The sequence below is a fragment of the Hypanus sabinus genome, unplaced genomic scaffold, assembly GCF_030144855.1.
Source record: "Hypanus sabinus isolate sHypSab1 unplaced genomic scaffold, sHypSab1.hap1 scaffold_176, whole genome shotgun sequence".
In the NCBI taxonomy this organism is placed as follows: Eukaryota; Metazoa; Chordata; class Chondrichthyes; order Myliobatiformes; family Dasyatidae; genus Hypanus; species Hypanus sabinus.
The window spans coordinates 64,188-131,846 of record NW_026779845.1 but is presented as its reverse complement, the minus strand read 5'-3'; the positions used below and the strand labels follow the sequence as shown (position 1 = coordinate 131,846).

Sequence of the window (67,659 nt, the reverse complement as noted above, 5' to 3'; positions counted from 1 at the left end):
CACAGGAGAGACATGATGAAAAATTACGGTAATTGAGCCAATAATATCAGGTATCAAAAGTTGTTCAGATATATAAAGAGTAAAAGAGAGGGAAGAGTTGATATTGTACCACTGGAAGACGATGCTGGCGTGTTAGTAATAGGGCAAAGAAATCGCGGCCGAATGTAATAAGTATTTTGCGTCAATCTTCACTGTGTGAGACACTCACAGTATAAGACTATCAGACATAGGAGCAGAATTAGGCCAGTCAGCCCTATCGAGTCTGCTCCGCCGTTCTATCATGGCTGATCCCGGTTCTGACTCAACCCCATGCACCTGTCTCCTCGGCATATCCTGTAATGTCTCGACTGATCCATAAACTATTAGCTTTTGCCTGTAATGTACCCACAGACCTGGGCCCCACCGCCGTCTGTGTCACAGAATTCCACAGATTCACTGCTCTCTGACTAAATAAAATCCTCCTTAACTGCTCTAAAAGGTTGCTCCTCCGCTTTCAGGCTGTGCCCTCTGTTATGGCTACACCCACCATAGGAAAAGGCCTCTCCTCATCCACCCTATCTGGACCTTTCCACATTCGGTGGGTTTCAGTGAGATTCAAGATTCAGGATGAGGTTTATTATCACCGGCATTTGGCGTGAAATTTGTTGACAGCAGCAGCAGTTCAATGCAATGCATATTCTGACATAGATAATAATAATAAACTAATTAAAACAATAATCAACAAGTAAATCAATTATGTGTGATGAATATTTTATTAAAATGTGTAAAAACAGAAATACTGTATATTGAAGAGTGTCCAAAGCTTTCAAAATCCATTCAGGAATCAGATGGCAGAGGGGAAGAAGCTTTTCCTGAATCACTGAGTGTGCGCCTTCAGGCTTCTGTATCTCCTACCTGATGGTAACAGTGAGGAAAGGGCATGTCCTGGGTGCTGAAGGTCCTTTATAATGGACGCTGCCTTTCTGTGATACCGCTTCCTGAAGATGTCCTGGATTCTTTGTAGTCTCGTACCCAAGATGGAGGTGACGACATTTACAGCCTTCTGCAGCTTCCACCCACATTTACTAAACATAAGTCAGTGCAGGAATACAGGCCCAAAGCTGGGAAACACTTCTCGTGCTTAACCCCTTCATTCCCGAAATCGTCTTCTTGAAGATCCTCTGGACTCTCTCCAATGACAACGCACATTTTCTAAGATAGAAGTCCCGCATGCTCTAAATAACGGAACGTTAGCCTTCATTGGTAGAGGGATTGAATTCAAGAGCAGGGAGGTAATGCTGCCACTATACAGGGTACAGGTGAGGCCGCACCTGGAGTACTGTGTGCAGTTCTGGTCTCCATACTTGAGGAAGGATATACAGTACTGAGTTTGGAGGCAATGCAGAGAAGGTGAACCAGTTTGATTCCAGGGATGAGGGGGTTAACCTATGAGGAGAGATTGAGTCGCCTGGGACTTTTCTCTCTGGGGTTCAGAAGAATGAGAGGGAATCTTATAGAAATACCCAGAATTTTGAAAGGGATAGATAAGATAGAAGTAGGAAAGTTGTTTCCATTGGTAGATGAGACTAGAACTCGGGGACATTGCCTCAAGATTCAGGAGAGAAGAGTTAGGACGGAGATGAGGAGAAACTGTTTTTCCCAGAGAGTGGTGAATCTGTGGAATTCTCTGTCCAGGGATGCAGTTGAGGCTTCCTCACGAAGTATATTTAAGATACAGTTAGATAGGTTTTTGCAGCGTAAGGGAATTAAGGGCTATAGGGAAAAGGCAGGTAGATGGAGCTGAGTTCAGCCATGATTTTATTGAATGGCGGGGCATACTCAGTGGGCCAATGGCCGACTCCTGCTCCCATTTCTTATGTTCTGACGTGTGGCCTGAGTAGTGTCTTATAAAGCAACAGCGTTATCTCCTTGCTAATATATTCTACTTCACTTTAAATAAATGCCAGCATTGCAGTTGCCTTCTTTACCACAGACTCAACCCGGAAGTTAATCTTCTGGGAGTCTTGCCCAAGGTCCTGGTGTCGTAGTGACGTCAGCGCCGGACTCCGTAACGGAGGTCCCCGGGTTCGAATACAGTCGGGCCTCTCCCGAGTACGCTTTCCATCCGTGCCGGATTGAGTGTTGAGCTCGCAATTCGACCTCACAAAATAAAGAAAGATACTGTGAAATGTCTGTGTGAGCAGTAGCGCCCACACAACCTTCCGATCCGCGCCTTGTAAGGCATGAAAATGCCCGACGCTGCCCTGAGTCAGTCCTGAGTCGACGACATCATCATCATCATCAGGTTTCCGTCTGTACTTCTGTGGCTTGAACCTTCTCCCCAATCACATAACAGTTCACTCTTGTTCCTTTTGCCGAAATGCACTATCGTACTTTTCCCAATATTGTATTCCATCTGCCAGTTTCTTGCTCATTCTTCAAATTTCTCTGAGTCCTGCTGCAATCGTATTGCTTCCTCAGCACTACCATCACCTCCACCTATCTTTGTATCATCCGCAAACCTTGTCACAAAGCCATCAGTTCCATTATCCAAGTCACTGACAAACTATGTGAAAAGTAGCGGTCCGAATACTGACCCCTGAAGACCACAAGTCACTGCTGGCCAACCAGAAAAGGCCCCTTTTATTCCCACTCGCTGCCCCTTGGCTGTCAGCCATTCCTCTATCCTTTCCAGTATTACTTCTGACTTTTATCCTGTTAAGCAGTTTCATGTGTGACACCTTATCAGATGCTTTCTGAAAATCCAAGTAAGTGATATCCACTGCCTCTCGTTTGTCCATCCTGCTTATGACTTCCTCGAAGATCTGTAACAGACTTGTCAGGCAAGATTTCCCTGTATAGAACCTATGCTGGGTTTGACATTATATCATTAGTCTCCTAGTACCCCAAAACCTCATCTGTTATCATGACTCCACACTTTCTCAGCCACTGAGGTTAGGCTAATTGGACTATAATTTACTTTAATTCGCCTTACTCCCTTCTCAAAGAGTGGATTGGCATTTGTAATCTTCCTGTCCTCTGGGACCATGCCAGAATCAAGTGATTCTTGACGGGTCATGACCAATGCATCTTTTATCTCTCCAGCAACCTCTCTCAGGACTCTGGGATGTAGTCCATCTGGTCCAGGTGACTTATCCACTTAAAGAACCTGAGTTGGCCGAGCACGTTTTCCTTTGTAATAGCAATGGCACTCACTCCTGTTCCCTGACACTCATAGATCTCTGGCACACTGGTGGTGTCTTCCACAGACAAGACGGATGCAAAGTATCTATCAAGTTAGTCTACCATCTCTTCCCCATTTGTAGCCCATGAGCATCATTTTCCAGTGGTCCAATATCAACTCTCGCCTCCCTTTCGTATATTTTATAACTGGTTGATATTATTGTATAGTTTGTTGTCTTATTTCACCTTTCCCCTTATAGCTTTTATTTTAAATTTGCCTGTTGTTAGATATTAAAAGCTACCCAATATCCAACCTACTATTCACTTTTAATACCTTATATGCTTTTATACAGTCCTTAACTTCCTTTGTCAGACACGATAGCCTAGCCCCGCTGTTTGAGAACTACGTCTGTGGGACATATCTATCCTGCACATTATGAACTATTCCCAGAAACGTCAGCCATTTCTGCTCTGGCGTCATCTCCACCAGCATCCTCCAATCCACCTGGGGAATCACCTTTCTCACGCCTCTGTAATTCCCTTTCATTCCATTGCGATACTACACATGTGACCTGTGCTTCTGCCTCACAAATTGCAGTAGGACTTCAATCATATTATGATCACTGCCTTCTACTGGTTCCTTTACATTAACCTGCCTAATAAGATCTGGGTTATTACACAACACCCAATGTAAGATAGCAGTTCCCCGAGTAGGCTCAACCATCAGCTGCTCTAAAAAGCCATTTCGTTTGCATTCAATACATCCCCTCTTTTGCGATCTCACGCCAATCTGACTTTCCCGATCCTCCTGCAGAGTGAAGTCACCCACTACAGTTGTGTCATTAAATTTATTACATAAATGCCAAACATTCAGCAGTACCTGGGGCAGAAGTGAGGATACATGCTTTTACTAAGGAGAGAAGGGGTTTTTGAAGCGGAAAGGCCTGAAGGTAGATAAGACACCGCAGAGTTCAGAAAGAGGTGGCTGAAGAGATTGTGAAGGCATTGGAGTCATAAAACACTAAAACACAGGAAAATGCCATTCGGCCAGTCCAGTCCGTGCTAAAGCATTAATCTTCCGAGTTCCAACAAATTCCACCTGGACCATCGCCCTCCCTATGCTTCTCATCCATTGACCTAAGCAAACTTCTCTAAAAGATTACAATCATCCCTGCCACTTGCTCTGGCAGCTCGGGGCACACTCTCCCCGCCTCTGAATGAAGTTCCCCCGTAGTTTCCTCTTCAAGTGATGAGTAATGATCTATCAGAAATCACTAGATTTTAGAACGGTTCTGGTGGACCAGAAATTTGCAAATGTCACTCCAGTCTTTAAGAAGAGAGGGGGCACAAGAAAGAAAATTATTGGACAGTTAGTCTGACATTAGTTGTCAGGAAGATGTTAGAGTGTACTACGAGTGTGTTTTTTGGGTACTGTAATTGGGGAAACATGATGAAGTAGGCCAACGTCAGCCGGATTCTTTCGAGGAAATCTTGACTGACAAATCTCTTGGAATACTTTGCAGAAATAAAAGGCAAGGTAGATAAAGCAGAAGCAGTGTGTGTTGTTTGCTTGGATTTGCAGATGATCTTCAACAAGGTACCCCATGCAAGGCTGATTGAAAAAGTAAGGAGGCATGGGATCCAAGGGCACATTGCTTTGTGCATCCAGAGCTGCCTTGCTCACAGAAGACAAAGAGTGGTTGTAGACTGGTCATATTCTGCATGGAGGTCGGTGACCAGTGGTCTGCCTCAGGGATCGGTTCTGGGACCCCTACCCTTCGTGACTTTAATAAATGACCTGGATGAGGAAGTGGAGGTACGGGTTAGTAAATTTGCTGATGACACAAAGGTTGGGTTAGGTTGCAGGGGGATATTGATAGTCTGCAAACCTGGGCTGAGAAGCGGCAAATGGAGTTCAACCCAAAGAAGTGTGATGTGTTTCATTTGTTTCGGTCAAATATGATAGCATATAGTATTAATGGTAAGCCTCTTGGCAGTGTGGAGGAACAGAGGGATCTTGGGGACGGAGTCCACAGGATACTCAAAGCTGCTATGTAGGTTGACTCTGTGGTTAAGAAGCCATACTGTGCGTTGGCCTTAATCATCCGCAGGCTTGAGTTTAAAAGCCGAGATGTAATGTTGCAGCTATATAGGACTTTGGTCAGACACCACTTGGAGTACTGTGCTCAGTCCTGGTCGCCAAACTACAGGAAGGATGTGGAAGCCATAGAAAGGGTGCTGAGGAGGTATGGGACAGGTAGTTTAGAGCAAAGCGGGAGTCTGCAGAAGGACTTCGATAGGTCTGGAGAATGCCAGCAAAGTAGCAGTTGAAATACAGTGTATGCAAGTCATGTACATTTGGTAGAAGTAATTGGGCGTAGAAAATAAATAAATGGGAGAAGCTTGAAAAAATTAGAGGTGCATAAGTGCTTGTAAGTCCTTGAGCAAGAGGCCCTAAAGATTTGCTTGTAGATTGAGTTGATTAAGGATGACAACTGCAATGTTAGCAATATAAGAGCAAGGATGTGATACTATAGCTTTATAACGCATTGGGCAGATCACTGTTGCTGTATTGTGAGCAGATTCCGACCTGTACTTACGATTTATTATCTGAGCAAAAGATGTGTTCGTATTGGAGTGGGTCTGGAGAAGTTTCAAAGAATGATTCCAGGAAGACCAAGAGTGGATGACCTGGATGAGGAAGTACGTGGGAAGGGATTCACTCAGTCATCCAACCTACAGAAATTTATCAATATCCACTGCTGCTGATTTCCACACACAAATAATCAAAAGGGATATGCCCAATCAAATAGATAATTAATCGATCAATAGCCCCCAAACAACACGGCCTAGCCGGACACATAACAGGGAACTTTAACATCTCACAACACTGGATTCAGTAATGAAACCCGTGATTAATGTTCTTGTCCCTCTGAAATTATAAGAAACGCACATTGAGGTGCATTTTAATACGAGCGCTTCCCCACAGGTGATGTCACACAGACCCCCCTCGTGGCTGACGTCACGCATGGGCTTCACACACCGGGATCTGCCCTTACGTGCACAGTGTCTTACGTCATCCATGCGCTGCTGAGCTCGGGCTTTATCAGTTTAATAGCTGGGCTAATAGTCACGTGACCAGCCGTCCCCCACAGCTGTCAACAGAGGATTCAGGGGCTGCGCTATTCCCTCTGGTGCAAAGCGATGTCAATCACTTGTTACCACCAGTCGCAGAGGTGGACAAGTCCAGAGGGTGTTACCCCCGCTGAGTTAGCCTCCCCTCCGGCCTCAAACTCCACATCACACCGGAGTAAATGTCCGTTTTTTGATTTATTTCCATTTCCCTCCAAGAGAAGTTGGGGTGTTTGTGAAGCGTCTGCTGCGGCCGGAGTCTGATGTGTCGCCGAGAGGTAGGAGGAAACCACTCGGCCCATCGGTTTGATGCCAGTTCCCTGGGGAGGGAGAGGAGGGTGAGAGGGGGCGGGCAATATGTTTGTCCCGGTGGAAATCTCTGGAAATATCTGAGCCCACAGTGGTGGCGAACAGAGGGATTCACATTGGGGGGGGGGGGGGGAAACACCAGCAGACGGTTGACCTGCAAGTGGGGCCAATGACGGGGGTAGGATCTGAGTGTTTGGGGCAACACGGGGCTGCTGCAGATGAACATTTTTTGCACAGATGATTAACCAAGTGGTTAGAGAGTATTTGTTATAGAGTGTGCAATGAAGTTTCAACAGACTCATCCCTGAAATGGTTGGGTCATCATATGAAGAAAGATCAAATGGGATAACCCTTTCATTTAGGGAATCGAGGCCTGAGAAGTGAACACATTGAAATGCCCAACATCATTACCGGTAGAAACAGGGATCCCAGTCTCTGAAAAAGGAGGTGGATGCCGATATTTTATAATAAAACCCCTATTGTTTTACCTTTACCTCCTCTCCCAATTTTATGGTTGCCTTGGTCCTTCACACCCGCTTACCTGTTTAAGATTCAGCCCATTAGCAGCAGTCAGCAATTCATTTTTTTTTGGCTTTTCGTAATGCCTCAGGGGTTGGCGCTTCCAGAAATTTATAAATGTCCATTGCTGCTGATTTCCACACACAAATAAATCAAAAAGGATTTCCCCAATCAAACTGATAATTCATCGATCAATAGCCACCAAATTTGTTCATATCCCAGACGCAGGCCCCAAATTTGTTATGAACCATAATGCTTTAGAAACAAGCCAGCAGCAATAGACTACACCTGGAGTCTGGTTTTGATGTTAAATCTGTCTTTATTAGAATCTACTTGTAATATTGCAACTTTAACAAGATAAACAGGAGTTAACAGTGTTAAGTTTATAAATGTGTGTAAATAAAACTCCCAAACTATTGAGCTCGGAGGAAACAAGGCTCGGAGTCTTGAGATGGTAAAGTATGAAAGTTCAGTTCAACTACAGAATCGGCGATAAGAGAGAGAGATTTGTAATCCAGGGTAAATGGCAAGAGAAGGCAAAAATTTCGATATTATGTAGATATATGTAGATATGTAAATATGTACATTCCTCAGGTTCCATGGTGGTAAAACGAAAGAACAGTCATTGTAGAATTTATCCGTCATCATTCCAAATCCACATACTGATTATCACCGAAAGTGACTTGTCACAAGGGGTATGTTTTCAAGTGAACTACCACACCACAGCCATTCAAGTGTTAACACATAAGTGGTCTCCACAGGATATCCCAAATCAGATCCACTCCTATGGATCAAACAATGTGACTTCCACACATTCGATGTACATGAATCGATAATTAACCCACCCTTGTGGGCATAGGAAACTTTTAAACAGTGACCCTTGGTCACTAGTTCCCTGGTTTCAATCCTTCCATTTTTCCTCCTTCGTCTCCATTTGACTCTGAGTGTCTGTGTCCTCGGTTAAAACTAAACAAGCGCGAGCGATGTAAACAGGCTGCAAGTCAGACTGATTCATCTTCTTAATCTCTCTCTCTTAAAATGAGAGTCCACAGCAAAGGAAACCCAGGGATTCATAACAACGGCCAGTCCCCACTGTAAACTGACTGGTGTGCCAGTAGTTGTGATGACTGAGTGAATCCTATCCCACAGTCTAAGCAGGTGAATAGCTTTTCCCCAGCGTGAACTCGCTGATGATTCTGTAGGTGGGAGGACTGAGTGAATCGCTTCCCGCATTCTGAGCAGATGAACGGCTTCTCCCCAGTGTGAACTGACAGGTGTGCCAGTAGTTAGGATGACCGAGTGAAACTCTACCCACAGTCTGAGCAGGTGAACAGCTTCTTCCCAGTGTGAACTCGCTGATTCTGTATGTGGGATGACTGAGTGAATCCCCTCCCACAGACTGAGCAGAAGAACGGCTTCTCCCCAGTGTGAACTCGCTGGTGTCTCTGTAGGTAGGATGACCGAGTGAATCTCTTCCCACAGACTGAGCAGGTGAACGGCTTCTCTCCAGTGTGAACTCGCTGATGTCTCTGTAGGTGGGATGACCGAGTGAATCTCTTCCCACAGACTGAGCAGGTGAACGGCTTCTCTCCAGTGTGAACTCGCTGATGACTCTGTAGGCTGGATGAATGAGTGAATCCCTTCCCACAGTCTGAGCAGGTGAACGGCTTCTCCCCTGTGTGCACTCGCTGATGTACCAGTAAGGTCGATGACAGAGTGAATCCCTTCCCACAGACTGAGCAGGTGTATGGCTTCACGCCAGTATGAACTGACTGGTGTGCCAGTAGTTGGGATGACCGAGTGAAACTCTTCCCACAGTCTGAGCAGGTGAATGGCTTCTCTCCAGTGTGAACTCGCTGATGACTCTGTAGGTGGGATGAATCAGTGAATCTCTTCCCACAGATTGAACAGGTGAACGGCTTCTCCCCAGTGTGAACTCTCTGATGTCTCTGTAGTGTGGATGACTCAGTGAATCCCTTCCCACAGACTGAGCAGGTAAATGGCTTCTCCCCAGTGTGAAATCGTTGATGTCTCTGTAGGTAGGATGACAGTGTGAATCCCTTCCCACATTCTGAGCAGGTGAACAGCTTCTCCCCAGTGTGAACTTTCTGATGTCTCTGCAGGTCAGATGACTGAGTGAATCCCTTCCCACATTCTGAGCAGGTGAACGGCTTCTCCCTTGTGTGAACTCGCTGATGATTCTGTACATGGGATGAATGAGTGAATCCCTTCCCACAGACTGAACAGATGAATGGCCTCTCCCCAGTGTGAACTCGCTGATGACTCTGTAGGGCGGATGAATCAGTGAATCCCTTCCTACAGACTGAACAGGTGAACGGCCTCTCCCTGTTGTGAACTCGCTGATGTCTCAGTAGGTGGGATGACTGAGTGAATCCCTTCCCACAGACTGAGCAGGTGAATGGCTTCTCCCCAGTATGAACTGACTGGTGTGCCAGTAGTCGGGATGACCGAGTGAAACTCTTCCCACAGTCTGAGCAGGTGAACGGCTTCTCCCCAGTGTGAACTTGCTGATGACTCTGTAGGTTGGATGACTGAGTGAATCTCTTCCCACAGACTGAGCAGGTGAATGGCTTCTCCCCAGTGTGAACTCGCTGATGTCTCTGTAGGTTGGATGATGCAGTGAAACCCTTCCCGCAGACTGTGCAGGTGAATGGCCGCCCCCTGGTGTGAACACGCTGGTGTGCCATTAGGTCAGATGACCGAGAGAATCACTTCCCTGAAATTCAGCAGATGACCGGACTCTGCTCAGTGTGATCTGACTGGTGTGTCCACAGGTGGGTTGCCCGACAGAATCCTTTCTCACACACAGAACAGGTGAATGGCCTTGCCCATTGTGAACTTGCTGATATGCCTTCAATTGTGATAACCGAGTGAATCCATTCCCACTGTCTGAGCAGGTGAAAGGCCTTTCTCCTCTGTAAAATGACGGGCTTGCTAGATGTTCAAATGACCAAGTGAATCCCTCTCCACAGTCTGAGCTGGAAGGACGGTTGATTGAATACCTTGCTCCACTTCTTAAATATCTGGACAGAGACAGCAAAACTGGCGTGTTGTCTTTGAGATTCCTGAAGACAAATTTCTTCTCATTTTTTATCCTGTAAAAGATTGACAACATCCATCAATGGGTGTAGGACAACATTTCCGATGAGATTACTTGAGTTGCCATGGTTTGATTTAGTATCACACTGTTACAGTGAGGTTAAACTCAAGTTGGAAGATAAATCATCTCCTGACTGGGAAGAGTGCTGGTATCTGGAATGACCATCTATTCCCATATGCATTTCAAGTTCCAACTCCTTACAGTGCAGGGTTACAAACTGCAGCTGGATGCATATCTTGGAAGTGAGGGCATCAGGGACACTACAGGTCTTCCCATCTACCCTACAATACACCCACTAACTTGTAATAACCAGTGTGTACATAAATCTTGCACTGTGTATTTTTTTTTACCCAGTGATAAGATGTGCACAGTGAATTTTTATAGAGAGGTATTCATTTTAAGAGCTGGCAAATCACTGTCAATAGGAACATTGATCTCCTCTGGGTTCGATCAAGTTCATCTGCACTCTCACACAACCGATGCAGCTGGCCTGTAATGGGTAATGAAGGATTTTCTCACCAAAATTTTTTGCATATTGTCCATATGTGGTTTGCTTGCTAAGTTACACTTTAAAAAGTCAGATTTCCAAATATCACTCCACTTCTACCCATTTGCAAATTCTCCAGCAAGTACTGCAACACCAGAATACACACAAGTATCCCCTGAAGCCTCCCCCAACGACTGACAGTGGTGAACTCAGTGATGGCAATGCCAATGAATACGAAGGGAAGGACAGGAGTCTGTCTCATTGGAGTCTGGCACATTTGCGATGTGAAAGATACTTGCTGCCCATGACAAAGGTGTTTGATATCATTACATACCCAGAGAGAATGGGACAAAACATGTTCTCATGGGTAGAAAAGTCCAGAACAAGAGGAGGTAGAACAAGCAATAGACACAAAATGCTGGAGGAACTCAGCAGGCCAAGCAGCATCTATAGAAAAGAGTACTAATGCTGAATTCCTCTAGCATTTTGTGAGTGTTGCTTGGATTTCCAGCATCTGCAGATTTTCTCTTGTTAGTGATTGGAGATAGAACAAAGGTGATTTTCTCAACTGGTGATGTAAAAGATTTTGTTCCCTTTCTCTGAGTTGCTAATCCTTGCCTTTATTATAGCTGGAGCTCAGCTCTATCTGAGAGATCCATCGGTTCCCATTCCCTCAGCAGCCGGAAGCTCCCCGGGGCCCATGTACGGATCGTGGTGCTGAGAGACAGGGACGAGAGCAGGACTATCCCGGGATTGTTGGCCACGGTGTCCGGATTTCACAGGAATTGTCCTGAAGTCAGTGTTTAAGATAAAAACACAGAGAATTGCTCTTATCTGTACCCGACATTTTCAAGGCCTTCTGTGTACTGCGCGCATACGTGATACTCAGGGATGGCCTCAGCCTGACGCCTGCGTATTTCATTGGCACTTTAGCGCCGGCAAAATTCTTAACGCATGGCCCTCTGAGACATCACGGTGCCATTAACCATTTCTGCAAGCATCGGTTCAATGTCCATACCTCATTTTTTTTATAGTGTGTGTAGAAAAAATCTGCAGCTGTTTTAACACAGAAAGTGGCTCCCATAAACAATATACTCAATATCAACATGTATCTAATGCCAAAGTACAATGCTGTTATAAAACACAGGAGATTCTGCAGTTGCTGGAAATACAGAGACACACACATGCACAAAAAGCTGGAGGAACTCTGCAATTCAGAGAGCAACTAAGCAGCGAAGTACACAGGCTAGGCATGCTGAAGGGGCTCGGCCTAAACATTGTCTTTTTATTCCTCTCCACATTTGCTGCCCAAAATTAACCACCATTTCTTTCGGTCAACCAGTTTCCAAATGTGTCTGACCTTTCTTTTGTAGTCACATCCTCCCGGTTCCTCCTGATTCCTCCTCCTCCTCCTCGTAAACACTGGACCCCATCTCTCTCTGGAGCAACTTTTGGTTTTTGACTCTGCACCATCGAAGATTCACTCGCTACTCTGCTGTCAGACTTTAGAGGTGCATTGTGTTTAGAGACCCCAGGTTCACTTACAGTGAGTGTCGCTTTAAGTGATTGACTGAGGTGGGGCTGTGACGTCAGTCACAAGGAGAGAGAGAGAGAGAGAACGTCAAAACCACAGTGAGCTTATCGTCTTTTTCACCCTGGACAAAATCATGCAGGTGTATGAGATGATGAGAGGCATTGGTAGTGTGGATAGCCAGAGGCTTTTTCCTCAGGGCTGAAATAGCTAACACGAGGGGGAATAGGTTTAAGCTGCTTGGAAGTAGGTACAGGGGAGGCGTCAGAGCCAAGTTTTTTAAGCAAAGAGAGGTGTGTGTGTGGAATGCACCGCCAGCGATGATGGCAGTGGTGGATACAATAGGGTCTTTTAATATACTCTCAGATAGGTACATGGAGCTTAGGAAAATAGGTAGCTATGCGGCAGGGTAATACTAAGCAGCTTCTAGAGTAAGATACATGGTCGGCACAGCAATGTGGGACAAAGCATCTGTAATGAGTTGTGCATTTATATGTTTCCATGCAGTTCACGGGAAATCTCCTATCCCACGGAGTGGTGACTAGTTGCAACCTGTCATCTCAGGGAGAGTGAGAGGGGAACGGCAGGGAGAGATTTTGATATACGGATATGGAACAGAAACATGGGCAGGAACCAGATGGGCTGAGTGGCCTTTTTAGTGTACATTGTGAGTGTGGTAGAGACAGTAAGTACCTGAGACATGGGATTTGATACAGAACTGATTTATCTTTCACAGATCCACAATATTAAACACCAATCTAGATTAAGACTAACATCAGCAGAACGGAGTCCTCCAATGCTCAGTGACCAGGGTTCAGTCCTGGGTGTGACGATCAGCCACAAGAACTTCAGAATCAGAACCGCCCCTCATGAACCTGCAGCTGCCTTCAGTCACCGTGATGGCTAAACTTTTAACACAGAGATGACTTGAACATCCTCCCTGATGTAGGAGCGCTCAGACCGAAGATGTACGGGAGAAGGAAAAAAAAGAGATAATAAAGTTGTTTGCACCTTTAAGGATAAACAGAGAGGAAGAGGTGAAATGTTTCTTGAATGCATCTATTTTAATGCTAGGAGCATTATAAGAAAGGTGGATGAGCTTAGAGCATGGATTGATAACTGGAAATATGATGTTGTATCTATTAGTGAAACATGTTTGCAGGAGGGGTGTGATTGGCAACTAAATATCAGAAGGGCAAGGGGGGAGGTATTGCAATGCTTCTCTGAGAAAATATTACAGCGGTGCTTTGACAAGATAGATTACAGGGCTCATTTAGGGAGCCTATTTGGGTGGAATTGAGGAATGGGAAAGGTATAGTAACACTTAAAGGGGCGTATTGTAAACCACCAAATTGGAGGAGCAAATTTGTAAGGAGATAGCAGATATTTGTAGTAAGCACAAGGTTGTGATTGTGGGAGATTTTAATTTTCCACACATAGAAACATAGAAAATAGGTGCAGGAGTAGGCCATTTGGCCCTTCGATCCTGCACTGTCATTCAGAATGATCATGCCTGATCATCCAACTCAGAACCCTGTACCTGCTTTCTCTCCATACCCCTGATCCCTTTAGCCACAAGGGCCATTTCTAACTCACTCTTAAATATAGCCAATGAACTGGCATCCACTGTTTCCTGTGGCAGAGAATTCCACAGATTCACCACTCTGTGTGTGAAGAAGTTTTTCCTCATCTTGGTCCTAAAAGGCTTCCCCTTTATCCTTAAACTGTGACCCCTCGTTCTGGACTCCCCCAACATCGGAAACAATCTTCCTGCATCTAGCCTGTCCAATCCCTTTAGAATTTTATACGTTTCAATAAGATTCCCCTCAATCTTCTAAATTCCAGCGAGTATAAGCCTAGTTGATCCAGTCTTTCTTCATATGAAAGTCCTGCCATCCCAGGAATCAATCTGGTGAACCTTCTTTATACTCCCTCTATAGCAAGAATTTCTTTCCTCAGATTAGGGAACCAAAACTGCACACAGTACGCCGGCTGTGGCCTCACCTGGGCCTTGTACAACTGCAGTAGAACCTCCCTGCTCCTGTACTCAAATCCTCTTGCTACGAATGCCAACAAACCATTTGCCTTTTTCATTGCCTGATGTACCTGCATGGCCACTTTCAATGACTGGTGTACAATGACACCCAGGTCTCATTGCACCTCCCCTTTTCCTAATCAGCCATTCAGATAATAATCTGTTTTCCTGTTCTTGCAATCAAAGTGAATAACCTTACATTTATCCACATTAAATTGCATCTGCCATGAATTTGCCTACTCACCTAACCTAGCCAAGTCACCCTGCATCCTCTTAGCATCCTCCTCACAGCTAACACTGCCACCCAGCTTTGGAGACGCTGCATTTAATTCCATCGTATAAATCATTATTGTAAACAACTGGGGTCCCAGCACTGAGCCTTGCAGTACCCCACTGCTGACTGCCTGCCAATCTGAAAAGGTCCCATTTACTCCCACTCTTTGCTTCCTGTTTGCCAACCAATTCTCTATCCACTTCAATACCATACCCCCAGTACCGTGCGCTTTAAGATTGCACACTAATCTCCTGTGTGGGACCTGGTCAAAAGCCTTTTGACAATCCAAATATACCACATCCACTTGTTCTCTCCTGTCCATTCTACCAGTTACATCATCAAAAAATTCTTTAAGATTCGCCAGACATGATTTTCCTTTCACAAATCCATGTTGTCCTATTATTTCACTTCTTTCCAAATGTGCTGTTATTACATCTTTCAAAACAAACTCTAACATTTTACCCACCTCCAATGTCAGGCTAACCAGTCTATAATTCCCCGGTTTCTCTCTCTCTCATTTTTTAAAAAAGTGAGGTCACATTAGCCACCCTCCAATCCTCAGGAACTAATCCAGAATCTAAGGAGTTTTGAAAAATTATCACTAATGCATCCATTATTTCTTGGGCTACTTTCTGAAGCACTCTGAGATGCAGACCATCTTGTCCTGGGCATTTATCTGCCTTTAATCCCTTCAATTTATCTAACACTACTTCCCTACTAACATGTATTTCCCTCAGTTCCTCCATCTCACTAGACCCTTGGTCCTCTACTATTTCTGGAAGATTATTTATGTCCTCCTTAGCGAAGACAGAACTAAAGTAGTTATTCAATTGGTCTGCCATGTCCTTGTTCCCTATGATCAATTCACCTGTTTCGAACTGAAAGGGACTTACATTTGTCTTAAACAATCTTTTTTCTATTCACTTATCTATAAATCATTTACAGTCAGTTTTCCACTCTCAATCAGGAAATAGTATCGGAAAAGGGATTCCAGATATCAGACACCACAATCACTCTGTCTGGGTTCGAAGGCACGGAACGTACGTATTCACGTACCCTGCCACTGCAGGTGGAATTCCAGGGGAGCCAGTGTGAGGTTTCATTTACAGTCACCACCAGACGGGGGGTGTAATCTCGCAGGGAGAGACTTGCTCTGTCCGTTGGAAGTCGAGATTCTTTGCACAGACAATGCTGTCACCCTTGTCAGGTGAACAACCGACAGCTTCCCCAGTTTCTGACCCCCAGGAGGAGGGCAATTAAATTGGACTCCACTCCTTCTGCCAGCAGCCAACCCTCATGTGACTCTGTGCTTTGACCCTACGGGGTGCGCCACTGAGGAAAGCCAATATTATGCATCCCCCGAGGGACAGAAGTTCCCAGTCACGGTGATTAGAGAGGTTAAAGGAAGAGACGGTATTGCATTACTGGCCGAATTTCCGGATTTCCTTTGGCGACAGGCAGAACTGGTAGTTCCCCATACCACCATTAGGATTTGCACTGGGTTCAAGCCAAAGAGCCCAGGGTTCCTGCCCTACACCCTAACAAAACAAGCCTTCAGCACCGAGGGAGACTGTGGGTCGAGTCCAGGGGTGGGCAAACTTTTTGACTTGTGGGCCACAAAGGGTTCTAAAATTTGACAGGGGGGCCGGACCAGGAGCAGATGGACGGAGTGTTTTGGTAATACACCTCATAAGAGAAAATAAAATATCATGGGATATGTAGACAACATGTGCTTTAATTTCAATTGAAAATGAACAAATGCATTACAACAAAATATCTGTCTTTGAAGTCCCATGGTATTTAGCTATTTATTGAAATGACTTTTAAAACACTGAAAATTAAATGAATAAAATACAGCTTTTTTAAATAGTAACAGTTACTATTTTAAAGCACTGAAAATTCTGTTATCCTTCAAGATATTATCATCATCACTCTCCTCCTGCCTGTCTTTATTTCAAAACGGTAGGAGATGCAGGTCTACTTGTCCTGCTCCTTCTTATTCAATAGTCCCCTGTGCCAAAACTCAACAATGACCAGCACAAGGACAGAACAATGACAGCGCGCCAGGATGCAGAACGCGTTATTTGATCTGGAGTGCATTTTTTATCTTGAGAACGTACGTGCACTTGCGCACTACTCATGTCCATCACTTAACAGCAATGACTTAACATGTAATGCTTATTGAAAAAAATATTTTCAAATGCATTTTTTACATAACACAATGAAGAAACTTATTTTTAATTTCAGTGGGAACAATGTTGTTGGTCTCCCTTTTTAGCCAGCGCATCAAAGTCTGGATTTAGTATTGTTGTGGCGATTCCCAGGATGGATCTGAGGGGTTGGTCAGTTAACTTGGATCTGTGGCTGGCTTTGTTGATGTTCATGACGCTGAACGCCTGTTCACACAAATAGGTCGAGCCGAACAAAGAGTAAAGTGCAAATGTGGAGTAATACGCTGCACCTCAACAAAGGTCAATGTGTAGTGGTGTGCTACATGCAGCGCTAAAATTACGACACAGAGTCGGTAACTGCAGTCGAAGAAAAAAAACTTTATTCGAAATCCCCAGCTTCACTTTTAAGCCTCCCTCAACCTGCCCCCCGTGGCGCAGAGGCTCCAAAGCTCTGTGCTCACAAATCCCCGCAGGCTATCTCCCTTAGCCGGAACGCTGGCTAATTGTGAGCCGGTTCGGATGTGCCAGGAAATGGGTCGCCACAACTGTATATAGAGTGCGTCATCTATTGGGAAAACACCAGAATTGCGGGGAAAAAACGTTAACAAGGCTTATTAATATAATTTCATCAAGTTCTGCGGGCCGGATTAAAAAGCTTAACGGGCCGCATATGGCCCCCGGGCCGTAGTTTGCCCATGCCTGGTCTAGTCCAATATAGGAAGGAGTCTATGGTGAAGACGGGATATCTGGTAAGAAAACCTTTTAATGGTGAACAATCCCATGCTGTACCCCATCTCTGTGCAATTTCAGGCCAAGAAGTCTGTCGCACCAACTGCCCCCCTGTCTGGATCACCATGAAAGAAGGACAGACTCTCCCATCCATTCAGCAATATCCCCTCAATCCCGAGGCAAATTTTTATGAGAATAGAAGCTCTTTTGTGGATCCAGCAGGATAACAATATTCTGACTATGCAATAGTGATGGGCAGTGAAGTAATTGAGCAGGCCTCTTTTGAAGCAGCTGTCTCCGCCCAGAAGCTGTTTGCTCTGACTCGTGCCTGTATCCCAGCAACAGACGAAAGTGGGAACGTTTACACAAACTCCCATTATGCATTTGGAATTGTACATGACTACTGGGCTCTCTGGGAATGTGGGGATCCCTGACTTTCTCTGCCCACCCCATTAGTAATGCCACCTTTGTAAACAACTTACTCACCGCTCTACAGCTACCTCGAGTTTTGTTTTGTTTTTTCTCTGAGGAGAAGCGAAAACTGTGGTCCCAGATGGGGTGCCAGAAAGATCCCGACCTAGGTTTTTGGATCACCCAGTGGGACAGGTTTGTGTTCCTACACAGTTTTTACCAATATTGGTCGATTATATATGTAATTATACACACCTGGGAAAGGAGGGAATGGTTGGTAACCTGTACCCTGCACACTGGGTACGAGTCCCTTGCCAGGTGGACCTTTTCGTGTCTACAAGTTGATTTTATTGAATTGCCTAGAGTACATTGCTATAGATACTGCTTAGTTATTATAGATGTGTTTAGTAGATGGGTTGAAGCTATTCCAACTACCAACAATACTGTTATGACTGTTGTGAAGGTATTATTACAGGATATAATTCCCAGGTACGGCCTGCCAGAGATGCTGAGCTCTGACAATGACCCACACTTCGTGATGAAAGTAAACAAAGGCGTATATAATGAACTAGCTATCCAGCAACAATTCAACTTTGTACACCACCCATGGGCCGCTGGCACAGAGGAGAGAGCCAATGGCACTCTGAAGAGTAAATTGGCCAAACTAACAGTGGAGAATGGACTCAGTTGAAAGTCCTACCAGTTCCATATGAGGGTTACTCCACAGGGGAAAACAGATTTGTCACCAGCTGAAATTATTTATGGATGGCCCATGAGGACACCCTGGGGACTAAGACCTTCTGTACCATTGCTCCCAGAAAGTCTACCAACAAAATTGGATATTCATACCCAAGGGGAAGACATGGGGAAATATATATGCCAACTATCCAAAATTTTCCAAGCATACATTCACAGGTACGACAGACTTACAAGGAAGAGAACTACTCTGCAGAGAGGACTGACTATCCCACCATGGAACCTGGGATACTTTTTTCCTGACAAACAACTGGGATTGAGGGAACCTTGGACCTCGGTGGAGAGGACCATATTAGGTGTTGCTGACCACTTACATGGGTGTGAAACTGAAGGGGCAATCTCGGTGGATACAGCAATTAGGTGCCAAACATGTTACTGAAGGAACTGTGTAGAAGGTCTCTCTTAGACTAATGGAAAACGTATTGGTTGTTAGTGGTGTTCATGGTTATGTCTTTGAGAGGGCTCACCCCAGCATCCGGGGGCACCCATGTCAACATTTCCATCTTTCTGTCATACCTATGCCAAACAGGTAGAACTAGGTGCCTGCTGGGTTTGTGCTGAAATTCCACAGCATGGTAAAACTGTGGTTCCAATGTCAGTAATCCTGCTCAACCAGAGTGAGGAACTCTCAGCCCGGGCTTTCTCAAATAACTTCCAGGGAAGTGAGATGAGGACCTGTGGTCCAGTCAGAGATGACTGCGGCTGTCAGTGTTTTGAGGGATGGTGTCTCTGGCCCCCATCAAATGGAACTTCCAATACTGGGAAACATGCATCCTGGCCATACTTGCAGGCGCCCAGCAGCCGAGAGGAACAACTGAGTCTGCTTGATTTTGAATGATTACTTTTCTCTCCTATGGAGTAGCCAGGAATTCATTAGAGATAATCAATTTGGATACAGCACTTGAGGAGCTGGCCACAACACTGCAGGGGCCCTGACAGTAACAGAAGCCCAAGTAATGGAAATATCCACTGAAATGATTGCAATCTGGCAAACAGTCGTACAGAATCGTACGGGTTTAGAGTTTATCCCAGCTGAGAAAGAGGGAACCTGTGCTGTCATTGACACAGAATGCTGCACGTATATCCCCTAATGAATCTACTAACATTACACCCCTCTCCGAGCACACTGAACAGGAGATTGACAGCATCAAGAAAGTAGGGCAGGATTTACACAGGTTCACCGATTACACGGGTGATCTTTGAAGGCCTATTTGGTAATATGTGGGGAATAAGACTGCATTATGGCCTAATATTTGTATATATCTTATTGTAATTACTGTTGTACACTGCCTTTACCCACTGATAAGTCAATGCTGTCGTCAGATGCTTTCTCTGTAAAAAGTTACTGCATTGTTGATAATGTAATGATCAAAAGGAGGGAAGGATAAAGTGTGTAAAATGGTTAACACTTTGTTAAACAATAGCAGCCTGTTTTTCTGAAAGAAACTGCTGATGATCAATAGATGTACTAAGCCATGCTGAGCCATATTTCTTCTTGAGGGTAGCTAGCTAGGGTTTCCGGATACTTATCTCCTTGCGCATTCACATGTAGAGATTGGACAGCTTCAGTCTGTTCTGTGTGGGTAAACCATTATGACTATTTTGTAGTTTGTCTTTAGGGGCTCCAACCTGTCATGTAGTACATAGCCTGTCTTGTGTGGGGGTATCTGGATGGATATATCTGTGGTGTAAGGGGAATTGTTAGTCAGTTAGTGGATTGGGTGGGAACAGTCTCAGACTGTTCCTGTTTGAGCAACTAACTAAGTAAGCCCCGAGTGCTTGGAATAAAGAGTTTGTACCGTACGGTCTCTGAGTGACTTTATCCGGATTCGACTTCCACAGAATGGGAATGGTTTTAAAGGGCTGCACTGCTGGAAGCTCATTACCAGACCTGGAGTGATTGCAACTGGGTCTGACAGAGGCATAACTGGTACTTCTGGGCACATTCAGTCTCCCTCCAACTATCTCCTACCTTCCTTTGTACAGGTATGTAATGTCTAAAGGACCAGTGTTTGAGTAAATGAGACTCACCAAACTTTCTTCTGACTGAATCACTGGAAACCCTGAGTCAGATGGGTCCTCTCCAGTCGGTGCTCTCAGTTCTCGGGCTGGTTCACTTGTTGCTGTTCCCTTGTCTTAGCCGTGGTTTGCTTCTAGTTGGGGTTTTTCTTCCAAGAAACCTCTCACCGCAGGTCTAACTTTAACCAGAGAGGCAATGAAGCACAATAACAATAAAAAGGAGAACCAAACATTTCTGGTTAATGTTACTGAGAACAAAACGTAGAAAGCTGATATAATGATCTCAGTAAACATTTTTTTATTGTCACTCACACATAACAAAACAATACGGGATAAGGAGGAGCCATCATTCAGTCAGGAACAGAATTATGTGATTTGGTCCAACTGGTTTTCCCCACCATTTAACCATGGCTGATTTTCATTCCAACACCACATTCCTGCCTTCCTCCTGTAACCCTGAGCTGCTCAGCAATCATCAATATGTTAATCTCTGTCATATGTATACCCAAATGGCAGCTTCAACCAACTCTGTGGCAACAAATTCCACAGATCAGACATCTTCTGGCTGAATTTTTTCCTCCTCTCAGTTTTAAAGGAAAGCTTCTTTATTCTGAGACTGTGCCATCAGATCACAGTCTAATGGAAACATCCTCTCCATGTCCACTGTATCCAGGATTTTCAGTATTTGGTAGGTTTATTTAACCAAACATCCCTCCACCATCCCCACCGTCCCTCTGAACTCCATTGAGCACAGGTCCAGAACCATCAAATGCTCCTCATACATAATGCCGAACATTCCTGAGATTATTCTTGTAAACCTTGTTCACAACAACTGTACTGAACACATTTCTAGGAATAACAAACTAATTGGCACCAGGGTAATTTGCAGGGAAAAGTTGTGGTTACTTTATTGTTCAACTATCAAAGAGTGAGCCATTTCCACTTCCACATTAAAACTGATACATTTTAGGAAACATAAACCAATCCAGAGTGAATGTAATAAAAAGAAATTGGAATGACCAAACTGCTCAGCAGGTAAGGAACAGCTGTGGGGAGGGGGACAATCTTTACAATTCAGGTTAATAACATTTTGTCAGGATGACTTCAAACATTTTCAGTTTTTAGTGCAGATCTCCAGCAACTTAAGATTGTGCCCGATTTCCACCACTTCATCCAGATTTGACTTCCACAATATGTGAGTGATTTAAAAGGGTTGGGCTGCTGGAAGCACATTACCGGACCTGGTGTGATTGCAACTGTGTCTGACAGAGGCATAAATGTTTCTTCTGGGCACATTCAGTCTCAACAACTTTTTCCCATCTTCTATTGTACAGGTATGTAATGTATAAAGAACCAGTGTTTGAGTAAATGAGACTCACCAAACTTCCTCCTCACTGACTCACTGGGAACTCCAAGTCAGCTGATTCAGTGTTGTTCTCTCCAGTTGATGCTCTCAGTCCTCGGGCCAGTTCACTTGTTGCTATTCCCACATCTTTAGCCATGGTTTGCTTCCAGTTGGGGTTTTTCTTCCAATAAACCTCTCACCGCAGGTCTAACAGTAACCAGAGAGATAATGAAGCACAGTAACAATGAAAAAGAGAACCAACCATTTCTGCTTAATATTACTGAAATTTAAACGTTGAAGCCAAATATAATAATCTCAGTGAACAATATTATATTGTCGCTCACACATCAAAAAACAATATAGGATAAGAAGGAGCCATCATTCTGTCATGGTAGTACAGGAACAGGATCAGGTGATTTAATCCATCTGGGCTATAAACATGTAGGAGCAATGTGTGGTTCAGTGCCATGCTCAAGGATACAACACACTGCCTGGCCTGAGGCTCAAACTCATGACCTTCAGATTGCTTAACCACTTGGCCACATGCACATCACAGAAACCACTCTCCCCCCTAGACTTCCCAGTCCCTCGGTAAAGCAGGCAGTGAAATCAAAGATCCCCAAAACCTGAGACGTTCTCCTTTCTCAGCCACCCCAGTCCAGGAGAAGACACAACAGTCAGAAAGCTCAAGGACAAATTTGAGCAGCCTCAGGAAACGAGGCGAGTTGGGGGAAGTTAACGGGACTCAGTGACCAACATCAGATTCCCCAACACAACATAGAGGAAGTACCTGACCCATCTGGGGACTCTGAGCACACACCACGTCATCTTGCATTACAAAGTGAAGGGTAGGGCAGATCGACAGTAAACAGACTCACGTGACCTGTCAGTGGGTCTCCCTTTTCAACTCTGTGGAAATAGACAGCCTGGGCTCCAGGTTTGGATCGTTCAATGCAGATTAAGTGAAGTCTACACATTTTTGCCCAGCCCAGATAATCGGAAAATAAATGAGTAATTGGTCCTCAGTTCGGGGCTCACGGCCAACATCGGATCTCCCGGCTCGGGATCGGTCTCAATACTTCCCGATGGGAACGCAGTATCTTCAGCCCACAGACAGTGATTCCAACCCCTGGCTCCCCCACCCAGGAGGTGAGGAGCCTTCCCTCGATCCCACAGGTGATGCACTTCAGCACTGAGCGGAAAAGAAAACACCACCCAGGCGGAGACATTGAACATGCGCGAAGTGAGTGTCACATCATCCGGAGGGCGGGTCCTCGGAAACAGATGCACAGGTGCTGCCCATCTGCTGTTAAATGGGAGGGGCAAACGGGATCACGTGAACAGTCAGGTCTCCCACCCCAGGCAGAGTTCTCCAGCTACCCACCACTCTGTGTAAAGAAACAAACTTGCTGCTTACATCTCCTCTCACCATAAATATATCAGACATTTCAACCCCCAGGAAAAATAGATTGTCTGTCCACTCAGAATCCGAATCAGGTTTATTATCACCGGTGTGTGTCATGAAATTTGAAAACCGTGCAGCAGCAATTCAATGCAATACATATTATAGAAGGAAAAAAAAACAATATAAAATAATAAAAATAAACAACTAAATCATTTACAGTTCATCTGGGACCCTTACTCTTTGTGATTTTGATAAATGACCTGGATGAGGAAGTGGAGGGATGGGTTAGCAAGTTTGCTGATGACACAAAGGTTGGAGGAGTTGTGGATAATGTGGAGGGCTGTCCGAGGATTCAGTGGGACATTGATAGGATGAACAAATGGGCAAAAAAGTGGCAGATGGAGTTCAACCAGGATAAGTGTGAAGTGATTCATTTTGTTAGGTCAAACATAATGGTAGAATATAACATTAATGGTAAGACTCTTGGCAGTGTGGAGGATCAGAGGGATCCTGGGGTCCCAGTCCATAGGACACTCAAAGCTGCTACGCAGGTTGACTTTGTGGTTAAGAAGGCATATCAATCTTCAATCAATCTTCATCAATCGTGGGATTGAATTTAGGAGCCGAGAGGTAATGTTGCAGCTATATGTGATGCTGGTCACACCCCAATGTGCTCAATTCTGGTTGCCTCACTACAAGAAGCATGTGGAAACCATAGAAAGGGTGCAGAGGAGATTTACGCAGATGTTGCCTGGATTGGGGAGCATGCCTTATTAGAAAAGTTTGAGTGAACTCGGCCTTTTCTACTTGGAGCAACAGAAGATGAGAGGTGGCCTGATAGACGTGTATAAGATAATGACAGGCATTGATCATGTGGATAGTCAGAGACTTTTTCCCTGGTCTGAAATGGTTATGGCAAGACAGCACAATAGGTACCTGGAGACACTGGAGAAAAATAAAGAAATACTAGCTTAGAACAATAGAGGGCTACGGGTAACCATAGTAATTCCTAAGTTAGGGTCATGTTGGCACAACTTTGTGAGCTGAAGGGCTTGTATTGTGCTGTAGGTTTTTTATGTTTCTGTGAATAAATTAAAAATCGTGCAACAAACAGAAATACTATATATTTTAAATGTGAGGTAGTGTTCAAGGGTTCAAAATCCATTTATCAATCGGATGGCAGAGGGGTGAAACTGTTCCTGAATCACTGAGTGTGAGCCTTCAGACTTCTGTACCTCCTACCTCATGGTAACAGTGAGAAAACGACATGCCCTGGGTGCTGGAGGTCCTTGATAATGGACGCTGCCTTTCTGAGACATGGCTTCTAATCGTCTGGTAATCTTCTAAACGTCTATCCAGTCTCACCCCAGCCGGCAAGGCTCCGGAGAAAACGACACAATTTTGTCCAACCTCCCGTTACAGCTCAGGCCCTCTAATCCAGGCAATATCCTGGTAAACCTTTTCTGCGCCCACTCCAAAGCCCCGATATCCTTCCGAGAATAGGAGAGACCAGAACTGTATGAAACACTCCAGATGTGGTCTAACTAGTTTTATAAAGCTGCAACGCAACTTCCCGACTTTTCAACTCAATGCTTCAACTAATAAAGACAACCATGCCATTTGTCTTCATAACCACCCGATCAATCTGTGCAGTCTCTCTCAGGGAGCGATGAACTTGGAGTCTAAGATCCCTCTGATCATCGACACTGTTCAGGGTTTTGCATTTAACAGTGTACTGTCGCATACATTCGACCTACCGAGCTGCCAAGATGATCATCACTAATCAAATCTCACTGAGATTTCTCAGGTCCTGTTGAATTTATTACCAAGTGCACAAGTACGGGAAGGTACAGGTACAGAGAAACACTGACTTGTGGCAGCATCACTGGCAAGTACATTCAGATAACACACAGAACAGCAATTATACAATTCTCTGTCAGTAACAAGATAGAAACATGTTTTACGTCATCCTGCTAATAGGACCAGAACAACGGGCTGAGCGGCGGCTCATCTCAGACGGTTCGGACAACGCGGACCGACCCGGCAGATTCTGTGAAGGAAGCGAGGCGAGGCCGCCAGTTCTGGAAAGTTCATCCCCTCCCCCTTCAGGTTGCACCGATCACCCTGCGTGTCTCTCTCCCTTCCCCTCCCCCACCTTTTATTCTCCAGTCCTGCCGAAGGACAGTAATGTCGGTAATGTCGACTGTATTCTTCCCCTAGATGCTGCCCGGCCTGCTGAGTTCTTCCGGCATTTTGTGCGCGTTGTTCGCATTTCCAGCATCTGCAGATTTTCTCTTGTTTAAGTTCGGGAAAGTTAACTCACTACCCAACGTCAGACCTCCCCGCTCGGGACCGGCTTCAATACTCACTGAATGGAAATTGTTGGTGTTGCCCCGCAGAGAATAATCCGTCTCCGGCTCCCCGTCCAAGGGGGCGAGGACCCCCTCCTGATCCCGATCCCGATCCCGAACCCGAACCCGGACCCGCCACTGACCCACTTCCACAAAGAAAAAAAAATCACTGCCTGGCTCGGCACTGTGAGCATGCGCAGTATGCTTCTTTTTTGCGTTACAGGCGATGGGCGGAGCCACGGAAACAAACCTGCAAATGCTGCCGATCTGCGGTAAAACACGATCACGTTTCGCTGGAGGGTCTCCCATGTGACCGGTGACTGTTCCTCGCCCTTCACATACTGCCCTACCCACCGGCGCATTTCCCACATTATTTCATTATTTCCCTATATCATTTCCATACGTATTTAGATTTCCCCACCATATCTTCCCCGATCCCTTTCCCTCCAGCCCCAGGTCACAGAGTTCTCAGAGTTATAGTTTCGATTCACTTCCCATCCCGACACACAATTCAGACCCACACAGAAAATGAGCCGGTTTCTTTTAAATCAGTCAACACACACAAAATGCTGGTGGAACGCAGCAGGTCAGGCAGCATCTACAGGGAGAAGCACTGTCGACGCTTCGGGCCGAGGCCCTTCGTCAGTCCTGAAACATGGACAGCGCTTCTCCCTGTAGATGCTGCCTGACCTGCTGCGTTCCACCAGCATTTTGTGTGTGTTGCTTGAATTTCCAGCATCTGCAGATTTCCTCGTGTTTGTCATTTAAATCAGTCTATGTTTATAAACACTGATTCCTATTCACATTCCTCTGGCCTCACTGGACAGGAACACTGAAACATTAAGTGAGAAACAACAGGAGGAGGCCATTCGGCCCCTTTAACCATCAGCAAGATGGAGGCTACTCTCCCATCTCAGCCACATGCTTCTACCGATCTTGATTTTCTCGATCCCTTGGCTCTCCACAAATCTGCCAGCCTCTGTTTTATGTGAGGACGATCACCGAGTCTTCAACACCCTCTGTGGTGTGGATTTACAGACATTCACCACCCTCGGAGTGGAGACATTTCCCCTCATCTCAGTCCCGACATTTTAACTGCCATCATATTTGACCTACTAAAATGAACCACTTCACACTTACCAGGGCTGAACTCCATCTGCCACTTCTCAGCCCTGTTCTGCATCCTATCAATGTCCCGCTGTAAAGTCTGACAGCCATCCACACTATCCACAAAACATTCAACCTTTGTGTCATCAGCAAACTTACCAACCCATCCCTCCACTTCCTCATCCAGGTCATTTATAAAAAACACAAAGAGTAAGGGTCCCACAACAGATCCCTGAGGCACTCCACTGGTCACCGACCTCCATGCAGAATATGACCCATCTGCAACCACTCTTTGACTTCAGTGGGCAAGCCAGTGCTGGATCCACAAAACAATGTCCCCTTGGATCCCATGCCTCCTTACTTTCTCAATAAGCCTTCCATGGGTTACCTTATCAAATGCCTTGCTGAAATCCATATACACTGCATCTACTGCTCTTTCTTCATCGATGTGTTTAGTCACATCATCAAAAAATTCAATCGGGCTCGTAAGGCACGACCTGTCCTTCACAAAGTCATGCTGACTATTACTAATCATATTATTCCTCTCCAAATGCCCATATCCATAGCGACTTATCCAACTTGATGCTTTCCAAAAGCTGCAGCACATTCTCTTTCTTAATATCTACATGCTCAAGCTTTTCAGTCTGCTGCAAGTCATCAGTACTATCACTAAGATCCTTTTCCATAGTGAATACTAAAGTAAAGTATTCATTAAGTACCTCTGCTATTTCCTCCGGTTCAATACACACTTTCCCACTGTCACACGATATTTCAGGGTGAAAGGTGAAATATTTTGGGGGAATCTGAAGGGGGATTCTTCACTCAGAGGTTGGTGAGAGTGTGGAATGAGCTGCCAGTGGAAGTGGTGGATGTGGGTTCTAGTTAGACACTAAAGAGAAATTTGGGTAAGGACATGGATGGGAAGTGTATGCAGGTTGTTATTTCCACAGTCATGTGCTTTGCTGCTAATTACCGAACCCAGTAATTTACAGAATGGGTGTAGAGGCTGCCCAGTGACTGTTCCTGTGATCAAAGTCACTGAGACGTCTCATCACTGAGCAGATAATGTCTTCTCCATTCCCTTTCACTCAGTCCATCACTCAACACCTTCCATGTTTACAGGAAATCACAGAACTCACAGAGAAGGAAACCGTGACAGAGGATTCCCTGCTTTTCCTCAGACCTGGTGATGGGGAAAGGCTCCCAGTTCCAGAGAGTGATGTGGGAATCAGGAATGATTTGGCAAAGTTGGACAAAATGCTGAAAAGATTTTTGCAGCTCGGTATGGTAAAACAATGCACCGAACTAACATTGAAATATTGCTGACGTAACAAAGAACGTCAACAAACTAACCCTGCAATATGGTGTAAAATCCCGCTCCCCATACTAATACGGGTTATACACACCAAAGAACAAACTGCCGGAGGAACTCAATGGGTCGGACAGCATCTGTGGAGGGAAATGGACCGTCAACATTTCGGGTCGAGACCCTCCCTCTGGACTGAGAGTGGACGGGAAATAGTCAGAGAAAAGAGGTGAGGGCTGGGGATGGGGCAAGAGCTGGGGAGTGAGAGGTGGATCCAGGTGGTGGGGAGGTGGAAGTTGGAAATAGTGACGAGGGTGGGACGTCAGTAGTTGGGGCAACACGGGGCTGCAGAAAGTTTAACTTAATTCCATAGAGGATGAACAAAAAGGTTAGAGAGTATTTGTTATAGAGAGTGCAATGAAGATACACCTAACTGATCCCTGGAGTGGTGGGGTCATAACTTGAAGAAAGATCAAATGTGATAACTCTAAGTGTCATTTAGAGAATCGAGGACTGAGATCTGAACACATTGAAATGCAGAACATCATTACCGGTTGAATCAGGGATCCCAGTCTCTGAAAAAGGGGATGGGAATCGAGCCCGTGAGTCTGTGACCTGGAGGTGGAGGGAAAGGGATCGGGGTAGATATGGTGTGGAAAAGTAGACAGGTATCTGGTGTAAATATGGAATAATGTGGGTAATGCAGCGTATGGGTCGGGCAGCGTGTGAGCGGCGAGGAGCAGAGTCACCGGTTCAGGAGGGAGTCCCTCCACCGTTTCCTGTTCACGTTTTTCTGCAGATCTGCAGCATCTGCGGGTCACTGCTCTACGTGTACGTGCAGCTTCATCTTTCACCCGTTCAGTCAAGTCAGTGAGATCCGGATCTGTCACGTCCTCTCGTTGTGGGTGGACAGTGTTTTTTTCCCCTGCAATATTTTCTGCATGTTTCATACACAGTTTCGACGTGCTGAAGTGCTGCCGACGTTTCTGGGTGTATGACCCATTGATGTGAGAATTTAGCCATTTGTATTTCTCTGAGTTTCTCAGAAATGTGTAAAGTTTAATTCAGCTTCACTTCAGAATTTCCAAAGCAACAACCCAGTCAGTCAAATAGTTCCACAGAATTAAAAGTTTATTAGATTTTTATTTTTTCTATTTTTGAACTATATATATATTCTTATTTTAAATCACAATTGTTAAAATCTTTTGTTAAGAATTAGGTTCTACTGCTACCACAGAGACAATAAATTTCATGGCACATTTCCCCTTTCATGAGTTATATTTCATGGGTTGAAATTCCCCTTGGGGATGAATAAAGTATCTATCTATCTATCTATATGCCGGTGCTATTAAACCTGATTCTGATATTGATATGGGAGACCCACCACCGGTCACCTGATCCCAGTTACTGCAGATCGTAATGTGAGATTGAAGCATTTTCCATATATTTGCTTTCCACAGAAATGACAACAGTTCAGTTTCCTTCTGAGGTTCCAGAGCAGAAGCTCAGTCTGTCTAATATTTCCACAGAATTAAAATGGGGAAATTTGTTTATCATCATCACGTACTGAGCTACAGTGAAAATCTTGCCTGATGTACCATCCACACAGATCGATACATTACGACGGTACATTGAGCTGATATACAACAAAAAAATAACTGTAACGAAGCATTATGGCTGCAGAGAAAGTGCAGTGCAGATAGACATATGGTGCAGGGTCACGCTGAGTTATATTGTGAAGTCGGGTCCATTTTATCATTCATTTGGCATAACTACAGACAGGAAGCCATCCTTCAGCTTGGTGTTACGCACTTTAAGGCTTTTGTATCTCTCCGCCAATGTGGGAGCGGGTTTACAGCAAGAATGTCCAGGTTGTGAGGGTCTTTGAGTACATGGCCTGCTTTTCCGAGGCAGGGGATGTGTAGGAAGAGTCCATGGAGGGGAGGCTTGTTTCTCTGATCTTCTCTGCTCTCCAAAGTTCTCTGCAGTTCCTTGCAGTCATGGGCAGAGCAGTAGCCATACGAAGGCGTGAAGTATCGACAAGGAGCTCAGAGACCTCGGCCTTCACCCTGCCTTGTGTCGCTGGATCCTGGACTTGCTGTTAGGTCGCCGCAGGTGGTAAGAGTGGGCTCCATCTCCTCTGCCTCTCTGACCCTCAGCACACATAACCCAGAGGGTTGTCTCTTTGGCCCCCTCCTTTACTCTCTGTGCACCCATGACTTGTGTTGCCACCCACAGCTCCAATCTGCTGATTAAATTTGCTGACAGCACTACATTGATTGGCCTAATCTCAAAAAATAACTTTCAATCGATCAAATACCTCCTGACAAGGCTCGGTCCAAACAAACTTTTCAACCTTCTTCAGGAGATTAGTCAGAGGAAGAGCGATAGCAGCCAAGTTCTTCCAGAACTTAAAATAATATCCATCCATTCCCAGAAACCTTCTGAGAGCCTTCTTAGCAGTCAGAATAGGAAGTGACGAAATTGCCTGGACTTTTGCCCGAACAGGAGCAAACTTGCATCGACCTACAACATAGCCAAGACAGGTCACAGTGTCATGGCCAAATTCACTCTTAGCTAAGTTAACTGTAAGGCTGGCCTTGGAAAGCCTGTCAAACAGCTTTTCTACTGCAGAGATATGCTCTTCCCAAGTGTCACTCCCTGTGACTAAGTCATCAATATAGGCATCTGTGTGTTCTAATCTCGAATTACAGAATCAATCATTCTCTGGAATGTTTCTGGAGCATTTTTCTTTCCAAAAGGTAAAACATTGTATTCATACAACCCAGATGGTGCCACAAATGCAGAAATATCTCTACCTCTGTCCATCAATGGAACACACCAGTACCCTTTCAACAGATCAATCTTTGTAAGATATTAGCTATTCCAACCTTATCGATGCAATCATCTATCCTAGGGATAGGATAGGCATCTGTTTTTGTTACTGCATTTGCCTTCCTATAATCAGTGCAAAATCTAGCACTGCCATCAGGTTTGGACACAATAAAGCAGGGTGAGCTCCAATCTGATGCTGAAGGACTAATAATACCATTTTTCAGCATATATTCAATTCCTTGCTCAGCCTATTTACACTTTTCATGTTCATGCAATATGGGTGTTGTTTAATCGGTTTAGCTTGACCATTATCTATGCCATGTACTGCGACTGTGGTTGTTTGGGAACATCGGGAAAAAAATCTTTCAACTTCAGAATTAATTCCGTCAGCTGTTGTTGTTGCTTTGGCTGCAGATCAGTCAACTTGTTATCAATGTTTTCTGGAACAACCAAGTTCATTAGTCTAACTGGGACCATGTTTGGCTTGTGAAAAGTCTCAGACGAGTCAATTGTTTCATTCTCAGGGTTACCAGATTCATATGTTTTGACAAATACACTCACAGATGATGCCTGCTTGTCAAAATAAGGTTTTATTATATTTATATGTACCACCTGTGTTAGTTTACGTTGATCAGGTGTTTTAATAACATAATTCACATCAATAAGTTGAGAGACTATTTGAAATGGTTCATTGAATTTCACCTGTAGTGGATTCATCAACATTGGAGATAAGGTAAGCACATTATCCCCCACCTGGTATTTTCTTTCGCAAGCCCGCTTATCAAACCAACACTTCATTTTGTTTTGAGAAATCCTTCAGTTTTGTCTTTCTAGAATACAGGCTTCGTGCAGTGTATTTTTGAACTTTAAAACATAGTCTAACAGGTTAACATGTACATCCCCATCAATCCACCGTTCCTTTAACAAGGTCAAAGGTCCCCTCACACTGCGACCAAATACAAATTCAAATGGACTAAAGCCCAGTTAATCCTGTACCAACTCTTACCGCGAACAAAACCAAATACATTCCTTCATCCCAGTCTTTTCCATTTTCATCATGGTATGTCTTAATCAGTGTTTTGAGGGCAGAATGAAATCTTTCCAAAGCCCCTTGTGATTCCAGATGGAATGCAGTTGATGTAATTTGTTTAGTTCCCAGTTCATAAACTACCTGCTGGAATAATCCAGATGTAAAATTACTTCCTTGATCAGACTGGATTTCTTTAGGCAAACCAGATAAAGTAAAAAACTTGGTAACAGCCTTTGCCACAGTTTTAGCTTTAATATTTCTGAGAGCTATTGCCTCTGGGAATCTGGATGTATACCCTACTGGCACTTTCTTAATCTCATCATCTGAGAGAGCTGTTTCTTTTAAAGCTTCAAACTCAGGGTCTCGGTTCTGTTCTGCTATAATCTCCTTCCTAGACAGGGATGAATCTTTCTCATCAGACTTACGACCTGAATCCTGATGAAACAATGAAGGCAGAAAAGTCCCTGACGAGTCATCATAACCTGAATCCCGATTTTGGCTATCATGGGTATCAGAATCATGCTGCACAGAACTCTCTGCATTGGCAGACTTTTTAGCCATACCTTGAGTTCCTGCGTAGGAAGGATAAATGTTAAAATCCATCTGTGGGTCATCAGTGGTTGGCTTAGTAGTGAACTGCACTGCAGGAACAACTTTACCATCTGCCAGGTCATTCCCTAACAGCAAAGTAACATCTTCCACCGGTAAACTAGAGCACAATCCTATCTCAACAGGTCCTGAAACCAATCCTGATTATAAAGTTACCTTGTGCAACGGCACAGAAACCACACCGCCCCCAAGGCCTTGAATAAGATTTACCTCACCAGTGTTAGACTCATCACCAAACTTTAGAACACTGTCTAATGCAAGTGACTGAGAAGCCCCAGTATCTCGAAGAATTTTCACTGGTACTGGGGTTGATTCTTCATTTACTAATACAAACCCATCTGACATAAAATGATCGAACACCTTCTTAACTCGGTCAGACCTCTCAGTCCTTAACTGAGCCTCAGCAGAATATTCAGAACCCTGTGGGTTTATAGGTGCTTCAACATACTGACCACGGGCATTTGGGACTGCCTCCTTTTCCTTTTTCTTCTTCAGGATAGAACAATTAGCCATCACATGACCAGCTTTCTTACAATAGTAACAAGCAAGACCAGAATATTTCACCTTCAACTGTTTCCCTTCATCCTTACTCCTGTCACTAGTCCCAGCTTTAATTTCTGGTTTACCCTGGTGATCCCTGCTACTCTTTTGGAAGCTCTTATTCGGGGTAGACTTAACCTTATGAGTTAAAGCAAACATCTGCTAATCTAGCAGACTCCTGCAAAGTGGCAGCATCATTTTCATCTAAATATCTCTTTATGTCATCATAGACGCACCTTTTGAATTCTTTAATTAAAACCAACTCTTTCTATCTGTAAAAATCATCATTTATATTTTTATATGTGCACCAGCGGTCAAAACACACAAACTTCTCAGAAGCAAATTCCATGTAAGTCTGTTTCATAGATTTCCTCCAATTTCCAAGCCTTTGTAAGCTTCTGGAACCAACACATAAGCTTTGAGCACAGCCTGTTTCACAATGACATAATCAGCTGCATTTTCAATTGATAGGGCAGAAAAATTATACTTTGTAACTAAAGAGTCCAGCTTCCTTTCGGCCTCTTTTGACTTCCAGCCACTTTCTCAAAAGGCTGGAAGTATTTACCTACGTCAGTTTCATCAAATGGAGGGACCAATTTAACTTCCTGGCTGGCAATAAATGGTACAACCAACTCCTTTGAGACAGCAACTTCTTTCTTGAGCCTTAACTTATCTGTCAGAACATGCCTCTGTCTTTTTCCTTCTTCCCTCTGTTTGTCTGCTTCCTCAGCTTCAAAACACCTTTTTATCTGCTTCTTCCCTCTGTTTGTCTACCTCTCTAGCATCAAACCCCCTCTGTCTCTTTTTCTTCAGCCTCTAATCTAAGTACATCAGTCCACAATTGTTCTAGTTGTAACTGGATCTCCTCTTTACTCACAGGAAACCTCTTTAACACTTCCTTATCAAATACCTTCATAGATATATAGTGCTCAACTATTTTCCTCTGAATTTCTGGCTTTCTCATAGTCCCCTGTGGCGTCTGCAATTCGCAGCCGCACCATCAGCCGGGCCTATTAAAGTGTCCTGTAGCCGACCGTCCCCCTGATAACCTGGGAAACGACTCAGGGGCTGCATGACACCAGCCTATGTAGATGGGGCTGGATAATTGGATTCTGCTACAGCCAGAGGGGTGTTCTCTGGAGCTACGTCATTTATGGCATATCTTTTAAAGGAGAGGAATGTTTTCTGTCCCATGCAATTTACTATTGAATGGCCAGCATCCAATATAAGCCCACAGCCAGGAGCTGAGTGGTGTCTCTAGGTCTGAGGAGTATTTCGCTGCATTGTTGTAACCCAGTTTTGTTCTGTTTAGATGATTCAAGTTTAGACTCTAGAACAGTTCTGTTGAGTTTATAAACATTTTTTGTAATAAAACCCCTATTTTTTTCAACTTTACCTGCTCTCCCAGTTTTATGCTTACCCTGCTCCTTCACACCCCCTTACCTCATTGAGGTTCAATAGTCAGCTATTCATTTGTTTTAGCTTTTCCTAATGCCTCAGGGGTTGGCGCTTCCAGACATATATAAATATCCATTGCTGCTGATTTCCACACACAAATAAATCAAAAGGGATCACCCCATTCAACTCGATAATTAATCGATCAATATTTCCCCAAGTTTGTTCATATCCCGGACGCAGGATGCAATTTTGTTATGAACCGTAATGCTTTAGAAACAAACCAGCAGCAATAGACTACACCTGGAGTCTGGTTTTGATGTTAAAACCACTATCTTTATTAATAACTACTTATAATATTGTAACTTAAACAAGATAAACAGAAGTTAACAGTGTTATGTGAATAAATGTGTGTAAATATAACTCCCAAACTACTGAGCACGGGGGAAACAAGGCTTGGAGTCTTGAGATAGTAAAGTATGAAAGCTCAGTTCATCCACGGAATAGGTGATGAGGGAGATATTTGTAATCCGGGGTAAATGTCAAGAGAAGGCAATTATGTCGAATTCCACAGGTTCCATGGTGGTAAAACGAGAGAATAATCGCTGTAGATTTTATCCATCGTCATTCCAAATCCAAATACGAATTATCACAAAAAGCAAATTGTCACAAGGGGTATCGTCACCACACCCAGGCAAGGGTTAACACATCAGTGGTCTTCACATGATACCCCAAATCAGATCCACTCCTATGGATCAAACGAGGTGACCACCACACGTTCGATGTACGATGAATCGATAACTAACCCACCCTTGTGGGCATAGGAAAGTTCCAAAGATTGACCCTTGGCCTCTAGTTCCCTGGTTTCGATCCTTCCATTTTTCCTCCTTCGTCTCCGTCTGACTCTGAGTGTCTGTGTCCTCAGTTAAAACTAAACAAGTTGTGAGCAATGTAAACAAGCTGCAAGTCAGACTGATTCACCTTCTTAATCTGTCTCTCTCTTAAAATGACAGTCCACAGCAAACAAAACCCAGGGATTCATAACAACAGCCACTCTCCATTGTGAACTGACTGGTGTGCCAGTAATTGGGATGACTGAATGAATCCTTTCCCACAGACTGAGCACGTGAACGGCTTCTACCCAGTGTGAACTCGCTGATGATTCTGTAGTTTGGATGACTGGGTGAATCCTTTCCCACAGACTGAGCACGCGAACGGCTTCTCCACAGTGTGAACTCTCTGATGTACCTTCAGTTTTGTTGAGCAAGTGAATCTCTTCCCACAGACTGAGCAGGTGAATGGCCTCTCCCCAGTGTGAACTCGCTGATGTACCAGTAGGTTGGATGATTGAGTGAATCCCTTCCCACAGTCTAAGCAGGTGTACGGCTTCTCCCCAGTGTGAACTCTCTGATGTACCTTCAGTTTAGATGAGCAAGTGAATCTCATCCCGCAGTCTGAGCAGGTGAACGGCCTCTCCCCAGTGTGAACTCGCTGATGAATCTGCAGTATGGATGAATGAGTGAATCCTTTCCCACATTCTGAGCAGGTAAATGGCTTCTCCACAGTGTGAACTCGCTGGTGTCTCTGTAGGTGGGATAACAGTGTAAATCCCTTCCCACATTCTGAGCAGGTGAATGGCTTCTCTCCAGTGTGACTTCGCAGATGTCTCTGTAGGTGGGATGACAGTGTGAATCCTTTCCCACAGACTGAGCAGGTGAACGGCTTCTCCCCAGTGTGAACTCGCTGATGTACCAGTAGGTTGGATGACTGAGTGAATCCCTTCCCACAGACTGAGCAGGTGAATGGCCTCTCCCCAGTGTGAACTCGCTGATGTACCAGTAGGTCAGATGACTCACTGAATCTCTTCCCACAGACCGAGCAAGTGAACGGCTTCTCCCCAGTGTGAACTCGATGGTGTCTCTGAAGGTGGGACGACAGCGTGAATCCCTTCCCACAGTCTGAGCAGGTGAATGGCTTCTCCCCTGTGTGAACTCGCCGGTGACTCTGTAGGTTGGATGATTGACTGAATCCCTTCCCACATTCTGAGCAAGTGAACGGCTTCTCCCCAGTGTGAACTCGATGGTGTCTCTGTAGGTGGGACGACAGTGTGAATCCCTTCCCACAGTCTGAGCAGGTGAATGGCCGCTTCCCGGTATGAACTTGCTGGTGTGCCATTTGGTCAGATGACCGAGAGAATCCCTTCCCTGAAATTCAGCAGATGACCAGCCTCGGCCCAGTGTGATCGGACTGGTCTGTCCGCAGGTGGGATGCCCGACAGAATCCTTTCTCACACACAGAACAGATGAATAGCCCTGCCCAGTGGGAACTTGCTGATGTACCTTCAACTGAGATAACCGAGTGAAACCATTCCCACAGTCTGAGCAGGAAGGATGGTCGATTGAATCCCTTGCTCCACTTCTTAAATATCCAGACAGAGACAGCAAAATTGCCGTGCCGTATCTGAGATTCGTGGAGACAAATTCCTTCTCGTTTTTAACCTGTAAAAAGATTTACATAATCCATTAATTGGTTTAGGTCAACATCTGAGATGAAATTACTTGAGTTGCCGAGGTTTGATCTCGTATCACACTGTTACAGTGATGTTAAACCCAAGTTGGACAGAGAAATCATCTCCTGACTGTGCACAGTGCTGGTATCTGGAATGACCATCAATTCTCTGATGCTCTTCCTGTCTCTATAAGAATGGGGCATTTCTGCCATCTCGAATTTGTGCCTTGGCTCAGTTTGACTCTCTCCAATGCTCGTATTCCCTATTCCTGCTGAGCAGCACGGGTGCCTGGCCCCACAGTATCTGAAACGCAAATAGTCTTTCTTGACGTGCTGCTGGGAATTCTTTTATGTATTATTAACTTAAAGTGCCACCGTTTTAACGCCATATAAAAAATTCCTGCTGAGATGAATGGTTGGTCCACACAGCTGTTACAAGTTCATAGAGTACATATTAGGATTATTTCAGGATCCTGTCACAGTCATAGAAAAATACAAAACAGAAACAGGCCCTATGGGCCATCGAGTTTGTGTTGAACCATTTAAACTGCCCACTCCCATACCCCTGCCATCCAGGTACCTATTACAAACCTCTTAAATGTTGAAATCGAGCTCACATACACCTAAAAAAGGCTCTAAGCATAAACAAGGAAATTATGCAAACAACATTTCCAGAAAAGTTGGGATATTTTCCAAAATGCAATAAAAACAGAAATCGCTGATATGTTAATTCACATTTACCCTTATTTTACTGACAAAAGTACAAAGAAAAGATTTGCAATAGTTTTACTGAACAACTTAATTGTAGTTTGTAAATACACAAATGTAGAATTTGATGGCTGCAACACAAACACACTCAACAAAAGTTGGGACAGAGGCATGATTACCATTGTGTTACATTACCCTTTCCTTTTAATAACATTTTTGAATCGTTTTGGAACTGAGGATACTAATTGCAGTAGATTTGCAATTGGAAATTTTGTCCATTCTTGCTTGATGTAAGACTTCAGCTGCTCAACAGTCCGTGGTCTCCGTTGTCTGATTCTCCTCTTCAAGATGCGCCATATGTTTTCAATAGGATATAGATCTGGACTGGCAGCAGGCCAGTCAAGCACACGCACTCTGTGTCTGCAAAGCCACGCTGTTGTAGCCCGTGCGGAATGTGGTCTGGCATCGTCCTGCTGAAATAAGCATGGACGTCCCGGGAAGTGACGTCGCCCTGATGGCAACATATGTCTCTCTAAAATCCTAATATATGCCTCAGTCAGTGTTACCTTCACATACATGAAACTCACCCATGCCGTGGGCACTGATGCACCCCCATACCATCACAGATGCTGGCTTTTGTACCTTTCTCTGATAACAATCAGAATGGTCGTTTTCACCTTTGGCATGGAGAACTCAATGCCCGTTTTTTTTCTTAAAACTAGCTGAAATATGGTCTCATCTGACCACAGTTCCACAGTCTTTCAGTCCATCTGAGATGAGCTCAGGCCCAGAGAACTTGCTGGCGTTTCTGCATAGAGTTGATGTATGGCTTCCTCCTTGAGTAATACAGTTTCAAGTTGAATTTCCGGATGGAGCGACGGACTGCATTAAGTGACAATGGTTTTCCGAAGTACTCCCAAGGCCAGATGGCTACAATTGTCACAATAGCATGACTGTTTCTTAGGCAGTGCCGCCTGAGGGCTTGAAGATCACGTGCATTCAACAGTGGTTTCCGACCTTGCCCTTCACGCACTGAGATGTCTCTGAATTCTCTGAATCTTTTCACAATATTATGTACTGTAGATATTGAAAGACCTAAATTCTCTCATGAATTTTGGCACAAAGGGGTGAGCCACGACCCATCCTTGCTTGCAAAGACTGAGCCTTTGATGGACGCTACTTTTATACACAGTCATGATAACTCACCTGCTACCAATTAGCCTGCTTCATGTGGAGTCTTCCAAACCGGTGTTACTTGAATATTCTGTGCACTTTTCAATCTTATTTTAACTCTGTCCCAACTTTTGTTGAGTCTGTTGCAGCCATCAAATTCTAAATTTGTGTATATTTACAAAATACAATTAAGTTGGTCAGTAAAACTATAGAAAATCTTTTCTTTGTTCTTTTGTCAGTTAAATAAAGGTTCACGTGAATTAACATATCACAGATTTTTGTTTTTATTGCATTTTAGAAAATATCTCAACTTTTTTGGAAATGGAGTTTGTACACTGCTTTGAGGATTTGTTGGAAGTATACAGAATTATAAGGGTATAGATAGAGGTATTTGCAAGCAGCATTTTCCACTGATGTTGGGTGGGCTGACAAGCAGAGGTCATGGGTAAGTGACTTCACCATTTATACAATACAATACAGGCCCTTCGGCCTACAATGCTGTGCCACATATTACTTACTTTTGAAATTACCTAGAGTTTCCCATAGTCCTCTATTTTTCTGCGCACCATGTACCAGAAGCCTCTTAAAAGACACGATTGCATCCGCCTTCATCACAGTCGCCGGCAGCCCATTCCAGACACTCATCACTCTGCGTAAAGAAACTCAGCCCTCGTGGTGATATCACGTGCCAGGACGTGACTGGACAGAGTTCTGAGAATGCGCAGAAATGAAGAATGATCGAGAAGCATGGCAGTGTAAAACGTGGTTTTGTTGCTGTTAAATAAAAGGTCAATTCTTCCCTAATATAGTTTGTTATGAGTAACCCACGGTCCGTATAAAGAACACAACACCCCTGACATCTCCTTCGTACCTGCTTCCAAGCACCTTAAAACTGTGCCCTCTCCACGGGTTTTCTCTTGTTTGTGATTGGAGGTAGAACAAAGAAGATTTTCTCAACTGGTGATGTAAAAGATTTTGTTCTCTTTCGCCGAGTTCCTAATCCTTGCATTTAAATAGCTGGATCTCAGCTCTGTTTGAGAGATCCATCGGTTCCCATTCCCTCAGCAGCCGGAAGCTTCCCAGGGCCTGTGTACGGATCGTGGGGCTGAGAGAAGGGGAAGACAGCAGGACTGTCCCGGGATTGCGGGTCACGGTGTCCGGCATCAGAGCAATTGTTCCACACTCGGTGTTTAAGATAGCCGCCCGTAGATTCATTCTTACCTTGAACGCTCCTGCTGAGTCCTTTTGTGTACAGCGCGCATGCGATCTGAATACGTCAACAACCTTGACGCCTGCGCATTTGATTGGTGGTTCAGAGGCAGAGAAATTTTAAACGCACTGTTTTATGGGTAATCACGGTGCCATAAAAAGTTCCTGCAAGCACCGGTTTTATGTCCACACCTCAGGGTTTTTTCTGTGTAGAAAACTCAGCAGCTCTTTTAACGTAGAAAGCGGCTCCCAAAAACAATATCAACAGGCATTCTGTTTATCTAATACCGAAGTACAACCCTCTTACAAATGAAGATATAAAACACAAACGATTCTGCAGTTGCTAGAAATACAGACACACACACACAAACCCACAATGCTGGAGGAACTGTGCAGTTCAGGCAGCAACTAAGCAGAGGAGTCCACAGTCTAGGCATGCTGAAGGGCTCGGCCTAAACGTTGTCTATTTATTCCTCTCCACATTTTCTGCCTGATATGTTGATTTCCTCCAGTATTTTGCAGAAATTGACCACTTTTTTTTCAATCAAGCAGTTTCCAAATGTGTCTGATCTTTCATTTGTAGCCACATCCTGCAGGTTTGGTTTGTCTTCTTCCTCCTCCTTGTAAACTCCAGGCCCCATCTCTTTCTGGAGCCCCAAATCCCTGACTGGCAAATTGGTTTCAGACTCTGCTCCATTCACTCGCTAGTCTGCTGTCAGACTTCAGAGGTGCATTGTAACAACCCAGCAGTTCGAAGCGAAGACCTTTGAAATTAGTGAGAATGACCTAAAACATTGAAAAGAGTGGGGAAGAAGGAGTTTAACCATCTTCGTCCGGAGCCCTGAACAACGTCACAACCACAGTGAGCTCATCGTCTTGTTCAGCCCGGAGAAAATCATGCAGGAAATTCATGCAGGTGTATAAGATGATGAGAGGCATTGGTCGTGTAGATAGTCAGAGGCTTTTTCCCCAGGGCATAAACGGCTAACACGAGGGGGAATAGGTTTAAGCTGCTTGGAGGTAGGTACAGGGGAGGCGTCAGAGCCAAGTTTTTTTTTAAACAGAGAGTGATGTCTGTGTGGAATGTACCGCCAGCGTCGGTAGAGGCGGATAAAATAGGATCTTTTAAGAGACGCTTAGATAGGTACATGGAGCTTAGGAAATAGGTGGCTATGCGGTAGGGTAATTCTAGACAGTTAAGAGACTAAGTTACATGGTCGGTACGATATTGTGGGCCAAAGCATCAGTAATATGTTGTAGATTTCTATGTTTCTGTGAAATTCAAGGGAAATCTCCTATCCCACGGAGTAGTGACTAGTTGCAATCTGTCATCTCAGGGAGGGTGAGAGGGGAACGGCAGGGATAGATTTTCATATACTGATATGGAACAGAAAAATGGACAGGGACCAGCTGGGCCGAGTGGTCTCTCAAGTGAGACACGGGATTTGATACAAACTGATTTATCTTTCACAGCTCCACAATATTAAACACCAGTCTAGTTTAAGGCTAACATCAGCAGAACAGACTCCTCCAATGCTCAGTGACCAGGGTTCAGTCCTGGGTGCGATGAGCAGCCGCAAGAACTGCAGAATCTGACAGTAACAGTCCCTCATGAACCCGCAGCTGCCTTCAGTCACCGTGATGGTTAAACATTTAACACGAAGCTGATTTGAACTTCCTCCCTGATGTGAAGTTGCTGGTGTTGCAGCAGCTGGGATGATTGAGTAAAACTCTTTGCTCACTCCGGACAGAAATGTGGCCTCTATTTATTGCGAACTCACCGGAGCATCACAAGGTGGATTAACTGAATGAGTCTCTTCACACACACGGAGCAGGTGAACGGCCGCTTCCCAGTGCGAAGCTGTTAGTGTATCTGCGATGGCCGACTGAATCCCTTCCAAAATGAGAGCCAGTGAATGAGGTCACAGTGCTATAACGTCATGGCGATGTATCCAATCAGTTCACGGACATGGACACGTGATCGGGCTCTCCTTGTCGCGAGTGGGGCGCTGTCTTCTCCACCATCTCCGCCTCCACATTCAAGAATCGGCGGCTTTCAAGCGCTGGTGAACTGACAGATACAGCGGAACTAACGTGTTGTTGTGTTTGTGATTCCCATAGACAAATCCTTTGCCTTTTCTACACTGTTAAAAGCTTACAAAGCTCGTTGGAGGGTGAAGGACAACACTTCAACTCAGTTAATTTTACTCTCCATGGTGGCTTCTGAAAAAAACTGTCACAACTCAGAACAAGTTGGAGGAACAAGACTTCATCTTCTAACAGGCTACAGTTCCGGCATCAGGCACAGTATCAAATTCTCCGCTTCCCTCTCTGTATCAAAATGGATCATTCCTCCCCTTCATCAGTCTGTGACTTGGCTCAGTCTGTCTGTCTCCTTCGCATTCTGAGCATGCGCCACACACCTACTGAGATCACATTTTATTTACACGGCTGTGACTAGAGACTTTCTGATTATTATGTCCCTCCCGGCATTTGACGGTTGTAAACTCAGAGTCAGCAATGGTATTGACCCTCAGGAGTAGGTGATTAGGCTTTTTCGTTGGAGATCGATAAACTGCCGGTAGTGTGTGGCTGGATGAGTGGGTCATTTTCAGACTGGAAGGAGGTAGCGTTTGGAGTACCCCAGAGATCAGTCCCTGACCACAGTTGTTCACAGTTTAATGTCCTGGCGGAGGCAGCGAGATGTGAGATGTCCCAGTCTGCTGGTGACGCAGAAAGAGTGGAGTTGGGGGAGGGGAGGCTATTCACATGCAATTTCGTAGCTTTGCAATCAGTACATAGTGCAACGTGGGGCTGCAGTGGCGGGTTCCAATCTGCTAATTAGATTTGCTGACCACAGTACATTGATCCGCCGGATCCCAAATAATAACGAGGCAGCCGACAGAGAAGAAGTCATCACCCCGACATAGTCATGTCAAGAAAACAACCTCTCCCTCATTGTAACGAAAACAAAGGAGCTGGTTGTGGATTACAGGAGGAATGGAGACAGGGAACAAATTCAACATTTCCAAGTCTGTTATTGACACAAATGCACATTTTAGTATTGATCATGACACAATGTATTTTAAATATCGTTAATGACATAAAACATATTTACAGATTGTTACTGACAGAGAATCGTATAATTTGTGTTCCGCGTATTATCTGAATGTACTTGCCTGTGATGCTGCCACAAGTCAGTGTTTCTCTGTCCCTGTACCTTCCCGTACTTGAGCACTTGGCAATAAATTCAACAGGACCTGAGAAATCTCAGTGAGATTTGATTAGTGATGATCATCTTGGCAACTCGGTAGGTCGAATGTATGCGACAGTACACTGTTAAATGCAAAACCCTGAGCATTGTCGATGATCAGAGGGATCTTAGACTCCAAGTTCATCGCTCCCTGAAAGAGACTGCACAGATTGATCCGGTGGTTAAGAGGGCAAATGACATGGTTGTCTTTATTAGTTGAAGCAGTGAGTTCAAAAGTCGGGAAGTTGTGTTGCGGCTGTTACGAGCCTGCGGTCGTACTGTGACTGTTTCTTTAAGAGCGCCGGCGTGAGGAGGCGGGACTATGACGTCAGTCACAGGCTGACAGCGCTGACTGTGGACTGAACCATCAGAGAGAGAGAGCGATCTGCAGACAGGCAGTCGGCCAGTCTAAAGAGAGAGAGAGGGGAAGAGGGGGAGAGGGGGAGAGAGAGAGAGACTGGAAAAGCTGATCGCTTCAGTTAGTCGCAGCCGAGGCTTGGAACTCTCCTATGCCCACAAGAGTGGGTTGATCATCGGTACAACGAATGTGTGTGGCTGTCACTTCGTATAATCCATAGGAGTGGATTTTGGAATATCTTGTGTTAACCCTTGCCTGGGTATGTTGTGTGGTAACCCCTGGAAGACGGTATTCCTGTGACAGGTCACTTCGCTGATAACTCGTCTGTGGACGGATTCAGCGGATAAGAACTTCGACGGCGGTTGGTTGAAGTAACGGCCGTTTCTCTACGTTTCACCCTGGATTACAAATATCTCTCTCCTATCATTTATTCCGTGGATTACTGAACTTTCCTAATTTACCATCTCAAGACTCTGAGCTTTGTTCCCTCAGTCTCGATAGTCTGGGAGATATATTTACACACATATATACATAACACTGTTAACTTCCCTTCATTTCGTTAAGTTACTATATTATAAGTCGATACTACTAAAGATAATGGTGTTAACATCAAAACCAGACTCCAGTGTGAACCCTATTGCTGCTGGTTCGTTTCTAAAACGCCACAGTTTGGAACACATTTTTATAAAACTAGTTAGACCACATCTGGAGTGTTTCATACAGTTCTGGTCGCCCCCATTCTCGGAAGGATGTCGGGGCTTTGGACAGGGTGCAGAAGAGGTTTACCGGGACACTGCCTGGATTAGAGGGCAGGAGCTATAACGAGAGGCTGGACAAACTTGTGTTGTTTTCTCCAGAGCGGCGCAGGCTGGGGTGAGACTGGATGGACGTTTATAAGATTACGAGAGGAATAGATAGAGTGGACAGACGATATATTTTCCCTGGGGGTTGAAATGTCTAATCCAGTTAAGGTGAGTGGAGATGTGAGCGGCGTTTGCGTCTTTCCACAGAGTAGTGGGTAAACGGACATCTGTCTGGGGGTGAGAGACCAAAGGGGCCATGTGATCCCGTTTCCTGTTCACGTTTCTCTGCAGATCTGCAGCATCTGCGGGTCACTGATCTACGTGGACGTGTAGCTTCATCTTTCCCCGTTCAGACAAGGCAGTGAGATCCGGATCTGTCACGTCCTCTCGTTGTGGTGGACAATATGGTTTTTTTTCGGCAATATTTTCAGCATGTTTCATTCCACTGTTTTTACCTGCTGAAGTGCTGCCGATGTTTCTGGGTGTCTGACCCACTTATGTGAGAATTTAGCTTTTTATAATTATCTGAGCTTCTCATAAATGTGTACAGTTCAGTCAAGCTTCACTCCACTACTTCCAAAGCAACAACCCAGTCAGTCAAAAAGTTCCACACAATTAAAATAGTTTATTACATCTTTTTTTCATTTTGTACTATTTATATAATTTAACAATGTGATAGTTATATTCTTATATTAAATCACAATTGTTAAAATCTATGGTCAAAAATTAGGTTCTACTTCTGAACGAATTTCATGACATATGCCGGTGCTATTAAACTTGATTCTGATATTGATATGGGAGACCCACCACCAGTCACCTGATCCCAGTTACCGCAGATCGTAATGAGAGATTAAAGCCTTTTCTATTTATTTGCGTTCCTCAAAAAGACAACAGTTCAGTTTCCTTCTGTGGTTCCAGAGCAAAAGCTCAGTCTGTCTAATATTTGCACACAATTAAAATGGGGAATTTGTTTATTATCATCATGTACTGAACGACAGTGAAAATCTTCCCTGACATACCATCCACACAGATCGATACATTACAACGGTACATCGAGCTGATATACGATAAAACAATAACTGTAACAAACATTATGGCTGCAGAGAAAGTGCAGTGCAGATAGACATATGGTGCAGGGTCACGTCGAGTTACATTGTGAGGTCGAGTCCATTTTATCATTCATTTGGCTTATAACTGCAGACAGGAAGCCGTCCTTGAGCCGGGTGGTTCGCTTTAAGGCTTCTGTATCTCTTCCCCGATGGGGGAGCGGGTTTGCAGGAAGAATGTCCAGGTTATGAGGTTCTTTGTGTACATGCCCTGCTTTTCCGAGGGAGGGGAAGTGTACGGAGAGTCCATGGAGTGGAGGCTTGTTTCTCTGATGTTCTCTGCTCTCCAAAGTTCTCTGCAGTTCCTTGCAGTCATGGGCAGAGCAGTAGCCATACAAAGGCGTGAAGTATCGACAAGAAGCTCAGAGACATCGGCCTTCACCCTGCCTTGTGTAGCTGGATCCTGGACTTCCTGTCAGGTCACCGGCAGGTGGTAAGAGTGGGCTCCATCTCCTGTCTCTCTGACCCTCAGCACACATACCCCACAGTGTTGTCTCTTTGGCCCTCTCCTTTACTCTCTGTGCACCCATAACACTGTGTTGCCACCCACAGCTCCAACCTGCTAATGAAATTGGCTGACAACACTACATTGATTGGCCTAATCTCAAATAATAACTTTCAATCGATCAAATGCCTCCCGACAAGGTTCGGTCCAAACATACTTTTCACGCTTCTTCAGGAGATTGGTCAGAGAAAGAGCGATAGCAGCAAAGTTCTTACAGAACTTACGATAATATCCATCCATTCCCAGAAACCTTCTAAGAGCCTTCTTATCAGTCAGAATAGGAACTTGAGAAATTGCCTGGACTTTTGACCGAACAGGAGCCAACTTGCTTTGACCAACAACATAACCAAGACAGGTCACAGTGGCATGGCCAAATTCACTCTTAGCTAACTGTAAGGTCGTCCTGAGAAAGCCTGTTAAACGGCTTCTCGACTGCAGAGATATGCTTTTCCCAAGTGTCACTCCCTGTGGCTAAGTCATCAATATAGGCATCTGTGTGTTCTAACCCTGGAATTACAGAATCAATCATTCTCTGGAATGATCCTGGACCATTTTTCCTTCCAAAAGAGAAAACATTGTGTTCATACAACCCAGAAGGTGTCACAAATGCAGAAATTTCTCTACCTCTGTCCGTCAATGGATCACACCAATACCCTTTCAACAGATCAATCTTTGTAAGAAATTTAGCTTTTCCAGACTTATTGATGCAATCATCCTCCCTAGGGATAGGAGAGGATTCTGTTTTTGTTACTGCATTTACCTTCCCATAATCAGTGCAAAATCTAACACCACCATCAGGTTAAGGCACAATAACGCAGGGTGAGCTCCAATCTGATGCCAAAGGACTAATAATACCATTTTCATCATATATTCAATTCCTTGCTCAGCCAATTTACACTTTTCGACGTTCATGCAATATGGGTGTTGTTTAATCGGTTTGGCTTGACCAATATCTACATCATGTACTGCGACTGTGGTTTGCTTGGGAACATCGTGAAATAAATCTTTAAACATCAGGATTACTTCCTTCAGCTGTTGTTGTTGCTTTGGCTGCAGATGAGCCAACTCGTTAGCAATGTTTTCTGGAACAACCGAGTTTATTAGCCTAACTGGGACCATGTTTGGCTTGTGAAAATTCTCAGACGAGTCGATTGTTTCATTCTCAATATGTTTTGACAACAACACTCACAGACGGTGCCTGCTTGTCAAAATACGGCTTCATTATATTTATGTGTACCACCTGTGTTAGTTTACGTTGGTCGGGTGTTTTAATAGCATTATTCAGATCATTAATTTGAGAGACTATTTCAAGCACCTTATCTCCCACCTGATATTTTCTTTCTCAAGCCCACTTATCAAACCAACACTTCATTTTGTTTTGAGAGATCTTTAAGTTTTGTCTCACTAGACTACAGACTTGGTGTAGTTTATTCTTGAACTTCTAAACAGAGTCTAACAAGTTAACATGTACATCCCCATCAATCCACTGTTCCTTTAACAAGGACAAGGTTCCCCTCACTATAAATTTTAAAAAGGGTTCACCGAATGCAGTTATAGGGCAGAGTGGGGCCACTGGGGTGACCTGATTCGGTTTACCCACAACTTGACAAGTGCGACAGCTTCTGCAAAAGGTCACAACATCTTTCCTCAAATTAGGCCAGTAGAATTATTACATAACTGTTTACAGTTTTATTCACTCCAAAATGTCGACCTAATGGCATACTGTGGGCCAAAGTTAAAATTTCAGCCATATAACTTTAGGAACTACAACTTGGTGAACCATTTCCTATTCCTCACTCGCTGGTATAGCAGGTGGCCTCCACTTCCTCATTGACACTTCATCATGAGATAATACCCTACTGGCACATTCTTAATCTCATCATCTGAGAGGGCTGTTTCTTTTAAAGCTTCAATCTCAGGGTCTCGGTTCTGTTCTGCTATAAACTCCTTCCTAGACAGGGATAAATCTTTCTCATCAGACTTACGACTGAATCCTGTTGAAACAATGAAGGCAGAAATTCCCTGACAAGTCATCATAACCTGAATCCCGATTTTGGCTATCATGGGTATCAGAATCATGCTGCACAGATTCGTCTGCGTCGGCATACTTTTAGCCATACTTTGAGTTCCTGCGCAGGAAGGATAAATGTTAAAATCCATCTGTGGGTCGTCAGCGGTTGTCTTAGTTGTCAACAGCGCTGCAGGAACAATTTTAGGTCATTCCCTAACAGCAAACTAACATCTTCCAATGGTAAAATGGAGTATAATCCAATTTTAACAGGTCCCAAAAGCAACCCTGACAGTAAATTTACCTTGTACAATGGCACAGAAACCATGCTACCCCCAAAGCCTTTAATAAGATTTACTTCATCAGTGTTCGTCTCATCACCAAACTTTAGAACGCTGTCTAATATAAGTGACTGAGAATCCCCAGTAACTCGAAGAATTTTTGGTAGTTGGGTTGACCCTTCCTTTACTAATACAAACCCATTTGACATAAAATGATCAAAAGCCTTCTTAATTCAGTCAGAGTTCTCAGTCCATAACTGAGCCTCAACAGAATGTTCAGAACCCTGTGGGTTTATAGGTGCGTCAACAAACTGAACACCGGCATTTGGGACTGGCTTCTTTTCATTTTTCTTATTCAGGATAGAACAATTAGCCATCACATGACCAGCTTTCTTACAATAGTAACGAGCAAGACCAGAATATTTCTCTTTCAACTGCTTCCCTTCATCCTTACTCTTGTCACTAGTCCCAGCTGTAATCTCTGGTTTACCCTGGTGATCTCTGGCACTCTTTTGGAAGCTCTTATTTGGGATAATCTTAACCTTATGAGTAAAAGCAAACTCATCTGCTATTCTATCAGACTCCTGCAAATTGGCAGTATCCTTTTCATCTAAAGAGGTCTTTATGTCGTCAGGAGCACACCTTTTGAATTCTTCAATTAAAACTAACTCTTTCAAGCTATTAAAATCATCATATACTTATCATCATCATCATATATGTGCACCAGCGATCAAAACACACAGACTTCTCATAAGCAAATTACATATGTCCGGTTCACAGATTTCCACAAATTTCAAAACTTTTGCCTGTATGATTCTGGGACCAACTCGTAAGCTTTGAGCACAGCCTGTTTCACTATGTCACAATCAGCTGCTTCATCAACTGTCAAAGCAGAATAGGCTTGCTAAGCCTCCCCCTTTGTAAGAGAACCAACCCTCTTTTGGCCACTTTAAATTCTAAGCAACCTTCTCAAAATGCTGTAAGTATTTATCAACCTCTTTCTCATCAAATGGAGGTACCAATTTAATTTCCTGACTAGCCTCAAACTTATCACCAGAGTCTAACGCTAGACCCCTTTGCTGAAACCACTGTATCTTTTCCAGCTCGAATAGCCTCTGTCTTTCTGCTTCCTCCCTGTTTTTCTGCCTCCTCTCTGTTTTTCTGCCTCTATAGCCTCAAACTGCCTCTGCCTTTCTGCAGCCTCCATCTTTAATTTTTCTGACTCGTACTGGAGCTCAAGTTCACGAGGTTTACTTTCAGGAAACACCTCCAAGTCCTCCACTTTAAACACACCCTCAGATACATAATGTTCAGCTGTCACCCTCTGCATCTGTGCCCTCCTCATTGTCAATTTCAACATAGCAAGTTTTAACCTTCTAGCAAGACTCAACAACTCAATCCGTCTGGCATCCTCTAATGCCTCAGAGGTTCCCGCTTCCAAACAATAATCAGCATCCGCTGCTGATTTTCCACACACAAATAAATCAGAAGGGACTTCCCCAATGAAATCGATAATTAATGACTACGCCCTCATAGCTGTTCATATCCCAGATGCAGGCCCCAATTTTGTTATGAATCGTAAAGCTTTAGAAACGAATCAGCACCAATAGACTACACCTGGAACAACACACATAAAATACTGGTGGAACACAGCAGGCCAGGCAGCATCTATAAGGAGAAGCACAGTCGACGTTTCAGGCCGAGACCATTCATCAGGACTGCCTGAGACTGCCTGACGAAGGTTCGCGGCCTGAAACGTTGACAGTGCTTCTCCTTATAGATGCTGCCTGGCCTGCTGTGTTCCACCAGCATTTTGTATGTGTTTGAATTTCCAGCATCTGCAGATTTCCTCGTGGAGACTACACCAGGAGTCTGTTTTTGATCTTAAAACTATCTTTATTAGAATCTACTTATAATATAGTAACTTAAGCAAGATAAACAAAAGTTAACAGTGTTATGTGTATATATGTGTGTAAATATAAATCCAAAACTATTGAGCTAGGGGGAAACAAGGCTTGGAGTCTTCAGATGGTAAATTATGAAAGTTCAGTTCAACCACGGAATAACTGATGAGAGAGATATTTGTAATCCAGGGTAAATGTCGATAGAAGGCAATTATGTCGAATTCCGCAGGTTCCATGGTGGTAAAACAAGAGAACAGTCACTGTAGATTTTATCTGTCATCCTTCCAAATCCACATACTAATTATCACCCAAAGTGACTTGTCACAAGGCATATTGTCTTCAAGTGAATTACCACACCACACCCAGGCAAGGGGTAACACATCAGTGGTCTTCACAGGATACCCCAAATCAGATCCACTCCTATGGATCAAACGAGGTGACAACCACACATTCGATGTATGATGAATCGATAATTAACCCACACTTGTGGGCATAGGAAAATTCCAAACAGTGACCCTTGGCACCTATTTCCCTTGTATCGATCTTTCCATTTTTCCTCCTTCATCTCCGTCTGACTCTGAGTGTCTGTGTCCTCAGTTAAAACTAAACAAGCTGTGAGTGATGTAAACAAGCTGCAAGTCAAACTGATTCACCTTCCTAATCTCTCTCTCTTAAAATGACAGTCCACAGCAAACAAAACCTAGGGATTCATAACAACTGACTGGTGTGCCAGTAGTTGGGATGACTGAGTGAATCCTTTCCCACATTCTCAGCAGGTAAATGGCTCCTCTCCAGTGTGAACTCGCTGATGTCTCTGTAGTGTGGAAGAGCGAGTGAATCTCTTCCCACATTTTGAGCAGGTGAATGGCCTCTCTCCAGTGTGAGCTCGCTGATGTTCCAGCAATCTGGATGACTCAGTGAATCTCTTCCCACAGACTAAGCAGATGAACGGCTTCTCCCCAGTGTGAACTCGCTGATGTACCAGTAGGGTGGATGAGTGACTGAATCTCTTCCCACATTCTGAGCAGGGGAATGGCTTCTCTCCAGTGTGAACTCGCTGATGATTCTGCAGGTCGGATGAGCGAGTGAATCTCTTCCCACATTTTGAGCAGAGGAACGGCTTCTCCCCAGTGTGAACTCGCTGGTGTTTCAGAAGGTTGGATGACAGAGTGAACCGTTTCCCACATTCTGTGCAATTGAACGGCTTTTCACCGGTGTGAGCTCTCTCATGTCTCAGTAGGTAGGATGACTGAGTGAATCCCTTCCCACATTCTGAGCAGGTGAATGGCTTCTCCCCAGTGTGAGCTCGCTGGTGTCTCTGTAGTTGGGATGATTGAGTGAATCCCTTCCCGCATTCTGAGCAGATGAACGGCTTCTCCCCAGTGTGAGCTCGCTGGTGACTCTGTAGGGTGGATAACTCAGTGAATCTCTTCCCACATTCTGAGCAGGTGAATGGCCTCTCTCCAGTGTGAACTCGCTGATGACTCCGTAGGTTGGATGACTGAGTGAATCCCTTCCCACATTCTGAACAGGTGAACGGCTTCACCCCAGTGTGAATTCGCTGATGTCTCTGTAGGGTGGATAACTCACTGAATCCTTTCCCACATTCTGAGCATGTGAATGGCTTCTCCCCAGTGTGAACTCGCTGATGTCTCAGTTGGCTGGATAAAGCACTGAATCCTTTCCCACATTCTGAGCAGGTGAATGGCTTCTCCCCAGTGTGAACTCGCTGATGTACCAGTAGGTTGGATGACCGAGTGAATCTCTTCCCACAGACTGAGCAGGTGAAGTGCCTCTCTCCAGTGTGAACTCGCTGGGGACTCCGTAGGTTGGATGACTGAGTGAATCTCTTCTCACATTCTGAACAGGTGAACGGCCTCTCCCCAGTGTGAACTCGCTGGGGACTCCGTAGGTTGGATGACTGAGTGAATCCCTTCCCACAGACTGAACAGGTGAATGGCTTCTCCCCAGTGTGAACTCGCTGGTGAGCCATAAGGTCAAATGACTGAGTGAATCCTTTCCCAGAAATTCAGCAGATCACCAGCCTCTACCAGGTGTGGTGTGAACTGACTGGTGTGTCCACAGGTCCAACTGAATCCTTTCTCACACACAGAACAGATGAATGGCCTTGCCCAGTGTGAACTTGCTGATGTACCTTCAATTGTGATAACTGAGTGAATCTATTCCCACTGTCTGAGCGGGTGAACAGCCTTTCTCCTGTGTAAGATGACTGGCTTGCTATTTGGTCAAATGATCAATTGAATCCCTCTCCACAGTCTGAGCAGGAAGGATAGTCGATTGAATCCCTCGCTCCACTTCTTAAATATCCAGACAGAGACAGCAAAACTGGCGTTTTCTGTTTGAGATCCCCGGCGACAAATTCCTTCTCGTTTTTAACCTATGAAAAGATTTACAAAATCCATCAATGGGTTTAGGACAACATTTCAGATGAGATTACTTGAGATGCCATGGTTTGACTTGGTATCACACGGTTACAGTGAGGTTCAACCCAAGTTGGACAGAGAAATCATCTTCTGACTGGGCAGAGTGCTGGTATCTGGAATGACCATCAATTCCCTGAAGCTCTTCCTGTCTCTATAAGAATGGGACATTTCTGCCGTCTCCAATCTGTGACCTGGCTCAGTTTGACTCTCTCCATTGGTATTATTCCCTGTTCCTGCTGAGCTGCATGGGTGCCTGGCCCCACAGTAACTGAAACAGTCTCACGTAAATTGTCTTTGTGGATGTGCATCTGGGAATTCTTTTATGTATTATTAACTTAAAGTGCTACAGCTTTAACACCATATAAAAAAATTCCTGCTGAGATGACTGGTTGGTCCGCACAGCTGGTAAAAGGGGTTAGAGTGAATTTTTGTAATATTTCAAGTTCTTGTAGAAAAGTACAACACAGAAACAGGTCCTTTGGGCCATCTAGTCTTGTGCTGAACTATTTAAATTGCCCCTCCCACACTCCTACAATCCAGGTACCTACACGAACTTCCTAAATGTTGAAATCGAGCTCGCGTGCACCACTTGTGCTGGCTGCTCATTCCAAACCTAGATGACCATCTGTCTGCAGAAGTTTCCCCTCATGTTCCCCTTAACATTTCACCTTTCACCCTTAACCCCTGGCCACTGGTTGAAGTCCTACCCAATCTCAGTGGAGAAAGCCAGCTTGCATTTACACTATCTATGCCCCTCTACCACAATCAAATTTCACCTCAATCTTCTACATTCCAAAGAATAAAGTCCTGACCTGTTCAATCTTTCCTTATAACCCAAGTCCTCCAAACTTGACAACAGCCTTGTGAATTTTCTCTGAAATCTTTGAATCTCTTTTAAATCTTTCCTGTCAGTAGGTGACCAAAACATCACACAATACTCCAAATTAGGCCTCTTTTACAAGTCAACATAATATCCATCTATTGTCAGGATTTGGTTCACGAAAGCCAATGGGCTAAAATCTTTCTTTCCGTCACTATCTAACTGTGATACCACTTTCAGTGAATTAAGGACTTGTATTCCCAGGTCCCTTTCTTCTACAACACTCCTCCGTGCCCGACCAGTCACTGTGAAAGACCTCCCTTGGTAGGTCAAACCAAAGTGCAACAGCTCACACTGGTCTGAATTAAATTCCATTTTCCATTTCTCAAACCATTTTCCCAGGGGGTCCAGATTGCACTGCAAGCCATGATAGTCTTCCTCGCTGTCCACTACACCACCAGTCTTGGTGGTCATAAATCTGCTAATCCAGTTAACCACACTATCATCCAGATTACTGATATAGATGACAAACCACAACAGATCTAGCACTGATCCCTGTGGCAACCACTAGTCACAGGCCTCCAGTCAGAGAGGCAACCATCTGCTATCACACTCTGGCTTCTGCCAAAGACAGTGTCTCATCCAATTTACTGTCTCATCTAGAATGCTGAGTGACTGAACCTTCTTGACCAACCTCCCATATGAGACTGTGTCAAGTGCCTTGCTAACGTCCATGTAGACAACATCCACTGCCTTGTTTTCAACCACTTTCCTGATAACTTCCTCAAGAGACTCTGTAAGACTGGTTAGACATGACCTACCATGCACAAAGCCATGCTGTCTATCCTTAATCAGTCCACATCTATCCAAATACTTATATTTCCGGTTCTTGCACATACGTTCCAGTAACTTTCCCACTATTCACTACTAGTCACCACACCGTGGGTTTGGAGATTTCCCTTGAATTTCATAGAATCATAGAAATCTATAGCACATTACAGACCCTTTGGCCCACAGTGCTGTGCCGACTATGTAACTTACTCTAGAAGCTGCCGGGAGTTTCCCTAGCACATAGTACTCTATTTTTCTGAGCTCCATGTAACTATCTAAGAGAGTGTTAAAAGTCCCTGTTGTATCCGCCTCGACAACCACTGCTGGCAGTGCATTTGACACATCCAACACTCTCTGTGTAAAAAACCTACCCCTGACATCCCCTCCGCATATATTTCCAAGCACCTTAAAACTATGCCCCCTCCTGTTAGCCATCTTAATGCTGGGGAAAAATCCTCTGGCTATCCACACACTCAATGCCCCTCATCATCTTATACACCTAAAAAAGGCTCTAGACATTAGCAAGGAAATTATACATTGCTCTGAGGATTTGTTAGAAGTAAGCAAAATTATGAGGGTATAGATAGGGTAAATGCAAGCAGCTTTTTCCACTGAGGTTGGGTGGGACGACAACCAGAGGTCATGGGTAAGTGGGGAAGGTGAAAATTTAATGGGAACATTTGGAAAAGTTCTTTGCTGAAATGGTCGTGAGAGTGCAGAATGAGATGTCAGCACTAGTGGTGAATATGAGCTCGATTTCACCATTAAGAGAAGTTTGACAGGTACCTGGATGGTAGGGGTATGGAGGGTGATGATCCCAGTGCAGGTAGTTGCAGGTAGCTTAAATGTTTTTGTGGCATTGACTAAATGGGCCAAATAGCCTGTTTCTCCACTGAACTTCTCCATGTTTCTGCGACAGAGAAGCTGGCCAAACTTGTTTGGAAGAGAAAAGGTTGGAGTGACAATGGAGCAGCAATGGCTGGAGTTTCTGGGAGCAATTCGAGAGCTGAGTAATCGATACATCCCAAAGACGTGGAAGCATTGGAATGGCAGCAGGGCACAACGTGGGTTAAATGAGAATCCAAAACCAACATAAAAGCAGAGGAGAGAGCAAACAAAAGAGCAAAAGACCATTAGGAAGCTTTTAGAATCCAACAGAAGACAACTAAAGGAAAGTCAGATGAGTTCAGGAGTGGAATTATGAAATGGTTGTCATTAATGAGTTTTGGTTGCACCCAACAGTCCGCGGCATTTAGAGGAATGAGATATCCAGGGCCTCAATATCTCTTGAAAACCAAGATTCCCTGCACTAGTTACCATTCAACTTTTATTTTGTCAGACACATACAAACTCTACACCCTTAAAATTTCACTTCTGAAGAACTCCCACTTACCAAGTTCTCCTTTGCTAAAAAAACATCCTGTCCCAATCCACACTTGTTAAATCCTTGCAAATATCATAAAAATTGGCCTTTCTCCAATTTAGAATCTCAAGAGAGGTCCAGGCCTCTGCTTTTCTGTATTTACTTGGAATCTCATAATCAGTAGATACAAAGTGTTCCCATACACTAATTTCTGTCACTCGCCCTAGATCACTTCCCAATAGCTTATTGCACACTTCTACATCGGGAATTTTACATACTGATTAAGGTAGATTTGATAAGCTCGACCCGATCTAGTCTTTTTACAGCCTAGGATTCCAGTCAATAAATGGAAAGTTAAAATCACTCACTTTATCAACCTTTGTTTCTTGGCATAGTCCGCAATCTCTCTACAGATTTGTTCCTTGAAATCCCTCAGACTGTTGGGCGCAAGCAAGTCCAAGTAATGGCTACAATATCATAATTTCATGTCCTGAGGTCTGAATGACATCTGTTTGGTGTCAAAAAAAGAACCTGGCCCTCAATGTCACTGAAACAAAGGAGCTGGCTGTAGACTACAGGAGAAATGGAGACAGGCTGACCCAGGATCTGGGGTTGAGAGGGTGAACAGCTTTAAGTTCCCTGGCACACACAACACCGAGGATCTCACCTGGTCTGTACATACTGGCTGTGTGGTGAAAAAGGCACAACAGCACCACTTTCACCGCAGGCGGTTCAGGAAGTGTGGGACGGGGCCCCAAATACTAACAACTTTCCACAGGGACACAATTGAGAGCATCCTGACTGGCTGCATCACTGCCTGGTATGGGTGCTGTACTTCACTCAGTTGCAGGACTCTGCAGAGAGTGGTGCGGACAGCCCAGCGCATATGTAGATGTGAACTTCTCACTATTTAGGACATTGACAAAAACAGGTGTGTAAAAAGGGCCACTGTGTAAAAAGGATCATTGGGGACCAGAGTCACCCCAACCACAAACTGTTCCAGCTGCTACCATCTGGGCAACGGTACCACAGCCAGAAAGCCCGGACCAACAGGCCTAGGGACAGCTTCTTCCACCAGGCCCTCTGATTGATTAATTCATGCTGATACATTTGTACTTTTATTTATCCTGACTGTCCTGTTGTACATACTATTTATTATAAACTATTAAAAAATTTAACATTGCACATTTAGACAGAGACATAACATAAAGATTTCTACAACTCATGTATGAAGAATGTAAGTAATAAAGTCAATTCGATTCAATTCAACCTCTCCACTATCTGTTCTGTCATTCTGACTCCAATCCTCCCTGCAACTTTAGTTTAACCACCCACCCCACAGGGGAGCACCAGCAAGCCTTGCCACTAGGATACTCATCCCTTTCTAGTTCTGTTCCACTAACTAACAAATCCCCTATCACCCCTTTGACTTTCCTCTGCCAGGTAATTCCCCCCAACAGTTTCTAAAGTGTCCACCTGTTGTTGTGTGGGATAGCAACAAGAGTTCTCGGCGATGGCTATTTAACCTCATTCCCCTTCCTGACTCTCACCCAGTTTCCTGTGTCCTGCACCCTGGGTACAACTCACCTCTCTGCACGTCATACCTATCACACCCTCTGACGCTTGGATGATGCGGAATTCATCCAGTTCCAGCTCTAACTCCTTAAAGTGCAGCTGGATATACGTGAGGGCGTCAGGGACACTGGAGGTCTCCCCGCCTTCCCACCAATATCCCCTCTAATTTGTAATGACCAGTGTGTGCAAAACCTTGTACTGTACAATTTTTACCCAGTGACAACAACATGTGCAAACTGAATTTTATATAGAGAGGTATTCATTTCAACAGCGAGCAAGTCACTGTCAGTAAGAACTTTAATCTCCTCTGGTTGAGTCTTGATTGAGTTCATCTGCACTCTCACACAACCTAAGTAACAGGTTAATGAAGGATTTACTCGCCGCTGCTTTTGCAAACCACCTATTTGTGATTTTCTTGCTAAATGATGCTTTCAGTTTCAGATTTCCAAATATCACTCCACTTCTTCCCACTTGAAAATTCTCCAGCAACTCTTGCATCACCACAATACACACAGTATTGTACATAAATATTTCCCCTGAAGTCTCACCCAGGTGATTGACAGAGGTGAACTCAGTGATGGTAATGCAAAGGAAGGCAGTAGTCTGTCTCCCTGGAGTCTGGCACATTTGTGATGTGAAAGCTACTCGTTGGCCAGGGCAAAGGTGTTTGATATCATTATGTAGCCAGACAGAATTGGTGGAAGCATGTTCTCACTGGTAGAAAATTGCAGACCGAGAGGAGGTAGAACAAGCAACACACACAAAATGCTGGAGGAACTCAGCAGGCCAGGCAGTATCTATGGAAAAGAGTACTAATGCTGAATTCCTCCAGCAATTTGTGTGTGTAGCTTGGATTTGCAGCATCTGCAGATTTCCTCTTTGTGATTGGAGGTAGAACAAAGATGATTTTCTCAACTGGTGAAGTAAAAGATTTTAGAGCCATAGAATAGAACACTACAGCACAGTACAAGCCCTTCAGCCCTCCATGTTGTGCCAACCCATATAAACCTTAAAAAAAAGAACTAAACCCACACTACCCCGTAACCCTCCATTTTTCTTTCATCCATGTGCCTGTCCAAGAGGATGTTAAATACCCCTAATGTTTTAGCCTCCACCACCATCCCTGGCAAGTCATTCCAGTCACTCACAACCCTCTGTGAAAAAAAAACTTACCCCTGATGTCTCCCCTAAACTTCCCTCCCTTAATTTTATACATATGCCCTCTGGTGTTTGCTGTTGGTGCCCTGGGAAACGGGTACTGACTATCCACCCTGTCTATGCCTCTCGTAATCTTTTAGCCCTCTATCAAGTTCTAGACCAGGCATGGGCAAACTACGGCCCGCGGGCCATATGCGGCCCGTTAAGCTTTTTAATCCGGCCCGCAGAACTTGACGAAATTATATTAATAAACCTTGTTAATGTCTTTTCCCCGCAATTCTGGTGTTTTCCCAATAGATGACGCACTCTATATACATTGACCTTTGTTGAGGTGCAGCGTATTACTCCACATTTGCGCTTTACTCTTTGTTCGGCTCGACCTATTTGTGTGAACAGGCGTTCAGCGTCATGAACATCAACAAAGCCAGCCACAGATCCAAGTTAACTGACCAACACCTCAGATCCATCCTGAGAATCGCCACAACAAAACTAAATCCAGACTTTGATGCGCTAACTAAAAAGGGAGACCAACAACACTGTTCCCACTGAAATTAAAAATAAGTTTCTTCGTTGTGTTATGTAAAAAATGCATTTGAAAATATTTTTTTCAATAAGCCTTACATGTTACATGTCATTCCTGTTAAGTGATGGACACGAGTAGTACGCAGGTGCACGTACGTTCTCAAAATAAAAAATGCACTCCAGATCAATAACGCGCTCCGCATACTGGCACGCTGGCATTGTTCTGTCTTTGTGCTGGTCGTTGTTGAGTTTTGGCACAGTGGACAATTGAATAAGAAGGAGTAGGACAAGTAGACCTGCATCTCCTACCGGTTTTGAAATAAAGACAGTCAGGAGGAGAGTGATGATGATAATACCTTGAAGGATACAGAATTTTCAGAGCTTTAAAATAATAACTGTTACTATTTAAAAAAGCTGTATTTTATTCATTTAATTTTCAGTGTTTTAAAAGTCATTTCAATAAATAACCAAATACCATGGGACTTCAAAGACAGATATTTTGTTGTAATGCATTTGTTCATTTTCAATTGAAATTAAAGCACATGTTTTCTACATATCCCATGATATTTTATTTTCTCTTATGAGGTGTATTACCAAAACACTCCGTCCATCTGCTCCTGGTCTGGCCCCCCTGTCAAATTTTAGAACCCTTTGTGGCCCACAAGTCAAAAAGTTTGCCCACCTTTGTTCTAGACCTTTCATATTATTTCACATTTCATAAAGATTGAAACAGAATAGGCTGAAACACACTGTTCAAAAGTGCTGGCGATCAATCCACTTGGTGCATTGACTCATTACATTTTTTGGGTTTATGTCTGTCAGAAACACATCCAACAGATTTCCCATCAGAAGTGCAGGAAAATTCTGGACCTGATTTCAAATGAACCACTGAGCACTCTGAAAAAAAGGTGCGGCAGAGGCCGATTTCTCCCTTGTGCTTTTATTTTTAGTGTGAACTATGTAACATTGGTGGTGATTAATGATCATTACTTTCAGGCGACAGCCCTCCAAACATGTGACGAACCACAGTAAAACTTAGTGAACCTGCCATGGTTGGGTCTTGGGTGTCGGACCAGCAGATTTTCTGTATTATTAGATGTTCTCATATTAAACATCATACCTCACTTCCAAATCACTGTTTTTAGACATCACATTATAGAATGATATGTTCCACATAACCTGCAAGTTTAAAAGAAGCTCAGAAAATAAGGTCAAAGTAAGTTTCAAAGGCATCTCGGAAACAGAAACGTGCAAGTTTAAAGGGAGCAGAGATACCTGACTGACCTGCTTGAGGTGTTGAGCCACCTAAAATGCATTCTTGAACGTATAGTGTAGATTTAAAGCAATAATTGGATTTAAATTATTTTATTAAATTAACATTATCTTGGATCTCTTAATCGTAATTCACATTTAATGTAGGATTAACCTTTCTGCATTTGGATAACTACAATTTTTGTTCTTTTCTTTCGAAAAATGCAGTCACATCATAACACTATTCAAACTTCAGACCAAAAGTCTTCTTTTTCCCCCTTCTATTTTTTCCCAGGAAAAAAATACTATAAACTTTTTGCTATTTAAAATTGGTAACATTTATCAATTCATGCTGTTGTTTAAAATTAAATTGCTTAACTCCATGAAGCAAACTTGTAAGTTCACTAGCTAATAAAGAATTGAACAAAGAGGATTGTATATTTTACGCACAAAGCAGCATAATATCAATGCTCCTACATCATAAATTGGGAGACAAATGTACACATCCCAACCTTATTAGGTATTTGTACTCAATTTTTCCCACAGATGGTGAACTGCTAATCTTGGCTGGTTCATGAGGCACAGCATGGAGTAGATCTGAAGGGAGCTGGAGTGGTTTGTGTATTTGCAGCAGTGCTGGGAGGAAAAATCAGCATGAATGATGAATGTCTTTAATGTCCCTTCCTATAAAATGCTCGACAGATGGTTCACACTTATTTGACCTTGAGCTTTTTTTTAAAACCATATTACACTTTAGTCAGGATTACTTAGAATTTCAACATCTCTCTTCCAGTGAAAATAATAAGTGGGAAGGGGTATAATTTAAAGATCCTATATATTCAGTTTAATCCACCCCGTTCTAATGAAATGTTTATTCAGTTATTTATGCTATTGACAAGGCTCTGAATAAAGCAAATGAGGACCAATAGGTGTGGTCCATTCTTACAACCAGTTCAATGGCATAATTTTAAACTCACTTCCCCAAGTTTTCACATTTAGGAGCAGAATCACAAGAAGAGCTGGCAAATGACCAGGGAAAGCTTCACACAGAATCACAGAATAATTATTATAAAATTATTGTTGGCATGAAAGGAGATCATCAACCAGAACTATCCTTTCAACAACAATCCTTTTCTCTTGCCCTGCATCACTGCAAAAATTCACTCTCATTTCCTTTCCAATTCTATTTGAAAGTACTGTCTTAGTCTTCGACAGTACTGTCCTGTGGATATCCAGTAACTGTGCTCTGGAAGTCCAATCCAAAGTAGAATCTTTGCTAATCTACAATGCTAGCAATGTACCTCACCATACTTTATCCCTATTTTCTAATCACAGGAAAGACTAAGTACTAATTTAAAACAAAGGCTAAGATTTAAACTTTCATCTTATGGTGATGATCATCTAATGTTATACTGCTATATATAAATAAAAGGGGTGATAGATAAGTTTGTGGCCTAAGGTAGAAGGAGACAATTTTAGAAAACCCAGCACATCTATTTTTCAACATAGTCCACTCCTACATTTACACACTTAGTCCAGCGGTCGTGTAACATACGGATCTTGGACCTCCAGAAAGTGTCCACAGATGGGTGATGTAAAAGATTTTGTTCCCTTTCTCCGAGTTCCTAATCCTTGCATTTAGATAGCTGGAGCTCAGCTCTGTCTGAGAGATCCATCGGTTCCCATTCCCTCATCAGCCGGGAGCTCCCCGGGGCCCGTGTACGGATCGTGGGGCTGAGAGAGAGGGAAGAGAGCAGGACTGTGCCGGGATTGCTGGCCACGGTGTCCGAAATTCAAAGGAATTATCCCGAAGTCTGTGTTTAAGATAAAAACACGGAGAATCACTCTTACCTGCATCCGACATTTTCAAAGCCTTCTGTGTACTGCGTGCATGCCTGAAACTCAGGGACTTCCTCAGCCTGACGCCTGCGCATTTCATCGGCGCTTCAGCGCCGGCGAAATTCTTAATGAATGGCCCTATGGGTAATCACGGTGCCATTAAACATTTGTGCAAGCACCGGTTCAATGTCCATACCTCATTCTTTTCGTGTGTATAGAAAAATGTACACATCCCAATCTTATTAGGTATTTGTACTCAATTTTTCCCACAGATGGTGAACTGCTAATCTTGGCTGTTTCATGAGGCACAGCATGGAGTAGATCTGAAGGGAAGTGGGGTGGTTTGTGTATTTGCGGCAGTGCTGGGAGGAAAAATCAGCATGAATGATGAATGTCTTTAATGTCCCTTCCTATAAAATGCTCGACAGATGTTTCACGCTTATTTGACCTTGAGCTTTTTTTCTAAAACCATATTACACTTTAGTCATGATTACTTAGAATTTCAACATCTCTTTTCCAGTGAAAATAATAAGTGGGAAGGGGTATAATTTAAAGATCCTATATATTCAGTTTAATCCACCCCGTTCTAATGAAATGTTTATTCAGTTATTTATGCTATTGACAAGGCTCTGAATAAAGCAAATGAGGACCAATAGGTGTGATCCATTCTTACAACCAGTTCAATGGCATAATTTTAAACTCACTTCTCCAAGTTTTCACATTTAGGAGCAGAATCACAAGAAGAGGTGGCAAATGACCAGGGAAAGCTTCACACAGAATCACAGAATAATTATTATAAAATTATTGTTGGCATGAATGGAGATCATCAATCAGAACTATCCTCTCAATTCCAATCCTTCTCTTGCCCTGTATCACTGCAAAAATTCCCGCTCATTTCCTTTCCAATGCTATTTGAAAGTACCATCTTAGTCTTTGACAGTACTGTCCTGTGGATATCCAGTAACTGTGCTCTGGAAGTCCAATCCAAAGTAGAATCTTTGCTAATCTACAATGCTAGCAATGTACCTCACCATACTTTATGTCCAGTAATTTAACCAAGATTCCGATTTTCTAATCACAGGAAAGACTAAGTACTAATTTAAAACAAAGGCTAAGGTTTCAACTTTCATCTTATGGTGATGATCATCTAATGTTATACTGCTTTTCCATATATATATATATATATATATAAATAAATAGATAGATAGATAAATAAATAAATAAATAAGGAATGACAGATAAGTTTGTGGCCTAAGGTAGAAGGTCAATTTTAGAAAATCTAGCACATCTATTTTTCAACATAGTCCACTCCTACATTTACACACTTAGTCCAGCGGTCGTGGAGCTTACGGATCTTGGACCTCCAGAGAGTGTCCACAGATGGGTGATGTAAAAGATTTTGTTCCCTTTCTCCGAGTTCCTAATCCTTGCATTTAGATAGCTGGAGCTCAGCTCTGTCTGAGAGATCCATCGGTTCCCATTCCCTCATCAGCCGGAAGCTCCCCGGGGTCCGTGTACGGATCGTGGGGCTGAGAGAGAGGGAAGAGGGCAGGACTGTCCCGGGGTTGCTGGTCACGGTGTCCGAAATTCAGAGGAATTATCCCGAAGTCGGTGTTTAAGATAAAAACACGGAGAATCGCTCTTACCTGCAATCGACATTTTCAAGGCCTCGTGTGCTGCGCGCATGCGTGATACTCAGGGATGTCATCAGCCTGACGCTTGCGCAGTTCATCAGTGCTTCAGCGCCTGATAAGATTTATTCGCGCAGGGCCTTTTGGGTAATACCGGTGCCATTAAACAGTTCTTGAAGTACCAGTTCAATGTCCATATCTCATTTTTTTTCGGGTATATAGAAAAAGTCTGCAGCTTTTTTAACGCAGGAAGCGGCTCATATGAACAATATACTCAATATCAACGTGTATTTAATGCCAAAGTAAAATGTGGATATAAAACACAAGAGATTCTGCAGTGGCTGGACATACAGAGACGCACACACACAAAATGCTGGGGGAGCTCTGCAGTTCAGGTAGTAACTAAGCAGTGGAGTCCACAGTCTAGGCATGCTGAAGAGGCTCGGTCTAAAAGTTGTTTATTTATTCCTTTCCACAATTGCTGCCTGATCTTTTGATTCCCACTAGTATTTTGCAGAAACTAACCATCTTTTTTTTCGGTCAACCAGTTTCCAAATTTTTCTGATCTTCTCTTTGTAGCCATATCCTACTGGTCTGATTCCTCCTCCTCCTCGTAAACTCCAGACCCCATCTCTGTCTGGAGCCCCAAAGCCTGACTCAGGCTGGCAACTCTTTGGTTTCTGACTCTGCTCCATCGAAGATTCACTCGCTAGTCTGCTGTCAGACTTTAGAGGTGCATTGTGTTACGAGACCGCAGATTCGTTTACTGTGAGTGTCGCTTTGAGTGCCTGAGTGAGGCGGGTCTGTGACGTCACACAGGCGCTGCAGCAGAGACAGAGAGACAGAGGGGGGAGGAGAGGGAGGGGGGAGAGAGAGATAGAGGGAGAGGAAGAGAGGAAGAGTGAGAGAGACTTCAGCTTGTCACTGCTATGCCCAAAAGATTGGGTTGATCATCGGCACGCAGTGCACAACGGATGTGTGACTGTCACTTCGTATCATCCATATGTGTGGATTTCCCTTACCCGGAATCGGGGTGTTTTGTGGTAACCACCCGAAGACGATATTCTTGTGACTGTCACCTGGTGATATTTCTAAGTGTATTTCGGAACTAATCGACGGATAAGATCTTCGGCGACTGTTATTCCGTTCACCCAGCGTGGAATGTGTGTGGAATTCTTCGTAGTTGCCTTCTCTCTACATCTTCGTGTGGATTTACAAATCTCTCCTCTCACTCACTTGTTCCGTAGATTACTGAACTTTCCCACTTTACCATCTTAAGACTTTAAGCATTGTTTCCCAAGTTTGATAGTTTGGAATACGTACAACACCGTTAATTGCTGTTTATTTCGTTCAATCTTTTAGATTTGGAGTAGATACTAATGAAGAGAGTGGTTTTAACATCGAAACCTGACTCCGTTAGTGATCTATTGCTGCTGGTACGTAAAAATTGCAACAACCCAGCTGTCTGAGGCACAGTCCTTTAAAATAGGTGAAAATGACACAAAACATTGAAAAGAGCGGAGAAGGAGTTTAACCAACTTCGTCCAGAGCCCTGAACAACGTCACAACCACAGTGAGCTCATCGTCTTGTTCATCCCGGAGAAAATCATGCAGGAAATTCATGCAGGTGTCTAAGATGATGAGAGGCATTGGTCGTGTGGATAGCCAGAGGCTTTTTCCCAGGGCAGAAACGGCTAACACGAGGGGGAATAGGTTTAAGCTGCTTGGAAGTAGGTACAGAGGAGATGTCAGAGCTAAGGTTTTAAAGCAAAGAGTGGTGTGTTTGTGTGGAATGCATTGCCAGCGATGGTGGCAGAAGCGAATACAATAGAGTATTTTAAGAGTCTCTTAGGTAGGTACACGGAGCTTAGGAAAATAAGTGGCTATGCGGTAGGGTAATTTTAAAGCAGTTTCTAGTGTAAGTTACATGGTCGGCGCAACATTGTGGGCCAAAGCGTCTGTAATGTGTTGTAGATTTCTATGATTCTCTGAAATTCAAGAGAAATCTCCTATCCCACGGAGCGGTGACTAGTTGTAACCTGTCATCACAGGGAGAGTGAGAGGGGAATGGCAGGGGTAGATTTTAATATACTGATATGGAACAGAAACATGGTCAGGGACCAGATGGACAGAGTGGCCACTCTAGTGTACATTGTGAGTGCGTTAGAGACGATAAGAACCTGAGACACGGGATTTGATACAGAATTGATTTATCTTTCACAGATCCACAATATTAAACACCAGTCTAGTTTAAGTCTAACATCAGCAGAACAGACTCCTCCAATGCTCAGTGACCAGGGTTCAGTCCTGGGTGCGATGAGCAGCCGCAAGAACTGCAGAATCTGACAGTAACAGTCCCTCATGAACCTGCAGCTGCCTTCAGTCACCGTGATGGTTAAACATTTAACACGGAGCTGATTTGAACTTCCTCCCTGATGTGACGTTGCTGGTGTTGCAGCAGCTGGGATGATTGAGTAAAACTCTATGCTCACTCCGGACAGAAATGTGGCCTCTATTTATTGTGAACTCACCGGAGCATCACAAGGTGGGTTAACTGAATGAGTCTCTTCGCACACACGGAGCAGGTGAACGGCCGCTTCCCAGAGCGAAGCTGTTGGTGAATCTGCGATGGCCGACTGAATCCCTTCCAAAATGAGATCCAGGGAATGATATCTCACTGCTCGGAACGTCATGGCGATGTATCCAATCAGATCACGGACATGGGCACGTGTTCGGGCTCTCCTTGTCGCGAGTGGGGCGCTGTCTTCTCCAGCATCTCCGCCTCCACATTCAAGGATCGGCGACATTCAAGCGCTGGTGAACTGACAGATACAGCGGAACTAACGAGCTGTTGTGTTTGTGAGTCCCAGGATGAAAGTCGTTCAGAGAGAAAAATCAAACTCCCACCCCAACCCCAGCTTAAAAAAAGAACGGCATCCCGATCATCAATCTACAAACCCCACCCCTCTGGACAAAAGGGTTATTTCAGGTTGGAGAGGGGTGTGGAGTTTTGAAATCAATTCCTTGTGGTGCCACCATCGTTAATTTAGTATGTCCGGATTGGTGGATCACACAGCACGGGAACAGGCCTTTGAGCCCCCCCCCCCCCCCCCCCGCCAAAGGAAACAACCCTACCCCGCACAACAGCGGAGGAGCCGGTGTCACCAGGGTAGCTGAAATCTGGAACTCACTGCCCGAGGTGGCGGTGGAGGCAGGTCCCTTCACAACATTTACGAACAGGATGAGCATTGAAACTGCCGAGATACAGTCGGCTGTGAACCAAGTGCTGATAAATGGGACCAGTGTAGACAGTGAGTGGATGGTCAGAACAGGTATGGCCGGCCAAAGGCCTGTTTCCGTGCTGTGTGATCCTCCACTCCGGACATGCTAAATTAACGATGGTGGTACCGCGAGGCATTGATTTCAAAACTCAACACCCCTCTCCAACCTGAAATAAACCAAACTGTACCCCTTTCTCACCTCTGGGAATATCTGTTTCTGTCAAAGTAGCATAGAGATTGGTCACTTCTGCTAAACAACTGGCAACTGATGAAGTTCCTGTGTCTTCTTGCATTAATGTTGCTTCCTTACAGCAAAACTAACCCTCTCACTGTGTCAGAATCAGTGATTAAATCAGACCCCAAACACTGTGCTTTCATCCCTGCACGTTATAACTGGAACCATCTCACTGAGGGTCTGATGGAGACATAGGATCACATCTCCTCTGCTTCTGACATTTCAAATACCCTCAGAATGGTTTTCTGATTCAGTCTGAAGGTTATGGTACATTCAGCTCGTCATCAGACCTGAAAAATCATGTCTTCCCGTAG

The 67,659-nt window shown here is 44.1% G+C and overlaps 2 pseudogenes; both read right to left on the bottom strand.

Moving 5' to 3' along the window:
- Positions 1-7,492: 7,492 nt before the first annotated feature.
- LOC132387347 (gastrula zinc finger protein XlCGF26.1-like) lies at positions 7,493-25,912 on the bottom strand (annotated as a pseudogene).
- A 4,847-nt stretch (positions 25,913-30,759) lies between these two features.
- LOC132387360 (zinc finger protein 850-like) lies at positions 30,760-59,347 on the bottom strand (annotated as a pseudogene).
- Between the last annotated feature and the right edge of the window lie 8,312 nt (positions 59,348-67,659).